At 42.6% G+C, this 72,089-nt stretch overlaps 4 protein-coding genes across 4 annotated transcripts; 2 read left to right on the forward strand and 2 right to left on the reverse strand.

The window, feature by feature from the left end:
- Positions 1 to 16,493: 16,493 nt before the first annotated feature.
- On the reverse strand, positions 16,494 to 17,921 carry LOC122011870 (NAC domain-containing protein 92-like). Its single transcript, XM_042568286.1, has 3 exons — positions 17,636 to 17,921; positions 17,276 to 17,562; positions 16,494 to 17,179 (listed from the first exon to the last, which is right to left on the reverse strand). The coding sequence occupies exons 1-3, from the start codon at positions 17,796 to 17,798 to the stop codon at positions 16,670 to 16,672; spliced, it is 960 nt and encodes a 319-aa protein (XP_042424220.1). The 5' UTR covers positions 17,799 to 17,921; the 3' UTR covers positions 16,494 to 16,669.
- A 4,504-nt stretch (positions 17,922 to 22,425) lies between these two features.
- LOC122038200 (beta-xylosidase/alpha-L-arabinofuranosidase 2-like) lies at positions 22,426 to 25,693 on the forward strand. The gene is made up of 7 exons (XM_042597840.1): positions 22,426 to 23,039; positions 23,115 to 23,396; positions 23,464 to 23,633; positions 23,714 to 23,811; positions 23,885 to 24,235; positions 24,311 to 24,727; positions 24,816 to 25,693. The coding sequence occupies exons 1-7, from the start codon at positions 22,620 to 22,622 to the stop codon at positions 25,385 to 25,387; spliced, it is 2,310 nt and encodes a 769-aa protein (XP_042453774.1). The 5' UTR covers positions 22,426 to 22,619; the 3' UTR covers positions 25,388 to 25,693.
- Positions 25,694 to 36,910: 11,217 nt separating this feature from the next.
- On the forward strand, positions 36,911 to 38,895 carry LOC122038201 (NAC domain-containing protein 2-like). Its single transcript, XM_042597841.1, has 3 exons — positions 36,911 to 37,147; positions 37,241 to 37,533; positions 37,624 to 38,895. Exons 1-3 carry the CDS (start codon positions 36,967 to 36,969, stop codon positions 38,038 to 38,040), a joined length of 891 nt encoding a protein of 296 aa, XP_042453775.1. The 5' UTR covers positions 36,911 to 36,966; the 3' UTR covers positions 38,041 to 38,895.
- Positions 38,896 to 62,134: 23,239 nt separating this feature from the next.
- Positions 62,135 to 63,265, reverse strand: LOC122038202 (expansin-A4-like). Its single transcript, XM_042597842.1, has 2 exons — positions 63,089 to 63,265; positions 62,135 to 63,009 (listed from the first exon to the last, which is right to left on the reverse strand). Exons 1-2 carry the CDS (start codon positions 63,231 to 63,233, stop codon positions 62,393 to 62,395), a joined length of 762 nt encoding a protein of 253 aa, XP_042453776.1. The 5' UTR covers positions 63,234 to 63,265; the 3' UTR covers positions 62,135 to 62,392.
- Positions 63,266 to 72,089: the final 8,824 nt, after the last annotated feature.

Consider the following 72,089-nt stretch of genomic DNA (forward strand, 5'->3'; position numbering starts at 1 on the left):
TGGGTCGTTCATGTTTGAGGACTTGTTTGATATCACAACCTCACAAGTTTGATTATCAATGATCTGAGCAAGTTGAACCTTCAATTTCTCTACTTCAGCCTTCAAGCTCTTATTCTCCTCCGATTGTTCTTTGAAGTTATCGATCGAATCTTTTGGGACTGTTTCCCTATTCTTTCTTGCAGTTTAAAGTAGAGTTGGGGTTTTACACATCCTCCCATACCTCTAACCCATCCATAGTGTTCTCGATTTCCTAAGGCAATGGTTAACACATCATTCATCCCAGAAGATTTGAACTCTCCTTTGACTTTCTTTTCCAACAAGTCATCCTACAATATGGGATGTAACAAATCAATCCAAAAATTCTAAAATTATTTAGCAAGGTAATATGAAAATTAGATAAAAAAAATATTTACAATTTTTTCAGCAACTTCTGCTATCTCCATATTTGTTATGTTGCCAAATTTGTCCTCGCAGGCTTTACGCCAAAGTATCGATCTATCAACTTCCTCATTTTCAGCAATTAATTTTTTCTCTCTCTATAAATCCAAAAAAATGATTAGTTACATAATATTAAATACTTGCTTGAAAATGACAAATACAATGCTCTGAAGCTTATCAATTCAGCCTCTAAGCTGATGTAACCCTTACGAGACAATCTGTGATGATATTTATAATGCATCGTTCGATCTTTTTGCTTTTTATGAATAACCTACATAGAAGATACATTTATAAATACATGTATTCATATATATGCATTGGCTCTGTTGAATTAACACAACACTCATATTAAAACATAACATATGCCGTTGAAAACAAACATTCAGGTGTAAGCATTATTACAACTAATTTAATTATTCAGGTGTAAGCAATTGCCGTTGAAAACAAACATTAATACAAACATATATTAATATAAACTAATTTAATTATTCAGGTAAGCTAGCGATGGGAATAAGAAAGGCGTTTCACTAAGGAGAAATTATGCCCAATGAAAAAGACGTGTCCAGTTAAATCAGAAGCAATAGCTACCTGAAGAAGAAGCTATAGCTTCTGCCCTCTAAAGAGGAATTTCAATTCAGTAATTTGGCTCAAATCACGTAATCTTGGGAATTCAAGCATCATTAGTGTGTCCTATATGGCTTAACACGAAATAATTACTTATAATGCAAATATAAGATTATAGCTTGGAGTTAAGAAGTGGGGAGTTCAGTGGGAGTTTGAAATTGAAATACAACTCTTATTATATTAAATAGTTATTAAATTGAGTATCACACTATTACGTGCTGCAATCCTATTTAAGCAAACAAACTTTAAATGTCCAAGCAAACAAACTTTAAAATGTCTAAGCAAACAAACTATAAAGACTTAACACCATTACGTGTTGCAATCCTTAACTATAAAGACTTATAATCAAACAAATTATATTCCAAAGAATTGCAAATGCAAAGAATTATTTAAATGTAAACAAACAACACCCTACAATTCTGTTAGTTATACAACAAGTTATATAAGGAAGATTTTTCTATGAAATATTTCAAAGATTTCCAGCTAACACCATATGAGTATGTACCTCCCATGATGGATGAAGTCTCTCATCTACAAACGCTTTTCAAACTGCTTTTGGAATCTGATATTGACTCGGTGAAGAACTCAATTTTTCATGATTATCTTTATTTGGCCAAACAAATCTGTTAGTGAGTTTGTTTTTGAAATCTCGCCATTTTTGAGATGCAGAATTCATCACAGCAACCTCACTTTGTGGTACTAATTCGAACACATTCTGCAACACAATATATTAGTTGGTACTATTAATAAAGAAGTTGAACACGAATAAGAAAAAAAATCAACATACGAGCTAGATAATTATACAACTAATGTGACAAGAATGAATTAAAGAAGACAATGACAACATAGAATTGGAAAGCTAACTTCATTTGGGATTGTATTTATATATTAATCTTACCGAGATCTCTTCCCACACTTTTTGTTTTATATTTTCTGGAACAGTAGGCCAAGACTTTATGTTGATTGCCACCATTGTTCTAGCAACAGAGCCAATGTATGATTGCAATGCCTTTCCATTTGCATTGTATAATGGGTGCCCCATGTCATCATAATCAATCTTCACTTTTTTCCCCCATCTTGCAGCCGCAGTGAGTTTACACATTGATGTAGGACCTCGTTTGTTCTTCTGCACATCTACAGATTGTTCTTCTTTATCAATAACTCCATGTAACTCAGCATTGGCTACTCCATGTAGCTCAGTATCGACTACTCCATGCATCTCCTCAACTGCTACTCCTTATTTTTTACGAACCATCGAGTATTATCTGCATAAGAACATAAATGTAACCAATGTTAAAATTTATACAATAATAGTAATATAAACATGACATATATAATTACAATAAGACATATAAATAAATAACAACACAAGCGTAAACATGACATAGAATTGCATAACATAATTTTTTAAAGTGCATAAAGCATTCCTTCATGTTTAAAACATAAATATTAGATAAAAATGAAAAACATCATTGTTTCTTTTTTGTGACCCAGACACCCTCAATTTCTTATCTAAAATATCTTTCATGGGAAGGAATGCAATGAATATCAACATCATCAATTGATCGAGAACCTGAAATACTGCTCCAATCATCATCATCTCCCTCATACCATCTATTTGGAACTGGGAGCACAATTGACCACCCCTTTTTTAATGGGTCATCAATATAAAAGACTTGGTTGACTTGACTTGCAAGCACAAATTCATCATTCTTGTATCCTTGTTTGTTCAAATTGACTAAGGTGAAGCCACATTCATCGTTGTTGATTATTCCTTTGTCATTTGCAACCCACGCGCACTTGAAAAGAGGAACCTGAAATTGATGATAGTCTAATTCCCATATTTCTTCAATCACTCCATAGAAAGACACATCAGCTAGCAAGGGATTCTTATCTTTAGCACTACATACAAGCATGGTGTTGGCAACTAAAGAAATTCCATTGTTTTGGCAAACTCTGTCATCATCTCGTGCCTTTGTTTGGTATAAATGATCATTTATCACATAACTATTATACTTAAGGATATGCACACGTGGTCCATGGGCCAACCATGTTAATGTCGATGTTGTTCCACCATTGCAATTGTCAATTTCAGCAGCCACCTAACATATATTCAATTTGAATATGGTGATTAAAAATAGTAGATATAAGTTGTTTAGCGCAATTGATAGTAAAAATTTAATGAATCTAGTATCCACCTTTGCACGAAACCAATCAATAAACCTCTTGTTGTGAGCATCTTGTATCCACCTTTCATCTTTCTCTTTTTTGGGAAACATTGATTTCAAAAAGATTTTATGTTCACTATAGAAGTATTAATATATAAATTTGTGTGGGACATTATATAATCTCAATTACATATGCAGAATCATAAATAATACAATACACTTACATTATATAGGGAGATACTTCTTCCATATTTGCTAGCACAGTCAAATGTGCTTGTTGCAGATCAACTTGTTGCACTATAATTGGTGCGTTGCATGCTTGCAAGCCAGAAATATTTGCTTTCGAGTCTTGAATAGATTTAGGGACTCAAATTGGATCAACGCCATTGAGGTATTCTGAACAAAACTCAATTGCTTCTTCTGCTAAATATCTCTGAACAATGCAACTTTCAGGATGTTTTCGACTGCCTACATAACTCTTAAGCACCTTCATGCATCTTTCAAATGGATACATCCATCTGAAGTAAATTGATCCACATAATCAGACTTCTTGAACAAGATGGACAGTTAAGTGAAGCATGATATCGAAGAAAGATGGGGGAAAATATTACTCCAATAAGCAGAGTGTAACAACCAAGTCAGATTGCAGCTTATCTAACTTGGCTACATCTATAACTTTGCAATAAATATCTTTGAAGAAGAAGCATAATCTTATGATGGCATATCTAACATGTTTTAGCAGTGCATCACGTATGACTATTGGCAAGAAATGCTGCATTAAAACATGACAATCATGGGATTTCAAGCAAGTCAACTTCAACTAATCCATGCACACAATATTATTCATGTTCGAAGAGAAACCTTCTGGAACTTTTATATCCTTTAATGACTTGCACACTTGCAACTTTTCTTTTTTTGTGAATGAGCACGCAGCAAGAGGAAGATATGTTCTCTTCTCCCCAACTATGGGTGTTCATTCAGGCCTAATTCCCATCTCAACCATGTCCAACCTTGCTGCCACATTATCCTTGATTTTTCCTTTAACATTCATCAAAGTATTAATGAGGGATTCAAAGACATTTTTCTCGATGTGCATAACATCAAGACAATGCCTTACATGCAGGTGTTTCCAGTAAAGAATATTAAAAAAGATTGACTTCTTCTTCCAATATTTTCTGAAATTTGTTGTTCCTAAATCTTTTTCTTCTATATTGGCTTTCAACTTATTAGCCTTTGCATTCTTTTTTTTCCCACTCACACTTATCTTTTTTCCAAACTCACACTTTATGTCAGAAAGTTTGTTAAATAACTTAATCCCAGATAATGGTCTAGCTGCTTCTCCAAGTTCCTCCATGCCATTAAACTCCTTCACTTGACTACAATAGGGATGAAACCATGATAGGAATCTTCTATGGCCAGCAAATGACATTTTCTTCCCATTTTCCAAGTGTCTTGCATAAGTATCTTCTCCGCATACTGGACATGCATAATAACCATGTGTAGTACATCCACTAAGGTTGCCATAGGCAGGAAAGTCATTTATGGTCCATAATAAGACTGCTTTAAGAGTGAAGAACTGCCTTCGATAAGCATCATAGACTCCATCAACTCCTTCCCACAATTGTTGCAAATCTTCAACTAACACCTCCAGATAGACATCAATATCATTTCCAGGCTGCTTAGACCCTGAAATAAGCATAGTTAGCATAATGTATTTCCTCTTTATGCACATATTTGGAGGTAAATTATAGTTGACCAACATGATTGGCCAACAGCTGTACCGACTACTAAGATTACTATGAGGATTAATGACATTAGCTGCAAGTGCTAGACGAAGATTTCTTGGCTCACTTTCAAAGTCGGGTCGCATATGATCCACCAACTTCCACGATTGTGAATCAACTAGATGACGTAACTGATCAACAACTCTTGTAGAATCTGCATGTCATGTTAAATTTCTTGAGGTCTCTAAAGATTTAAACATGCGCTTAAATCTTGGTATGGGAGGGAAATATCAAACCACCTTAGCAGGAACACCTTTCTTCTCAACCTTGTTTTTGGTTAACTTCCACCGTGACAAGCCACATTTAGGGCAACTTACGCAGTTTTTATATTGCTTCCTATAAAGAATGCAATCATTGGCACAAGCATGAATCTTTTCATGAGTCAACGATAAACAACTCAACGTCTTTTTTACATCATACATTGAGGACGGTAGATTGTGATCATTTGGCAACATATCCTCAAAATCCAATAGTAGATCTGAAAATAGAGCATCACTCATTCCATGCCTGGCTTTGGTATTATACAGTTTCACAAGTGCACTCAATTTTGTGAAACGTTGACATCCCTTGTATAGTGGCTTCTCTGATTCCTCTAAAAATTTCATAAATTCTTCAGGGTTTTCTATATAATTATCATACGTTGCCTCACACATATGAGCGGTTTCAAAGTTGTCATAATCATTATTAATTGGCTCCTGGTTGACACTCCATTTTGCTCTATCATCTTTGGCGAGCTCACCATGCCAAATCTAATTCACATAATTTTGACTAAAACCATGGAAATAAAGATGCTCTAAAATGGACTTCACCGATCCTTTTTTAAGATTGATACATTTGCAACAAGGACAATGAATATCATTGGGGTCAATATTGGAATTCTGTAAACAATCTCTAATGAACTGTTCCACACCCTCCTCATACTGTTTGGACCTTCTATCCAAGTATATCCAAGATTTATTCATTTAAATCAAGCAAAATCTACAAACAAATAGGTCAAAATCAAAAGATATTAAAGTGAATAAACAAAAGTTAAAAAATACATGTAGTTCAAAATGTAGAACTCATGGAACTTTAATTTGTAAATTCTAATGCAAGAATTAAGAAGAGACAGTTCAAAGAGGTAGGTGTGTGGTATAAAGAAAGCAAATCATTAACATTAACAAACTAACTTCTAATAGTATTGAGTTGTTTATAATATGGGTTGGTTAACAATAGAGTCAGTAGTTTCATAATTGCATTATAAATAACAATATAGATTTGGAAATATAATTTTAGCATAGCTTTTAGCACCAATAATAATGATCGTGATGAGCAATTTCGTGATACGTATAAAAAGATAAGGAATCTATGGTTTTGTGGTCTTAGGATCAAACACTTTATTGTAAATTCACTTTTATAAGACACTGGAAAATACAATCTTCCCCTCCCCTATTTTAAAGATCATATGTATGCAAACAAAGACGAATTGTAAAAGATGATAAAAATTGAAATAGAGATTTCTCCTTTGCAAATCATGGGACTTCAATTTGTAAAATCTAATTCCAAAAGCATTGGACAAGCCATCAAAAGAACAGTCAAAAGAATAAATTTATTAGTGTTAATGAAAAAGAAAAAGAATATGAGATGCAATAATCTTGGGATCACAAGATTTAACCATCAAGATAATTAAGACTATCTTTTAACTCCTTCCACTTCTAGAGAAATACATCACAATAGAATAACAAGTTTTCAATTTTTCTTTTTTTTGCACGAATACAGGGAAAAGTACAAGATCAGGAAGATTAACAAGTGGATCTCACCAACAAATTGCTAAGATCTTGAAGATTAACAAAAGAAGAGATTCAATCTAGAAGAAGAAAATAAATACAACACTAGTAAGAAGGAGGATCTTACAGTGGAATCGAGCGGCGAACACAACCCTAGGACTGTCGTGTCGCTGAAGAACACAACCCTAGCCTATCGGGTTAATGAAGAAGAAGGAAACCTAGTAGGTAGTGTTGATGAAGAAGGAAATCGTCGAACCTTGATGAAGAAGAGGAAATCGCCGCTTGAACCTGTTTGTCGTGTTGTTGCGAAGAAATAAGTCACGAGAAAATTAAAGAGGACGAACTGTGCAGAGAAAAATAAAGGGGTTTAGTACCGTGGAGATTAGTTGGGTTGTAAAAATTAACTGGTTTAACTCATGTTTCAATTGGTTCAAACTTACTACTTCATCACTTAAAATTATAAATTTTATTTTGACACTTATTACTTCATAGAATTACATATTATGAAGTAAATCCTCACTTAAAATTATAAGTGAAACCTGTTTTTTTTTTATTTATGAAGTCTAAAATTGTTTTTACTATGCCAATTTTATTACCGAAGTTTATTAGCATATATTATTTCGTAATTAACAATCGCCGAAGTAACTAGTGGCGAAGTCTATCATCAAAATTCACCTAGTGATACTAGAAACCAACCTTATATGTTTTGTTTGTTGTTTATTTATGTACCGAATTGAGCATGCTGGCTTCATGTAGCATACCTTATACCTAATTTTTACTTATGTTTATATGATGACTGCTGCATTGTACGCATCATGTCATTGCATGCATGCAGGCAACCACTTCTTCCTTGTGGGGGAGTGAGTCGTTGGGTCACGCCGCACACTCTACCACCCATGGGTAGTGGTAGCTGGAGGAGATGTCGCTTGTCCTGTCGTGCCGCACTCGGCCACTCATGGATAGTGGTAGCTGGAGTTGCGAGCAGCAGGGCCCCCTTCACTTGGTAGCTAGATAGCTACTTAACACCTGTCCATCCGGTCACTCGAGAGTAGTGGCGGATTTTGGGTGGTACAGTTGTCATCGATCCGGCCTCTAGATCATACAGGGGTCGTGGTGCAGAGAGGTGGGTGGGGTGGTCATCCGTGCATACGCTGTTATTATTACACCTACTGTTATTATGGCTTATTTATGCCGTTGTTATTAGCTTATGCTGTTGTTGCTAGTTTATACTACCGTTGTTTCTTATGCTGATATTCATATTTATGTTGAGATATACACTCGTTATAGGTGTGTAGACACTGGTTTATTTATTGGTAAAATGATACATCTTACATATTACCTTGTAGTTATAGCAGTACTGTAGCAGGTTTGTGCCACCCTGACCTTCTATTGTTAGCTTAGGATATGACTTCAGGTATGAACATTTATGTTAACATCATGGTAGTATCTGCTATTTCCTTTATGAGATTGTATACTCTTGGCTCACTTTCTAGTGGTATGTTATGTTCATGCACTATCTTTCCTTACCCGCTAAGTCTCTGTACTCACCACCTCGCAAATTGATTTTCTTTCGCCAGGTAGCAGTAGATGATTCATGGATGCTTGGAGAGATGTCGGCTGCCAGTCTGGGTCCTGCGTTATATCAGTTTCATTTCCGTTTTACTTATTTTTTTTGGTATACAGCGGTTTTAATATTGTATGAATTGGTCTGTGTTTGGAGTTTGATTCGTGGTGTTTTACTTTCGTGATCTTATGGTTGTGTAAGCTTAATTGGCTAGTAAACTTTAGTTGTGGATTGTGGGGGTTCTCTTTATTTTTTCCGCTGAGCTTATTTCTAGCCATGTGGGCTGTTATTTAACTGCGTGGTTGTGTTTATTTCATTTTTGTTCAGCCGGATAGGCTGAGTATATTAAACTGCGTGGTTATATTGTTTCTATTTTATTTATGTTCCAACCGTGTGGGTTGATGAATATACTATATGTTGTGTGTGTGTATGTATTACTTCAATTATCACTCGTACAGGGGAGATGCTGCCGGATTTTTATCTGGCAGAGACTCCTCTGGGGCGTGACACTCTCTCTTTTCTCTTTTATTCCTCTTACTCTCTTTTCTCACCAATCTTAGGTTTGTCTAGATAATTCGTTGTGCGAAGTTGACTAGTGCTTAATCAACAGTCCCTGTGGATATAATATTTTTTATTATTACTGACGACGTAATCGTACACTTGTGGAACGTTAACAGCATCCCCCCTGTATCGGTGACAATCTGAAACATTATTACAAAGCCCCCGGGGCCACACAAACCTCGACCAACATAACCGGAACAATAACAATAAAAATAACTAACAATCCACGCAGTTTATATTAACTCAACCTCTGGCTGACACAACCACACATTTTATTTAAATAAAACCTACTCCACTAATATGACGAAAAACTTAAACCCACAATAAAAATCCAACGCAGCGAAAAACAAAGGCAGTAGATCAAAACTCGATAAAAATCCATGAGTACAGTTATACATCACAAATATATAAAAATATAACAAGGGAACCACAAGTCCAAAGGTAGAAAACCATCGCGACTCAGGGTGGGGACTAGCAACTCGAACCTCCTGATAGCTTCAACCTGAAATGATAATCATCAACGGGGTGAGTCCAACACTCAGCGGATACCAAGCTGACATGTATAGTAAGAAATAACCAATAGTAACAATTATGTGTACAGTCTCCTGAAATAATAATGGAAAATGCAAACTGAAAGGAATGGGAGAAGTTGTACTCATCAGGACCTCCTATCAGGATAATAAAGTCGTCAGACCGAAAATATCATATCTCTTGTATGTATGTCAATCATATGCATCCACCAAATATACAGCAAACAAAGTGCATAAAAAACAAGCAATAAATGCAATCATGCATATGATGCAAATGACATGTCCTGGTCACCCCTGACTCCAGTCAGCCATCTCATATACGATGGTGAGACCGAATGGGTAGGGATGTGACAATTGTACACTCTGCCATCACTGCTCCTAATGAGTGACTGAGTGGACAGGATGCTGTCGGAGTACACATATCCTCCTACCCCAAATCATAAGTGGGGGAGCTCAATGCTCTTCCTGCTACCACGCTGCGTCACGCTACCCTGAGTGGACCAGCAGAGCACCGACAGAGCAACCTACTGCAACACACCCTGCCTAAATAAAAACCACTAACCCATAGTGATTGTGTATGTAGATCCATGTAGCTAGCGATGTGCTCAACAATAATGGAGCTGATAATCACGCAGCATGCAATCATGCGAGATGGTGCATGATACTAAGCATGAAAATCCTGACCATATCTATCTCCATAAAACATGTAACAAAAATAAATAGCTCAAATAAGAAGATCTAGATACACGTATCAGATATGGTAACTGTCTAGTCTGGTATATCATAAGGCATGATATGTCACTACCTCTATGAGCATAAATAATCAAGAGGGAAATGGATGCAAAACAAGTAATAAATAAGCATGCTAAAGAAATCAAGCAATGACATACCGATGCAGATATAACATAATTATTACTACTCATTAAAACCCACTATACATATCAAATGACAATATCTAAAAGATAAGTCAAGGTACCCGCCTCAAAAATGAAAATCGTATCCAACAATCTCCAACGTTGAGACGCCCGTTTCAAATCAAAGTCCTGCATCAATCATATGTATAACTTTTATTTAGCTAAAATCATACGAATTAAATAGATAAATAAAATCCCCTAATCGATATAATCACTAACCCGATCTATTGATTAATCCACTAATTATAATCCATAGGTCAACTAGGGTTAGATCTACTAACCCTAACCATCTCACTATTTAATTAGATTAAAATCTATACATAATCAACCTAACCTTAAATCAAATTAAGAACAATTCATTTCTAACCTTTCCTAGCTTCAATCCGAGTGTAGGCTATAACAAAGAAACCAAATTCTCTACACCTTACCTAAATTCACAGCCGGGAAGGTGCTGCCAGAAGAAGCTGTCGCTGCTGGATACACCTTTCTCTTCCTCTCTAATCGCCGGTGATGTTCACAACAAAATTGAACTAGAACAGAGCACGAAATTAAGAACCAAGCCCTCACCTCTCAACCACACCCCAGATCACCACTGCCTTGAGGAGAAGGCAAGGCACGACAGAGATCATCAAAAGGATGGAATTCGAGGAAGGGCTTAAGCTACTTACCTCTGTCGCCTACGCGCGTTTTCGGTTTCCAGTGATTCTAGGGCACGGGTGCGCTAGGAACAAGGCAACGACGAATGGGAGCTAGAGCAGAGAAGAGGCGGTCGACGCTAGGGCAGAGGGAAGGCGCTCGACACTAGTTGGCTAGCCCTTGTAGTGGTCGGAGGTGGAAGGGGGATCGGCTGCCGATGCTAGGGTAGGGAGAGTGCATCGGGAAGGAGAGGAGAGAAGAAGAGAAGGAAATCGAGAAGAAGATGTGTCGATTTCCCCTTGGCCCATGCTTTAATTGCAAGGAAGAAGAGGAAGAGGCGTGAGGCGGCGCCGTCGGGTGAAGATGAAGAGGATCAACGTCGGGTTGGGAAGGAGAGGAAGGGTTCGGTGGGGGGAAGAAGAAATAGGCACGGGAAAAATAAGAAAAAAAAGAAAAATAATAAATATTTAAGGAAATAAATAATTTCCTCGTTTAAATGGATAGCTTAAACAGGCTTTCCCGTGACCCAATAACTGATCCCCTTAAACTCATCATACGAGTTACGAAAAATTCTCAGAAAATTTATAAAAATTCCTGAAAATTCCCTTAAGGTTATATTTAGGTGTCGTATTTTACACATATGATATGAACATATAGAGTCTAAAATCCATGCATTTGTCAGTTGCTCCGAACTAGACATAACTGATAGCATATCTCCATCGCCGCTCTCTGAATTTTCTTCTTCAACTATGTTTGCAGGCTTTGCCGAACTACCTTTGTTCTTTGCAACATATTTTTTTTTTATCTCTGGACAATCTCTCTTGATATGACCTTTTCCTACACATTTGTAGCACGTGATCACCTTTTTCCTTCTCGATTTAGAACGAGTCTTGTTGTTGTTAATCGATCCATGTTGAGATTCACTCCTACCACGCTCTTGGTTGCTATTTACCACAAGTCCTTCTCCTTGAGAAACTTCATCGCTTGTTTTCTTCCTTTGGTGAAAACTTAGCAACGCACTTGCGATCTCATCCAATTTGAGAGTTTCCTTACTCCACATCAAAGTAGTAACCAAATTCTTGTATGTAGGAGATGAAGGTAGAGAATTCAATAACATCAGCGCCTTGCCCTTGTCTTTAATCTTCACATCAACCCGCTTCAAATCGCTCACAATCTGGTTGAATATGTTGATGTGCTGGCTCAGATCGGTTCCTTCTGTCATCTTCAGCCCGAATAATTTCTGTTTAAAATACAATTTGTTTGTTAATGACTTTGACATGTACCAGCTTCCAGCATTTGTCAAACTGCCACCGGTGACTCCTCGTCCATGACATAGTACATCACATCATCTATAAGACAAAGCATGATTGTTGCTACTGTCTTCGGCTGAAGTTCTTCCCAATCTGATCTCTCCATGCTTTCCGATTTCCTTTCTTTTAGCGCCTTCACCATGTCTTATTGCACAAACAAGTTCTTGACTCTTCTCTGTCATAATCCGAAGTTTTCGGTTCTGTCAAACTTCACCATATCAAACTTCGCAGAAGTCGTCCCTGACATATTGAAGAAATGCGCCAAAAACCTGTAGCTTTGATGTCAATTGTTATGCCCAAAAGATGTCCACATATTTTCACAATAGCATGATATTGTCCACTTTAGGCCTAGGCCCTCATGCCTTTTCTCTTGGGTTCTCCCCAAAAGGTCTCATGTCAATGGAGATATCCTACATCCTTTTAAACCCATGATCTTTATTAAATCTTTCCAATGTAGGACTTTTGATTGAACTCCAACAATCCTCTCCTCAAACGAAGGACCACAATTACTCTCATGATCTGGCCCTCCCCCCTCGTGAGCATTCAGTCGCCTTGACCTGTTCCGGGCCTCCTCGCAACCAGTTAGATCTGGTCAATCTTGGCCTACTTCGAGTCTATCCGTGAGCATCTGGTCACCCTGACCAACTTCAGGCCTCCCTGCGAGCATCTGGTCACCCTGACTTTTTTGTCTCCTCGTAAGTATCTGATCACCCTGACCTGCTCCAGGCCTCCCCGCAAGCATCTGGTGACTTTGACCTACTCCGGGCTCCCCGCGAACATCCAATCACCCTGACCTAATCTGAGCCTCCCCGCGAGCATTTAGTGACCCTGACTTACACCGGGCTTCCTCGCAAGCATCCGATCACTCTGACCTACTCCAGACCCACCCTCAACTTCGTTCAAGGTCGCCCCACATTGCATCGGGTCTGAACCATGACTCTGATACCAATTGTTGTGCAAAGAGAGGGCAACACCTCTCAACCTCTAAAGCGCAGAAGAAGAGGAAGAGATAAAAGAGATCGCACGGAGCAACAAGACAAAGACACACAAAAGGAGAGCAAACACGAGAAAGGAGAAGAAGAAGAGAAAGGAGAAGAAGAAGAGAAAGAAGAAGAGTTACTGTGGTTCATCGACGTGCCTAATCCACAAAAATGGCCGAAGGTTTATTAGAATTCTCTCTACATAAGAGAATCATATTACATGATTCTTGTGATTGTTGTTGTACAATAGGTTTACAATGATCCCTATAAATAATATATAAACCCTAAACCCGGTAAAATCATAATAGAATTTGTTATGACCTCTTGTCCTAAAAAAAGTAATCTTTCTCGATAAAGTCGGTTGATTAGGACAAAATCCTATCCTTTAGTCCTTTAGGAGCCGTACACGCACCTTTGGATGCATACGGTTCAAAATCAAAATGAAACGGAGAAAAAAGAATCAATGTGTCGATTCTTGTTCTATTTCTTTTTTCTTTAACTTAATAGGTTTTTCTTCAATTTTTCAAAAAACATGAGATGTGTTCTGGTTCGCAACAAAATTCTATTATGAAAAATCGTAACAAAATTCTGTTATATAAAATTGTAACATATTTTATTACGAAAAATCTTAACAGATTTTTCTTCTATAACATCATCACATTGATCTCAACCAAATATGAACTACCTATCAACACCCTCCAAGTCGGGTTGAAATGATAAAATTATTATCGTATAATTTTATAATCATATATTTAAGTCGTGAAAATAATCTCTTCTAATATATAAGATAAGACTCTAATATGATTGATCTTCTTTGGATTTTATATTGGCAAGAGTTTTTTATCCTTTTTTTATTGATATCATAGTGACAGGAGCTTTGTGAATTAGACTTCTTTGTTTTTGAGAAAAAAAAAACCTCTAACAACATGAGTCAGAATCAGTAAAGCATCCATGAGATGAACCAAAAGCAAAGTTTAGTTTGAAATTTATCCATGACATGCCAAAGAATTCCAGTCCAAAATCAAACTTGATGATGAATGGAGAGAAGACCTGTTCCTTCCCTGCTTGACATCAAAGTTGGAAAACTATCACTATCATTATTGAAAAATATGTATTTTTTTAATATATATCACAGAAAACCACTTGCATTAGCTTCTTTTTTTTCAATAAAAAAATAAAAATGAAAATGAACAGACAAACAAGTTGTAGTAATTCAGGTGGGTTGGGAGCATCACCATCTCCTTTTGCATCACTTCAGTCGAGTTATCCCATAGTTATAGTATTACGATAAAATATTTAAATTATTGTTTAGGTATTCATTGTTTGATCCTTAACTATTATGTATTTGTAGAATTTTTCTTTCAAACAGAGAGAGCAATCAAAGGATGCTGGACTTCTAAGATGACCACTGCATGTACTTTTCAATTTATCTTGATCGTCGGTCACCCTAAAAATGATCAACAAGATTAATTAGGATTATCATTACTGGATCAATTAAGTTTGGTTTATTCCCCTTCTCTGCCTTCTAAAATATTAAATATGAAACTTTAAGAGGTTATATTACGATAACACACCCCTCACGCAACAAATTTTTTTCCTATGATATTTGTTAACTCGTTAAAAATTATAAATTTATAATATATTTATCCAGGATATATCCCAAATTAAGCATTTTAAGCATCTATTTACGAATCTATCTGTTTAAGTTTGACATAAACTAACATACAAATCAATTTAATTTAAAACCCATATCTTATCATTTGGTATAGCATAAACTAATTTGTATAGCGAATTCATAAATTTTCCCATTGCACATCTTAAAATATTTATCTTTTTGTAATTTTAGATTCTATCTTTTTTATTAAAAAAATGGAAATAGATTATTTATTTTTTTTTGCAGAAATTTTTTTGAGAAAATAATTAAATAAGATGAGGTGGCCCAAATAGCTAGGAATCATTCCCTTCATTTTTCAATAAAAAAGTTTATCTAGAATACAATTTCTAAGGCTAAATAAACAAAGAACTAACTAGTTCCCATAACTAATTAAATTATATCTTATTAAAATCGCATCTTTTAAGCAAAAATATCAAATTAAATTTAACCAAATTGGCAATTACAGATAGTTTGACATGACACTGTTCTAGAAGTAGTGGACAGGTAGGTTTTATTTTATTTTTTTGAAAATAAAAATAATTAAAAAGTAAATGAGAAATTGGGTAGGAAGGTTCAAGTCTTGTTCAGGCTTTAGAGTCTTCATTTCACCAAACCTTATCCTTTCTTTTTCAAGTGGGGTAGATATTAGATATAGCAGACACCAAAAAGGATATATGATATCATCCCACCATAGCAATCCATCAATGGTTCAAACTAATCATCTTAAAGTGTATTTTGTTAAACCTAATTGCATCTTTGATTCATAGGTGATGACGCAGGCGGTGACATATCTATTAATCAAAGGTAGGAATCAATTAATAATTAATTAAAAGAATAACTAATGCGAGTGAAGCATATGATGATCGAGGTTGTCCACTTCTAAATACGAATTAAGGATATCTCTCTTTTGGACCCATTATATATATATATATATATATATATATATATATATATATATATATATATATATATAATCTAATTATTAAGTGTTATATCATAATATTCTCACTTCTCCCTTGAATTCCCTTGTTTGGCGCATGAAATGGCGGATGTAGAAGGGTGCAACCTTCTGAGTCCTTGAAATCAACACAAACACTTAACTAGCTCGTAAACAAAAACAATGTACAATTAGGGTAACAAATTATTCCACACATTAGTAAAAGGCGATTGCGGATTTGTGTTTGCTCCCAGAGCCCCGCCAACTCGTCAGGGCCAATATAGAGATGGTAAATTACGAATAATTATTAGCCCTTAAAATAATGATCATTCTACACGGAGATATTGAATGTTGCACTACTCAAATTACTTTTTGCATCTATATATATACATATCTCCTACCTTTAGCAAAGATTAAACAATGCATCTTCTTCCTTGCACTCTTTTGGTGCTCATTAATTCACTTTCCTATAAAAAAACAACTCCTGCAATATGAGGGGGGAAATTGAGTTGTTTGACTTGATGTATGGTCTATAAATGAATAAACTCGAAAGGGAAGAGAGAGAGAGAGAGAGAGAGAGAGAGAGAGATAAGGAGAAGAAGGATGAGTAATGAAATAGATGGGCAATGTTATTAATTATATTTCATTGGAACAAGAAATTACAGCACTCACAAAAGAATAACTAAAACTCCAACATTATCCCAAAAAAAAAGAGGAGAAATTTATATCTACAAAGTGAGAGTATATGCATCACACAAGTATATATAGTAGTCATGTAGAATCAACACAACCAAATCCTAAGTTCAACTGTAGAATCCATAGGTCGTCCAGTCGTCGAATTCACAGCGCGACAAGACGGAGGAGATCTCGGTGGTGTTATGATCGGTGCTGAGGCCGGTATCCTGCGAAGGGCAGCCCAAGGATTGGTTTGAGCACTGCTCCACCTTGCAGTCCTTCCTAATGATGGCACTGGACGCAGCTGCTGCAGCTTCCTGATCATTGTAATTGTTCCCGGCAGCCAAAGCTCTGAGCATTGCCTCATCATCGTGGTGCAAGAAGCTCAACTGATCATGAGCAGAATTAACTGAGAGCTGCTGGCTCTGATCGAAACCTTTGGAATCAAACAGCAGTGCTGCTTGATCTTGCTCAAGGAAGCTTGAGCTGGGCATGTTGATCATGCTCGAGTAGTCAGGATAATTGGGAAGATCCAGTAGGGGAGGCAAGGAGATAGACTCCAGAATCCCATCTGGGGTAGGGCCTTTCTTAGGTGCCCCTAATTTCTTGTGGAACACCTTGCACACAACCCACTCATCCTGCAAATTAAATTAATAATCACAACGCAATTCCATACTGAAATCTTCAATTTGATCAGTTCTATAGCGTAGAATAACGATATATGCATGTTGTACCTGTCCAGATTTGGGGAGACTACTGGGGAGGAAATTTTTGCCTCCTTCGAGCCTGAACTCATGCATGACCCAATTGGTCTTCTCGCCCTTGGGGGCTCTTCCTTTGTAGAAGACAAGGGTCTTCTTCATGCCGACGAGCACTCCCTTGCCTCTGTAAATTTCCTTATCTTTTCCTGTGGCTTTCCAGTAACCAGCTTTGGTGGCCCTGTTGGTCCTCATCCCCGTGGGGTACTTCCTATCCCTGAGGCAGTAGAAGTACATCTCCTTCTCCCCTGCCTTCGCCTTGCCTGCATGCTTTATCGATCAACTAAACTAAAAACAAAATTGATCATGGAGCTAGCTAGGGATGAAGAAACTTACTCGGAAGCTCCCAAGGCTCAAACTTGTTGAGGTCCGCCTCTCCTATGGCTCTCGCAGAGAAAGCGTGGTCGAGGATCTTCGGCGTGAGGTAGTGGGTGGCGATCTCTTCGTCTGTGGGGTGGAATCTGAACCCCGGGGGCAAGTCCATGCACTCATCCGCCATTGTTGCACCTCGAGAACAAGCAATTAATTACAAGGTTAACGAGATCGCTCGCTACGTACCCTATGCTATGAATCTAGCTATGAAATGAAATGGTGGAGGATTATTAAGAAGAGAAGAGAAGAGAGGGAAGAGGAAGACTTATATAGAATTAGGAACACAGTGACATATAGATAAATATATCCTTGTTGCCGAAGCCACTTGCAAGAGAAGCCTCCGTGTAAAGCGTGTCCCACAACTAGCTAGCTAGCCATTTCTTTTTCACACCATTTTTATTGAAAACACTGTGTTTGGCTTGTCCTCGACTCTTCATTTTCATCTTCCAAATTAATTAAATTAATGTAATTGCTATCCTTGACTGCATTTCAAGAATAATATCCACTGCTAGTTGCCATGGAGGTGGCCTGGTCGGTCATCTAGGAAACCTAGTGTAGACCAACACATATCTTGTGAAGGTAATATCGATCGAGAAGTACTAACTGGTTACATGCAGCTGAACCTAATTGATGGTGAAGTTCCTTGCTTTTGGTAGGAAGCATAAAAGTTCTTGATTCAGCATTCATGGCTTAGAAAGATTGAAAGTGATGAAAAAAAAGAAGAAAGGAAAAGGTATAGAAAAGAGATGGGAAGGTACAGATGGGTGGGCCCATTTGCTGATGCAGAGGATATTGTAGGGTTGATATCAGCCTTTATTATTATTTTGTTTTTTTTTTAAAAAAAATAGATATGATCAAATAAAAGCACTTAGAATTAACTTTTTTATGGTCAACAACAAGCCACATGCCTACATAAATCCGTTTTCATATCAATCCATTAATTAGCTATTGAAGAGAGGAAGAAGCCAGTGGTTTTAACTTAAAAGGCAATCGGAACAAGTCCGGCTTCGACGTGTGGGACCACCCACCAATTTTAATTAATTGATTAAATTAACTCAATTATTTAATTAGGTTAAGGAGTTGGTATTTACCAAAAAATTAATGTTTCCTTTTACCGCGAATGGGAAATCATATGTAAGGGTGATTTTTGTAAATATCAACTATGAAGGTTGCTTTTTGATAAAATACTCTCGTATTAATTAATTAATTCATGAATTGTCAGGCGGTGATGAGGAGGATTGAGAACACTATCCGTTGCTAATGTTGACTTCCTTTCCCGGTTCGATCCGATCCGGATAGTCGGCCTTCAACCACCGACCACGATTTTTTTTTTATTTCTTTCTTTTTTCGATTATATGTCTTAAATCGTTTGAATTTTCCTCACTTCGAAGAACAAATATTACTGCAAGTTGTGAATAGAATCAAATGATTAATTGACTAATTGCGAAGAAGGATCTATCGCTTTGCTCTTAACACGAATAAATGTCGGCGCGACAGTTGCCATGGCGGCGGCGCCAGGATGCCCGGAAGGCCGTCGTCGTCCTTGCTGGCGATGATTAGTGCGCACATGGAAGTGAGAGGCCAATTAGTCCACTAATCAACCAATTAATTGATTAATCAAGAGACTCAGGTAATTAATTAGGAGTAGGATTAGAGTTTTTTTATAAAAAAAATTGAAGAAAAGGAGGGATCAGGGAACGACACGTCGCGGCCGTGAGCTGCGGGATTAATTGACAGCTAAAGGCTTGAAGGCCAAGTCCTGAGGCATGTGTTTCGGGATATTCAAGTGTAACTCATTGTTTATTTATTCTATTTTAAAGAAAATTATTTTACATTTTTTTTCTAGCTATGAGTCTCTAATGATTGGCATATCTATATAAATATTAATCTCATAGGAATATTTCATATGAAATTTATTATGATTTTTTTTGCTCTCTAGAGTACTACTATAAATTCATAAATCCTTTTCGCACTGTATCAATAAAAAAAATGCCAATCTTTCCTTCATCGACTAACTAAAAAAATTAAGAAGCTGTAACTGTTAATATATAGTTGGTGCCTCCACCAACCATGCACGCATGCGTCCTTTGAATATGAACATGATGGTGAATATAATTGATGCCTCCATTAATTAGATTAGGCTGCAGCATGCAGAGTAAGTAGTTGTTAGGTCGAATTAGATCGGTAACCACTGCACTTCGTTCGATGTATCGGCGATTTTATTTGGTTAATTACGGCTCCGTAAATTAAGACGATAAAGTTGGTCATACAACTTTTAAGGCATGCATGATCCATGCAGGGAATGATATGAGGAAGAGAAACTAGAGCAAAACAGCCCTCGGAAACGACGCCAACTTCTGCAGGATAAACACGTGCTCAGTTGATCCAGCATGGACAGGATAAGGATACGATAATTGTGTTACCAATTGAATGTTTTATCTTTTATGTATTTGAACATTCTTTTTCCTCCAAATAATACATGCAATAAAAAAAAATGCTCAATTTTTAGACCGCCATGAATAGTTTTTCATTCAGGGCTGATTTAATATTTTTCATTCATGGCTGATTTATTTTGATAATTATTAAAAAAAATTATTTAAATAAAAAATTTCATATCAATAAAAAATATCCAATGATCTTTTCCAAACCATATTATCCTGATATTTGGATTGAATCCTAATAATACTCTATTTAAACAAAGACCGTCATTATTTTTAATTTCTTCACGAACATTCGATCAGTTTTGATCTATTTTAAGTCTCCTCATAAGTATTCACACATCAGTCACTTTTTAACTTACTTTGAGCCTTTTCAGAAATATCCGATTATCTTGACCTATTTCACATCTTCTTGTGAACATCTAGTCACCTTGATCTATTCTGGATCCACCCTCAATTTCATTCAAAATCATCCTATATGACATTTGATCTAAATCATAATTGATATCATTTATTATACAAAAAATATTCACATATCTTTATAATAACATGATATTATCCATTTTCAATCTGAATTTTCATATCTCTGCTCTTGAATTTAAAAAAATAAATATATGATTGTTTTAAATTTTTTTACACGTGGATAGAAGATGTATACAGAATACTCGATATTATTATTAGGGATATAAATAAGTCGAACTTGAGCTCAAGCTATCATAAGTTGATAGCTTGAGCTCGGCTCAATTATCACCCTAGTTATTATCCTAATGATTTTTAACTACAGTGGCTAGCTCTGTCCCTAATGAAGGAGAAAATCAAATCAAAATATAAAAAGATCAAAGGAAAAACATATGTCTTGTCAAACGATATGTACGAACTATTAATAATTGATATTTGTTTTTGTTCGGCAACAGATTTACTATAAAACTTATAAATATAAAATAAACTGAAATTTAGATCCGCAGTAACAATGGGCCGGGCCTCGTTAATGGGTTACAATTGATCGGATTGATGTGAATAGCCCATTTTCCAAATGTCATGATTAATTAACACACTTAGAATATATATTTAATAAAGAATATAATAAATGGAAAATTATATTCATGGTTGATGAGTGTATAACTGTCCCTTTGTTTGCGTGATGACTTTAAGGACTTGAAAACAGGAGACGTTTCTTGGCATTAAGTAGAGAATCGTAGTAGCCCGTGAACTAAGTTTTGGGAAGGTTACAAGATGTGCTTGACTTGCTACTCCTTTTCTTGTGGGAAGATGCCTTTTGTTCTTTAGCTTTGTTGTGGAATTGTCCATGGCAACCGAAGGCACTGGCATGCGACATGCCAATAATTCAACTAGTCAAATAATATATTAAACTATTTATAGATCTGATTATCTGTTGACTCGGTTACACGAGCATGAACTGAAAGATGATATGAAAATGGACCAATGAGGATCAATTTGTGCTCGGTCTAGGTCGACCTACTTTAATAGCCGATCTACATGGCCCGTGACTTCCCATGAATGACCAGAAACGCAAAATATAAATTAAGAATGATAAATGCACCGATCATGTTTTTCTACGGCGCCTCAATTTGATAGATGTACGAGCATGCTGCATGTGCTATTTAATCGACACACGCGGACCAGTTTTACTGATTTGTCTACATCGCAAGGTTTCAAACCAATTATAAGTTAAGTTTTAGCCTTAAAAGCCTTTTAAAATTATGTTTGTTGGCATCTTTTTTTTGCCCTTTATGAAGCAACAATTATTCATAGGCGTATACACTTTATAAGTACAATCATGGGGAATTAATAATGTTTTTTTTCATAAAGATAAGTTTTTAGATAATAGTCACAGGTCGTCTGTAACCTACTGCCATTCTGCATGGAGGCCGCTGGCTCACGGCATGTGTTGCATGGCTGCTACTGCGCTCAATAGTTAGCAGTCTTGGAATATCTGCTGCCCTGCTCTATGCCTTTTGGAATATTATTTTATTTTATAGTTTTAAAATCCATTTCGTTTCGCCACTATCCTTCCATTTTATAATTTGTAAAACCTGTTTATTTTAAGATTTATAGTTTTGAAAAATAATTTCAGAGGCTAATAAAAATTCTTTACAAAACAATGAATAAAATCATCGTCATGCACACACACATCATTTTTCCTTCTTATTTCCATCCGCGTTTCGCCCCTATTTAGCCAAGAGATCGTCATCGGAAGAATAAATCCACCGTTCATGATCCATCTAAAACATTCACGCGGTCGACATCGGTGGAGCTACCTAGCTCACGGGCGGTCACCTCACTTCCACACAAACATCATCCCCTTGCCCCGCGCCTAACACTAATTTAACTCACTTGGATGGATCTCCACGAGAGTTTTTCGGAAATAAAACAAAACAAAAAAATATCCCCGCTTCAAGAAGAAAAAGAGAGCCCCGTAGTAAAAAGAGGAAGAGGAGGAGTCGAGGAGAAGGCGGTGGTGGAAGGCGGACATTAACGTCGGGAGAACGATGGGCGAGCCATCAAAATCCCATCTTTTGATAACTCTGTTCTGCGCTGTCTGCTTCCTTCGCTCCGCCTCCAATGGCGTGGCCGCCCAAACCCCGCTCTTCGCCTGCGACGTGACGTCGGACCCGACCCGGGCCACCTTCCAGTTCTGCAACACCTCGCTGGGGACGGCTGAGAGGGTCAAGGATTTGGTCAGCCGGCTGACGCTGCCGGAGAAAATCGGCAACTTGGTGAACAAGGCGACGGCGGTGGCGCGGCTGGGAATCCCGAGCTACGAGTGGTGGTCCGAGGCCTTGCACGGTGTGTCCTACGTCGGCCCCGGCACGCATTTCTCCTCCCTCGTCCCTGGCGCCACCAGCTTCCCCCAGGTCATCACCACCGCCGCCTCCTTCAACACTTCCCTCTTCCAAGCCATCGGAAAGGTGAGATTTTTATGCAATGCGACGGTGCTTAGCGTGGTTTAGATGCATCGATCTGAAAGTATCGATGTGTTTCAGGTGGTATCGACTGAGGCCAGGGCAATGCACAATGTAGGTCTCGCAGGGCTCACATTTTGGAGCCCGAACGTCAACATCTTTAGAGATCCAAGATGGGGAAGAGGGCAGGAGACCCCTGGGGAGGATCCTTTGCTGACCAGTAAATACGCCACTGGTTATGTCAAGGGCTTGCAGGAAGCTGATGACCCTGACAAGCTCAAGGTCGCCGCTTGCTGCAAGCATTACACTGCCTACGACGTCGATAACTGGAAAGGCATCCAACGCTACACTTTCAACGCAAAGGTGACTGCCAGAACTACAATCTCGAGTACAATGTGAAGCAGGTTTTGAACAATATCTCTGTTTATAGGTCACGAAGCAAGACATGGATGATACCTTCCAACCTCCATTCAAGAGCTGTGTGATCGATGGGAATGTGGCCAGTGTTATGTGCTCCTACAACCAAGTCAATGGAGTGCCTACTTGTGCTGATCCAGACCTCCTTGCTGGAACCATCAGAGGAGAATGGAACCTCAATGGGTCTCATCTAATTACTAATCCTCCTCTTAATTAATAATCTCTTCTTTAATCTTCTTTTGATGTTGAACTCAAAATTACAGATACATTGTCACAGATTGTGATTCAGTGAATGAGCTTTACTATCACCAGCACTACACCAAGACTCCAGAGGATGCAGCAGCCATCACAATCAAAGCAGGTTAAGATATTTCTTGGAGATTTGAAAATAACCACTTATATATGAACTTAGCTCTGCTAATTGATCTCTACAGGGCTTGATCTCAACTGTGGCTCGTTCTTGGGCAGCCACACCTTGGCCGCCATCCAGGGTGGGAAGCTGGCGGAGGAGGACGTTGACAGGGCCATCACCAACAACTTCGCCGTCTTAATGAGGCTTGGTTTCTTTGACGGCGATCCCCGAAAGCTTCCCTATGGCAGCCTCGGCCCTGGCGACGTGTGCACGGCCGCGAACCAGGAGCTCGCCCGCGAAGCCGCACGGCAGGGCATCGTCCTCCTCAAGAACGACCATGGGCACCTCCCTCTTGACGCCAAGGCCATTAAATCGTTGGCGGTGATCGGACCCAACGCCAATGCGACCTTCACCATGATCGGAAACTACGAGGGTAAAAGGATGCTCTGTTTTAAGCCCCGAAACAAAAGTTTGCTCTGTTGCTTCTAATAGTGTTAATATGTTTCAGGCACACCGTGCAAGTACACCAGTCCGCTCCAAGGTCTCGGAGCCATCGTCAAGACTGTCTACGCGCCGGGTTGCACCAACGTGGGCTGCTCCGGCAACTCCCTCCAGTTGGACGCCGCCGTAGCTGCCGCCTCAGCCGCGGACGCCACCGTCCTGGTTGTCGGAGCCGACCAGTCAATAGAGAGGGAGAGCTTCGACCGGTTGGACCTCCTCCTCCCCGGGCAGCAGACGGCGCTAATCACGGCGGTGGCCAAGGCGGCCAAGGGCCCGGTGGTCCTCGTAATCATGTCCGGTGGCCCGTTTGATATCACTTTTGCTAAGAGCAACGATAACATCCCCGCCATTCTGTGGGTGGGGTACCCCGGGGAAGCCGGCGGCGCGGCCATAGCCGACGTGCTCTTTGGATACTTCAATCCATGTAAAAAATAAATCCTCAGTTTTCTCTGTAGAACTCAAAGTTTCAAATTGATCGGTCAGGAAAAAAAATTGATATAAACGCTCTGCAGGTGGGCGGCTGCCGGTGACGTGGTACCCCGAGTCCTTCGCCGACGCCGTCGACATGACCGATATGCGGATGAGGCCTGACCCATCGGTCGGATACCCCGGACGAACCTATCGCTTCTACACCGGCGAGACCGTATACAACTTTGGCGACGGTCTCAGCTACACTGACTACACCCACCACCTCGTCACCGCCCCCAAGCTCGTCTCCATCCCACTCGACGACAATCATGCCTGCCGCTACCAGCGCTGCATATCCCTCCCTGTCTCCGAATCTGGCTGCTCCGGGCTCTCATTCGACGTTCGCCTGCGGGTGCGCAACGCCGGAGGCACCTCCGGCAGCCACACCGTGTTCCTTTTCTCGACGCCCCCGCGGGTGCACAACGCGCCGATGAAACATTTGCTGGGGTTCGAGAAGGTGTACCTGCAGCCTCGCGGGGCGGCGGAGGTGGTTTTTACGGTGAACGTCTGCCGGGACTTGAGCTTGGCGGACGAGGTTGGGGAGAGGAAGGTGGCATTGGGGGCACATGTTTTGCACGTGGGCAGCCTGAAGCACTCGCTGAGCTTGAAGATTTGAGGGGTTTACGTTGTGTAGTTTGATTGATTTGAGAATAAGTGATCCATGTGAGTATAATCCAGACATGTTATTTAGCTACGTATTTTTTCTTTCTTTACATTAGCAGTGATAAACTTTCCTAGCTTTAAGGGATAAAGTCTAGAATTAGTCTTCCTATTTTTGTGGATCTCATCTAGATCCTATTTTTGTGGATCTTATGGTTCGTGCTCATAGCATTTGTGATGCTATATAAAGGGTCGAGAGGCATGTAGTATCTTATCTCATTGTAAGGTTTCCTTTCATTAGTGAAGTTTCTATTTTGTCCTATTCTTCTTGTTTTGTTCTTGGGTGTTGTGTGCTATCGTATCCTATTCTAGGCCAACATTTGGTATCAGAGCCTTGTCAGTATAGAACACCCAAGAATCCACGATTCCACATAAAATGTCGAGCATCCCAGTAAAGGAGAACGGCGGAGTGTCATTTCCCTATCCGATGCTAAGTCCTCACAATTATACTGTGTGGGCAATAAAGACAGAGGCGATCCTTGATGCCCAGGGAGTCTGGGAGGCGGTGGAGCCAGCGGAAGGAGCCCAGGTGGATGCAAAGAAGGACAAAAAGGCACGTGCATACATCCTGCAGTGTGTCCCCGAAGACATCCTTCTCCAAATTGCAACAAAGAAGACAGCGAAAGATGTCTGGGACAGCCTGAAGACGAGATATCTTGGTAGTGATCGGGTGAAGAAGGCACGTGTACAAACATTGAAGAGCGAGTTTGACGCTCTCCGGATGAAAGAGACCGAGACGATTGATGAGTTTGCTGGCAAACTCAGCGCCCTAAGCAGCAAATTCTCCACCCTTGGAGCCACACTTGAAGATTCCTCGTTGGTAAAAAAATTGCTCGATTCTGTCCCTGATAAATTCTTCCCTATTGTTGCCGGCATTGAGCAGTTCTACGACCTTGAGTCTATACCATTTGAGGAGGCTATAGGGCGACTGAAGGCGTACGAAGAACGAACGCTACGACTATGCAGCAACACCAACGGCACTGAAGGTGAGCTCCTATTAACTCATGCCGAATGGCAAATGCGACAGAAGGGGAGCAACGTGGACACTTCGTCAGGAGGAAAGGGGCGTGGATCCAGCAACCCTAGTCGTGGCAAATGGCGCAGTCGTGGCCGTGGTACGCCGAGCCAAGATAGTGCAGGAGGCACTAGCGGCAACATCAGTGGCACTCGTGGCAAGAGACACATAAAATGCTTCAATTGTGAGAAAATGGGGCATTATGCGTCTGAATGCTACAGCAAGCGTCGTGGAGATGAGGCTCACCTCACTTGCGCCACGGATGAAGAGCCAGCACTAATGATGACCATGTTCCATGAAGAATCTCAGCGGCAGGATACCATTCTGCTCAGTGAAGAGAGGTTGCTACCGGAGGTGTACCGGGGCGTCAAGAAAGGTGAAGACAAAGACGTTTGGTACCTTGACAATGGTGCCAGCAACCACATGACTGGCCATCGTGAGAAGTTTCAAGAACTAGATGAAACCATCACTGGGAGGGTGAGGTTTGGCGATGGATCAACCATTGAGATCATGGGCAAGGGGACGGTTGTGTTCGAATGCAAGAACGGCGACCAGAAAGCTCTCCACGAGGTATACTACATTCCGAAACTTTGTAGTAATATCATAAGTCTTGGTCAATTGACAGAAGCTGAGAATGAAGTGCATATGAAAGGAGATACCATGAAGGTGATTGATAGGAACGGGAAGCTCTTGATGCTGATAAAGAGAACACAAAATCACTTGTACAAGATAACCTTGAAGATATTCAAGCAAGCGTGTCTCCTAGCAAGACAAGAAGACCCAACCTGGCTAGGACACATGCAAAGCCGCGAACCGGTAGTGCGCGGGGCACTGTCCATGTGCAAGTCTGCAAGAGGCAGACTTGGCATACATCCAAGTCGGGCATGCGCACAAGGCATGCTAAGCAGAGCGGCAGTGCAGGGCTGCCCAAGCCCAAGTCTTACAGGAGGAAGACTTGGCAAACCAACAAGTATGGCATGGGCGCAAGCTATACCAAGCAGAGGATTGGCAATGCGCTGGGCACGTTCCAAGCCCAAGTTTGCAGGAGGCAGACTTGGCAGCAAAGCGGGTGTGGCAGGTATGCAACATATGCCAAGCAGCAAAGGCGGACAGATGGACTTGTCCGTTGTGCGAGCAGATGGACTTGCTCGTGTTGCCGAAGGAGCAGACAGACGAGACTTGTTTGTGGCAACGAATGTGCGGGCAGACGGACTTGCCCGTGTCACAAAGAGAACGAACAGACGAGACTTGTTCGTGGTGCCGAAGAGATCGAGCCATGGGCCGAGCACTTGGTGTGCAAGCAGACTTTGGCGCAGAGCCAAAGAAACAGAGCCATGGATAACGCAGACAGATGGACTTGTTCGTGGTACGGACAAATGGACTGCCCGTGGTGCCAAAGATGGACATATTGTGGTTGAGTTCGTTAATACCGGAGAACAACGAGCCGATGTAATAACTAAAGCATTGTCAGAAGTGAAGCCGCCATGCGACAACTACTCGGCGTCCGTGACTTAGAACCATGTCAGGATTAGGAGGGGTAATGTGAGTATAATCCAGACATGTTATTTAGCTACGTATTTTTTCTTTCTTTACATTAGCAGTGATAAACTTTCCTAGCTTTAAGGGATAAAGTCTAGAATTAGTCTTCCTATTTTTGTGGATCTCATCTAGATCCTATTTTTGTGGATCTCATGGTTCGTGCTCATAGCATTTGTGATGCTATATAAAGGGTCGAGAGGCATGTAGTATCTTATCTCATTGTAAGGTTTCCTTTCATTAGTGAAGTTTCTATTTTGTCCTATTCTTCTTGTTTTGTTCTTGGGTGTTGTGTGCTATCGTATCCTATTCTAGGCCAACAATCCACGTGTGCGGTGAAGATTTGATTCCAATTATCTTCCAATTCCAAATTGTAATTTGAATTTATCTTCTATTGTGTCAAGGGGGGAAAACCAAGTGTTTATGGATTGCTGCATAAATTTCTTAGGCCACATGCATAATGATGCCGAGAATTGCTGGAATTATTACCCATCAAAAATAAAATCAATAAAAAAAAAAATTATTTTTTATTTTTGTCTTCGTGATTGACTTAACGGGTAGATGCATAATAATAATAATAATAATAATAATAATAATAATAATATAATTTACTCTTGTCAATAAAAAGAGATAAATTATTGATAATTATTAATTTTGAATAATTGAATAATACATAGAAAAAAAATAAGTACTAACTATTAGTCGATATTTGACCCCAGACTTTGTGATGACAACATCACTATACGTTAGCCAGCTATTCATCCCGAGGAGACAAGTGAGTGCATGGATAATGATTGTAGATGTGAGGTCAAATCTTGACTGAAAAATTTCATCACCCTTAGCTAGAACTCCGCTAGACAATCTTGGAAGAATCACGAGTGATTATCATCATTTACCGTAATAAATAAAATCTTATATTAACAACCAATAACACCTCTAAGAGGGGATGGGATGTGAACCCATGTGTAGGGAATTAGAGCACTAAACACGTAGAAAGCGCAGCGAAAAATAACTAGTTCTTTTCTAGAATATCCATGCGAAGGAAAACTATATACTAAGTTTTGTTAAAAGGAGGTATACCTTTGGTGCATGAACACGAACTCCCGACAGCTAGGATCTCAGCATGATCACGTGCCCATGCTTTTTTCGATATCTACACGAACAAGTCTTCCGTTTATCTCATGAACTCAAGAAGTGGAGAAAAATGTCAACTAAATATTGTGCTAGCAACCTCTTTGAAAGATTCGACCAAGAGTGGAAGAGGAGAGAAGAAGAGCAAGAACACATAAAAAAAAAATATGAAAATGAATTAAAAGCTCTTAATTGATATTAATATTTATCTTCATCCAATGCATGAGCAATTCAAAATTGACCACTTTTCATTCAATGCATGATTGATTCTAAATTGAACACTCTTCGGTTGGATCGAAAAGAATTTAGATATCTCCATAATGACATGATATTGTCCATTTTGGGCCTAAGCCTTCGTGGTTTTGCTCTTGGGCTCTATCCAAAAGGCTCATGCCAATGGAGTTATCTTTCCTCTTATAAACTCATGATCTTTACTATGTGTTTTCAATATGGGACTATGTTTAGAACCTTGCAACCCTAACATTCCCCCCTCCCCCCCTCAAACAAAGAATCATAGACTTCCCACGTCCGATCCTCAACCCACCAGGTCTTCCTACCTCTCGGTCCACCCGACCTACTAGGACTTCCTTGCTTAGTCGTAACTAGGACTTTTTGCCTGATGTCTGGTCATCTTGATCCGAACATAGGAGGCCCCACTTTTTTTGTTCAAGGTCAATATTGTACCCACATGGTTCAATCAGACCATAACTCTTGTGCGCAGTCGGCGGTTAAACCTTCTGGCAGTCCGAGTTCTGATACCAATTGTTGAATCGAAAAAAATTTAGATATCTCCACAATGACATGATATTGTCCACTTTGGACCTAAGTACTCATGGTTTTGCTCTTGGGCTCTATCCAAAAGACGTCATGCAAATGGAGATATCTTTCCTCTTATAAACTCATGATCTTTACCATGTGTTTTCAATATAAGACTATGTTTGCAATCTTGCAACCCTAACATCCTCTTCCTTCATGAATTTAAATTCATCAAATCACTCAATGAGTCTAACACATTAATCATCAATCTGAATTGACTCAATGAGTTTAATTCAAATTGGACTCAATCCAATAGTTAGATCCAATTGAGTCTAGCTAACTCAATGAGTCTAATTTAAATTAGACTCAATCTAATGATCCATCATATGAACTCATCTCCAAATCAACTTATAATTCTTTGTGTGTGACACAATAGGTTCTCGTAACGTTGGCAATGCCTCTAAAACTATTTTAGTTACATAAACAATGAGTGACATCTAGCAAGACATCATTGCTATCCAAGTGACGAGAATGTTGAGATCCAACTTAACATTTTTCGTGTTTATTATTTTGTATGACTATCCTTGATCTCCAAATAGACACACTTAATCAAATAAGCTCAATATCGTATATTGACTCATTTAAGTATGATCATGCATTCTTATGTCATACTAATCAAGGGGCTCACAGATATCACTTCTGTCATATGGAAGGGATAGATCTCATCTATATCACTCACATCCCTCCGCATAACTTATTACATACCCAGTGATTAACTTTATAGTCCACCTTATTACAGGTGACGTTTACCGATATCAAAATACACAACTCCTTATGTAGGGAACCGTAATGACTTCAAGTTTAAGGACTATTCATATCAATAGTCACATGAGAATGTTTATGACACTTATATAATGATCCATGAAGCATTCTCATGGCAGGTCATTCAGTACATATTCTCTAATATATATCCATGTGTCAACCTGATATCTCATATCCATGACTTGTGAGATTAAGTCATCTGTTGACATACATGCTAGTCTCAACGCATTAATATTGTTCTTGTATATTAATGTTTGATTAGGAATAGTTAAGAGTAGCATTCTATATATCTATTATATCCTACTATCAATTCAACCAGTTGATATGTTATAGACTAAAATCTACTATCCTAAAATATTATTTTACTTATTCATTCGGCACTGAATTGAAGTAATATAATAACCTACTTTGTCTTTTTATTAATTAATAAAATATGATACAAAATACCTTATCAATCATCTCACAATTGGTACTAGGATTATACTAACACCATAAGCTATATATATAGCTCATGGGGTCACATCTCATCCCCTGTTACACAGTGTTTAGGAGGAGGTATGGGAAGAGGAGGGAAGGGTCAACAAGGGGAGGGGAAATTTAAAACTTTGTTTTAGAGGAAGTGAGTTATAGAAAGAAAATGTAAGGAATAATAAGCTTCAACTTTCCTTACCCATGAAACAAAAGAATTTTTTGCGCCCCAATTTAGGGTGTAAGGAAGGATAAGGGGAATTAAAAAAAATTATGTTCCAATTTTATCTCTGTTTTATTATATTAATTCCAAAAAAAACTATTTTAGGTATTATTTACATCGCAACAAAAAACACTCGCACTGCCCTACTTGAACCACTCGATGCTCACATATCGTTGACGCCGACGTTGAATTTGACCCTAACGCTTACTTTGACGCCGACTTCGACACTAGCACCAATTTCAACGTCGACTTCGATTTCGATGCCGATTTTAACAAATAAGCTACAATTTCTTGAATGTGTAAGTCTTAACCAATAAATGTATACAAGATGCACTAGGTTCTTGAACGCGTAAGTCTTTAACAAAAGTGAAGGTAATTTTGTAACTTTATATATTTAACTTTCATTACTCTCATTTTCCTCCCAAACATGGTAACACATGTTATGTTAATGAACCTTCTCTCTCCCCCAAACAAGGAGAATATAAATATTTTACTTCCCCTTCCGTTAATGAACATTGGCTCACCCCATCCAAACAGAGGGTTATATATATATATATATAGAGAGAGAGAGAGAGAGAGAGAGAGAAATGTTCTCCTGCGGTGCATTTCTTGCGGTTTGGTGCGGTAGAAGTGATTTGGCATTCCACGTCAAAGCCAAAAAAAAATAAAAAAAAAGCGGCATCATCTCTCTTCTCGTCTTCTTCGCCGACCTCGCCAAACGGCCACTGCCGACCTTCCGTTGGACGCCCAGCCACTGTCAGCCAGATCGCGGCCGGATTCCGGCCAGATGGCTGCCGGAATCCGGCCGTTTCATGGCCAAATCTGCCGCGACGCTAGCAGACGCAACGCTGCCGATTCTGGCCACGATCCGGCCGGAATCCGGTCGCGATCCGACCGGAATCCGGTCGCGATCCGACCGGAATCCGGTCGCGACTCACGACCGGATTCCGGCCGGATCGCGACTGGATTCCGGCCGGATCGCAACTGGATTCCGGCGGGATCGCGACTGGATTCCGGCCGGATCGCGACTGGATTCCGGCCGGAACGCGGCCAGAATCGGTAGCGTTACGTCTGCTAGCGTCGCGGCGCAGGATTCCGGCCGGATCGCGGCCAGAATCGACAGCGTTGCGTCTGCTAGCGTCGCGGCGCAGACGGCCTGATTCCGGCAGCCATCTGGCCGGAATCCGGCTGCGATTCGGCCGGAATCCGGTTGTGATCCGGCCGAGGGGTGTTCCGCCAGCGTCAAACGCCGATCACCGGCAAACGCCGGGAGAAGCGGAGGTTCCCTGATCGGTCCAGAGACCGATAAGGAGGTTCCCTGATCGGACTGGTGACCGATCAGGAAGGCAAGTCCGCAGCGTGCATTTTTTTATTTTTTTTGGCTTTGACGTGGAATGCCAAATCACTTCTACCGCACCAAACCGCAAGAAATGCACCGCAGGAGAACATTTCTATATATATATATATATTCTCAAACCCTCACCATTACTTTGACCGGCTGATTCACCATCATTTGTTATCAAAAAACTAAAATTGATCACCGGCTGATTTACCACCATTATTTGGACCGTCCAATCAGACGTAGAACTCGCCAAGGAAATCAGTGGTCTAGTCAGTCGGACATGTAGTCTCTTTCAACTAGACTTGAGGGGGAGACTTGTGATGCAATGATAAAGGGAAGCCCACCTGTCACGAGTTAATTGACACGGTGTCGGTCAAAGTCACATCAGGGCTTATGGAAAGAGCCTCGGCCAAAGGTGGCTATCTGGTTATCCCGATCGATAAAGGAGTGGCCGAGTGGATCTCCCGGGCGGTCAGACAAATGAACATCATGGGCAAGTCGGATGAATGGACAACCCGTAGTTGGTTGTTTCGGCCGGTAGGAAAATGAGCCGCTCGGCCTGCCCGTCCAACAGGAAAGCAAGCCGCTCAGACCACCCGTCCGGTGCAAGAATGACGCTACACAGGAGGAGACGAGAAAACAAAAGAGAATACTCTGTCTATCATCATTGAATATGAAGAAGCTAAGACCAAAAAGAATACTCCATTTATCATTAATGCACAGAAGTCAAAACAAAGAACCTCTGACAATTAATATCATTAACTAAGGGCAGATGAACGATCACAAAGAAAGGTATAAAGGTACGTCAAATATGAGGAAAGGCAAGATTGGTCATTTCTTGATTACTCATTCTCTCTTCTTGATTTTGACTTGAGCGTCGGAGGGCCAACGCCAGGGACACCTGCCCTGGTTTGGTTTTATTTTGTAGGATTGAAGTCTTCATTCCGTCAATGGTCACCCTATCCCCGACTTTCCAGTTTCCTTCATTCGGACAGGATTATTGGTGAATCTATAGACTCACTCAATCATGATAATGTTCTTGAACAATTAAGATTTATTGCTGACCATACTGAGGATATCAATAGAGTTGCACTAGACAATACTCTTTCAAACCTCAAACTGATATCGTCTAATATTCAACAAGATATTATCAAATTTATTACCTATTTAACCACTAATTATATTCCTGAAGATTTTAGTGATGAATTATTTATTATATTAGTTAATGAGGCTCGTGATGCATATGTTAAAGAGCAAATGTCAGTTACTTTACGGTTTATAGATGAAAGGGAAAATATTGTTGAACACTCTTTCTAGCCATTGTACATGTAAACAACACTACTATCTCATCACTTAATATTACTATTGATTTTTTGTTGTGCCAACATAGGTTATCTAAATCTAATTTGCGAGGGCAAGGATACGATGGAGCTTTCAATATGAGAGAAGAATTCAATGACTTAAAAATCACATACGAATTTCTACTTTTTTTGATGTGGCTGTATAGTTGAATAATATTATTGGAGCATCATGTAAGCGAAGAGACATATTTTGTGAGAAATAATTTTAAAAAGTTATTGAAAAATTTTACAATGGTGATATTTTCACTGGACAAGGTATGAATCAAGAGAATACATTGAAAATAGTTGAGAGTACATTGTAGGATCGAATAAAGCATTAGAGGGAGGGGGTGAATAACACATTTCACTTTTTTATGATTTTCAAAAAGTGCGTAGTGGAATAAAAAAAGAGAAACAAGCACAAAGCTAACAACATTTTTTTTTTGCTTAGTTCACAGCCTGTGTTGCTAGTCCAAGGTTCACAATCGTTGATCGTTTTCGTTGAATAATCCACTAAAGATTCAACAAGTTTAAACAAATTCGAATATGCACAATAATAAAAGATATTGACAATAGTAGGAATTGAAGATTGATTGTTGTTGTCGGAGCAGTATTTTAGTGTCGTAACAAAGTTTCAAAGTAGCACAAGAGACTTTTGAGCTTAGAAGAATGATGTTCTAAGCTTCTAGTCGAAGGCTTGTTTTATAGGTTCCTCCACTAAGGCACCTATCTGATTCACCTTCATCACAAAGTTATCTAACTCCAGGCGCTTGGACCATTCCCAAGCGCTTGGACCGCTGAAGTGGCTATACAAGGATAAAGCTCTATCAAGTCACCTTTATCCCTTCTCGGGTTCTTGGAACCCTTCCAGATGCTTGGAAGCTGACGTGTTCTAGCCAACTAAAGTCTGCCACCTCACCTTTCGAACAATAACCATTCTAGGTGTTTGGAACCATTCTAGATAACTAGATTAGCTAATTTTCGAGTAGTTGGAACTATTCCAAGGGCTTGGATTAACTTATCTAGAAGCGTCTCCTGCATCACAAAGTTAGTACAATAGGTATAATAATAAAAATAAGTATAGAATATTTTGACAGTCTGGGGACTGTCCGTTCCTAACTTTTGAATTTCAAATGAAACCTTAGGTCGGATCAACACCTGTTATTCCTTTCAAGGGAACACATCCTCACATACTCTTCTCAGGAGAAGTTACATGACTTGCCAAACATACAACCCTCTAAACCTGTTTGGACTTTCTGCTCGACATCTGATCCTTTGACCCTAGGGTTCCCTCTCGATGTCTAGTTCTCCAAACCCATTGAACTTGTAGACGTATGATCTTTCAGATCTTAATAGTCACAACTGATTTGTTGAAAGCCTTGTAAAGAAAAGGTTAAGATATCGTAAATGTTATGATTTTTGTAAGATCAAGCAAACATCAACCGCAAACCATATGAGATGATGGTTGATATTTGTTATTTAATGGTTTTTTTTTATTTTGTATTAAATATGAGATAGTCGTCTTGCACATGGAAGATCTATGCGCCTTTCATGGGAAATCATGATAAAATATTGAAAGAAAGATAAATCTTTACTGTTAATAGATTTGTAATTTCAAGAGTTTAACAGTCACTTTAATAAAATGAACACAAAATTATTATTATGTATAATTTATCTTGATCCATCAAATTCATTCTATGTTTATTATAAAAGAAAATTGTTTAGTTTACTTAGTTTTATCATTCGGGTTTTATCATTCGATTTTTCTCTATTAGAGTTAATATATCTTAAGTACTAATTTGATAATTTTATTTTGACATACAAAGTAGCAATCAATTTTATGAGATTATGGGGATTAGTGAGATTGCTAAAAAGATGATTTAATTAAAAAATATCAATTGTATTCTTTTGGTATATTTAAGTATTGTTTTTATCCGTTATAATTGCAACAGGGAGTATTTTCAATAATAAAATAATTAAAACTCCACTTCATAATCGGTTGGATGATAAGATGATAACATTATTAGTTGGTATCATATATTAAGCGTAAAACATGAATTTTTTTAAAAAATATTATTATAAAACACACGAATTTATATACAAATCTTATTATACATTATGTTAAATTAATTATTTTGATTTATCGAATTCGATCTGATTGGAAATCTTGGTACGCCACTAATTAGAACATATATAAATGTTCGGCAAAATTTAGTTTTTTTAATGAATATTGAAAAAAAAAAAAGGTTGATTTGAATTTAACAGCCTGAACTCGCGATCGAATTAGTAAAAGGCCAGGTTGCACATGAAGGCACAGGAGCCACTTTATTGGAAATGAACTCGTCAGCAAGACAGTAGATCTTTCAAATATCGACCAAGTCACTCCCAATTCAATGGGACACCGTTCTTTAGATTCAATTTAGTGCAGCGTAATTTACTATTAAATTCAGCTCAAATACAGGCTTGATCGAATACACACGACGCGTAGCGAATCCAGGCTGCGACAGGTAAGCCAGCCACGTGCCCAGTCAAAGTGACACGCGCTGGGTCGGCCGCCGCCACTGTCCGCCAAAATCTCGGGAATACGTGTCTGGCTACTGCCAATCCAGCACGGCACAAAAGATGAACGAACACAGTGACGTCAGGCAGACAGAGACACATATGTCATCTGCTCTTCCACCTCCAGACTCGGGCGTTCGACACGTATCCGGTCGGGAAATCCGAATGTCTTGCAAAATTCAATGCCGGTTTAGAAAATCATTCATGCACGTGTCCGAAGTGCCTGCCGCCCTACGCCCTACAACAATCATGAATCACCTCCACGACGCCCACCATAAATAATCCAGCAGCGGAGTCGCAACCGATCCGAACTACGGAGATCAGCTCGAATCAGGAAGACGAGATGAAGGGGAGAATCGACGACGCCGAGGCCGGGCTGCAGCTGCCGCCGGGGTTCCGCTTCCACCCCACCGACGAGGAGCTGGTGCAGCACTACCTCTGGCGGAAGATCGCCGGCCACCGCATCCCCGCGCCCATCATCGCCGAGGTCGACCTCTACAAGCACGATCCGTGGGACCTTCCAGGTCAGCGATTCCGTCCAGCGCCCAACTCTTCCTCTGTTTTTTCTTTCTTTCTATTTGCCTAATTTGATTTCTTGGGTGCGTTTACGCGAACAGGGTTGGCGTTGTATGGGAACAGGGAGTGGTACTTCTACACGCCAAGGGACCGGAAGTACCCCAACGGCTCCCGGCCGAACCGGGCCGCCGGGAGAGGCTACTGGAAGGCCACCGGAGCTGATAAGCCGGTGGCGGTGCCCGGCAGCATCGGCCGTACTCTGGGGATAAAGAAGGCTCTGGTCTTCTACCAAGGGAAAGCGCCCAAAGGGATCAAGACTGATTGGATCATGCACGAGTACCGCCTGATAGATTCCAGTCAATTACCGGCGAACAAGAGAGGCGGCAGCAAACGAGTAAGTCAAGTCTCCTATTCAATCGCTTCCTCTTCGAGATCAACTACTTCAGTAAGCCAATTGAAACTGACCGGACTCTTTCCTGTGCAGTTGGATGAGTGGGTGTTGTGCCGCTTGTACCACAGGAAGAACAGCTGGGACCAGATGCAGAAAAGGAGAGAGGCAGCAGCAGCATCATCCTTTGGAACAACAATGGAGTTGTCATCGAACTCTAGTCTCTGGACTGCCGAATCGGATGTCGAATCCAGAAATCGAATCCAGCCGGCAGGAATCAACCCATATCAGGTTTCTGAAGCAATTCATGATCAGCAGGGCAGAGCTGTAAATCCCACCAGCAGCAGCCTTCAAATGGTGGAAGGAATGAAAGAGGAGACAGATTGGATCATGGACTTGAACTTCGAAGGTTTTCAGAACTCCATGGCAGAACTTGGATCCACATCTGAAATTGATGTCTCAAACCAGCAATACTACTATTCCACTTCGAGCTCGCTGCCATATTGGAATTAGAGGGGAGACCGATTCGTTTATGTGTACATAGCATTGGTTAGAGGGGGAAAACACATGAGAATAAGAGATTCATTTTGTTAATTTGTTTGTTTGTGTTCTCACTTCAAAGAAGATGGCGGAATGGGTTTACATTGTCGTAGAGGATTTGCTAGCTTTGCGAGAATGATTATAATTTTGATGTAATAAATGGATAAAAGTAGGTTTATGCGCATTATTTTTACTGATTGCACTACAGCGTCATCAGAATTCCTCTATCTAACAGCCGTCGGATCACGGCGTAACAGTCTGATGACCGCCCGATCTCGCCAGCGCTTTTGATTGCGATTTGTCGGTTAGCGAGGGAGCGCCAGAGAAGGAAATGAATCAGACCGGAAGAAGAATTCCTAGCCCAAAACTGGAAACCCTGTTTTTGAATCGTTCTATAGGTTTCATAGAAAATTTGTGCTTTTGATTTATTGGCATATTTTCCCGGAGTTCTAACTTCTAAATGATGATGTCTGAAATGGGTAAACACATGTTGATTGGGTCAATGATATGTAAAGGTTAGGTAGTAAAGCTCCAAGCAATTGAACCATGAATGTTATATGTAGATATTTGTCGACGTTTAGTTTTCTTTGATGGAAAGAAGATGGATTGGAATAGGAACAGTATTAGTGGAGAAAGGAAACTAAAGAAAACGTACTAGTACTAGTGTGGATAAACACCAACTAAAATTGGAGCTTCTAGGTTAAGAATAAAGCACCTTTTTGAAGCCGTAATGGTTTTGGACCTCATTTGATGAACTGATTGTAGGCGAGAGACCCCTTTTTGAAATAGATGATAGTAGATCTTAAAGTAGTATTGTTATTCACAAAACCAATCAGCTTCTTTATCTGCACCATGAGACCAATAGTTGAGGTAATGGTTTTTTTTTTTTAAAAAAATAATAAAATGGTATTTCCAAAATCTTTGGAGATAACCTTTACCAAGACCACTTGTCTCTCAAACTATTACGTCACATGTGTTTTAGAACTTCTGTTCATTGCTGCTCATTGAAGATGAAGAGAAAGGTATAGTATTCAATTCAAGAGAACGGTAAAACAAGTGCTAGGCCTTTTGTAGTCAGATCTCTGATCTAATTAGTGACATCTCCACTCTTCAGTACTTGGCACTAGCAAAGATGTTTGGTTTTCATTACACAAACCGCACGTGGTAGATACTACAAGCTGATCATAGAGTTTATCGGATAATGCCACAAGCTTTACATTTATTCAATTTTGTATGGCACCTATTAGTATGTTTGATCAACGTGTTCAATTTTTTATTCAAGCTTTACATTTATTCAATTTTTTATTGACGTGCCGTTGTAGGAATTGATTCCCTGCATTGCTGTCTTCGCCTCTATCTAACGAAAGAAAGCCCATGCATGAATCATCTGTCTTGGTATATGTATGTCGGCACTCTACATCATGAGTAGTTGATATTATGATTGAATATTCTTAAGGAGCGATGAGGGATGGAAAAGACCAAATAAATAAATAAATAAATAAATAAATATATATATATATATATATATATATATATATATATATATATATATATATATATATATATATATATATATATATATATATATAATTATTATGATACAGTGATGAAAAAAATGAGGTCTATCAAGATGGATCAAAGTAGGAAAGAATGATTTACATAGAGGTCAAAGTCAAAAAGATAGAATCCATAGATCAGGTAAATTAAGTCAGCCGAACGGGTTAGCAAGGTTGAACGAACGACATGCCTGATTCGAACAAACGAGTAAGGCCGGATGATACGCCCAGTCTAGGAAAGCCTACAACGGAACGATTGAGACAACAGTAAAATCCTCAGACCATCGGCTCAACCGATCGGACGACACAACTGGTTGGATGAAAGCCAATCCTCCTGCAATGGGACATCCGAGTGAAGTGAGATTGTTCAGTTTAGCATGATTGAGTAGAGGCATCCCAGCCAAGCGACCATCGGTCAGCTCACAGTGGGACCTACTTACGTATCTTATCATACTATTTTGGAGGTTTGTGCCACTGATAATAGAGCATGTTAGGTATGCGCAACTTCATTATTCACACACTCTTTACTATAACATTCTTACTATTCTCCACTATACCGGAATTGACTTGAGCGTCGAAGGGTCAATGACGGAAACTCCTTCTCAACTCGGTACTAACACCTTTTGTATTACAGAATTACGTAGAGTCTTCACTTATCAACCTTCTAGTCATATCCTTAGCTGATCTTTTGAATAGGATCACATGATTGAATTAAGATAACTAGAATCAATTTAGTCTTTATAAATCCTTTGTTATTATAATCATGAGATCATTGTTGGTTGGTGATCCTGTCCGAAAGCTGAGTCGGACGAAGGCTGGTCGCGACGGCCTGGTTGTTGACGGAAAGTCGTGGGTGATCTGGCTCCCACGGGCGGCTGACGATGCTGCAGGCCCCTGCACACACTCAGACGATCTCCCTCCTCACGTTAGAGACCAGAACCCAGGGAAAAAGTCTCCGGATCAGGCCCTCCGACGCTCAAGTCAGGTCCTTTTTCCCCAGAAAACGCAAAGAGAAGGAAAAAAAACTGACTGAAAGTGAAAAGTTGTGGAAAAAAGTGACGAGAGAGCGTGTACCCGCGTATGAGGAATCCCCTCTTTTTTATGCACCCGCCTTCCTTCCAGAACCTGCAACCCTGTCAGAAAACGTTAGACGCTGGGCTTTGTCGTATATCCCAGACACCTGTCGTGCTGCTATTGGTCGTGCAGGCATCTTCTTGTTTAGGAACCTCCGCCTTTACACATGGGTTTTGTCTTGTAGCGAAGGACATCTGTCAGGCTACTATTGATTATGAGGGCATCTTTTCGTTTAGGAACCTCCGCCTTCGCACATCTCACTGGTATGTAATGATTACCCTTGATGGACAATTGTGATCCTCTGACGTCTGCACAGCTTAGCTATCGCGGTCTGCATCTACCTCACACCCCTCGACCAGATCCCGCCTCTAAGCGTTACTTGTCAGTCGGGCTAACCCTGAACAGCCCTGTCGATCATGGTCTATACTCTGTACCCTGTATTTCCTGGCGCTCGACCATAAGCCTGTAGCTCGGGCTGTCTTTACACAGCTCTGCCGCTTCCGACCTGTGATTTGTGACTTGCCCTTCCGGGCCTTCGAATCGCAGGCCTGTAGATCGAGCTGCCTCTACCTAGCTCTGCCGATCCCGACCTGTGAGTATTTGCTGGCCCTCGACCGTAAGCCTGTAGATCGGGCTGTCTTTACACAGCTCTGACGATTCTGATCTGTGATTTGTGACTTGCACTTCCGGGCCTTCGAATCGCAGGTCTGTAGATCGAGCTGCCTCTACCCAGCTCTGCCGATTCTGATATGTGATTTGTGACTTGCACTCCCGGGCCTTCGAATCGCAGGCCTGTAGATCGAGCTACCTCTACCCAGCTCTGCCGATCCCGGCCTGTGCCCGGTGTTCAGCCTGTCGTCTCCCTTTGTCTTTCAACTACTTTGCCCCCTTGATCGACAAGTCTGCCTGACCTCTGACCACCCCATATGCTTGCCTCTGACCGCCTAGTCAGCTTGACTATTGACTGCCGAGTCACCTTGACTATTGACTGCCAAGTCACCCTGACTATTGACCGTCACGTTCTCTTGACTTTTAACCGCTACATGGCCTTGACCCTTCTCACCCTTTCCTCTTGGGCCCCTCCATTGCCAACCGTATCACAAGCCTCCTGTTGGACACAAACAATCTGCTGGAGATTTTAGGGGTATTAACTGAATTTAAATAGCACTGATTTAAATTCAACTTACAGTAGAGATGACCAGAGTGGATAATCTCAGACTGCCAGCAGGGGCTGGTTTTGAGCAAATCGTCCGAGCAGCAAGTCAGGTCAGCAGCTCGGATCGGCAGACCAGCTCGGCGGGTCGGCAGCTCGGGTCGGCAGACCAGTTCGGCGGGTCGGCAGCTCGGGTCAGCAGTAGGTCAGGTCGGCAGCTCAGTAGCTCAGCCGAATAGGGGTCAGGTGGATTGATCGGGGCCTGCGAGTTCGCAGTTTCCTTGAAACAGATTCGCCCCCACCTCCGGCTGTGCTTCGAGGCCTATTCGGGAGGTCTATTTCCCAGGATACAACGATCTGACCGTGGACTCCACCAAGCACTGGTGGTCACGGCGAACTGAGTGGCACCCGATCACTATCACGGGCGCTCTGCCGAGCAGGAGTTGCACGACAGAGGGGAACGAGGAGGAGGACCTTTGCTTTGTTGCTCTCTCTTCTTTTCTGCCTGTGATCACAGCCTCCTTATATAGGAGCTCAGATCAACGGCAGTGTTAATGACCTTAATGGTCATTATTAGCCGAACAGCGAAACGATCACCGTTTCACTCATTATTATTCGACCGGTTTTATTCTGCATTAATCTCGAATTAATGTATCCGTTTTACAGCAACAAAAAGTTCAACGTGGCAAAATGTTGGTTGTTCTGCTTGGGCAAATTTTTGCCCCGACGGTCTGGCATTCGTGTGCGCAGGTCGCGCTCGCGCACGAGTCAACTTGGTTCAATGCAATCCGGGCCTTGGATTTGCACCCCCCCCTGCGCACCCACGCGTGAGAGAGAGCCTCTCCCCATGCATTTGTTCACATCCTCAGTGCATGTGAATCAATATAAACCAACAAACTTGCCTTGAAACTTCCAATGTGGGACTAAAGTCCCATTCACAATGGAGATTCTTCTCTTCCACCTCTTCTCCATTCACACTTATTCAACACCTCCCTCACAAGTCTAGTCGAAGGAGGACGACAATCTGACTGACTAGACCTCAGCACATCTCTAAGATCTCAGCATATCTCCGTCACCTCAGCATATCTTTATGACCTCAGCTTATCTCTGTGTCTTACCACACCTCTGCGCGCTCTGCTTCCTGCCTCACACATCAACCTTTGTGTCGCGTCGCCGGGGATGCCATGCCTCCTTAATTGCTTTGCCAGTCGCTTGGGGTACCGTGCCCACGTAGCTGCTTTGACTTAGCTACCCATCCTCTTTATAAAGAGCCTTACGGTCACTTCTTTATTCTATCCTTCTTCTGTCACGCCTTCCCACTTTCTTTTGCTAACCCGCGTTCCACCAGCTTCTTCCCCACGCGATGCATTCTCCTTTTTCTGAGGAGGTTGATCAACCACCTTCCCAAATGCGGATAGATCAGCTCACCTTACAACTTGCCGAGAAAGAACGTGAACTGGAGCGCGTATCCCAGGATTGAGCTCGTCAGCTAGCTGCCCTGCACTCCATGGAAGCCCAGTATCGTCTCGCGAAGTATTGCGTGCATGCTGAGAAGGCGAGGAAAGAGGAATGCCATGCTAGCCTGCAGCGCCAACTTAGTCTTCAGGAACATTTGCAGCAAGAGCATGAAACGGAGCTATCCCTCCTCCGTGGGTGTCTCGACGATAAGCAACACACGATCGCTCAGCAGCAAACAGTCATCAGCTCCTTACACGCGCAGCTGCCTCGAGCCTTGAACGCCCCAGAGGCTCCTGAGTCCCCAGACATTTCTCCACGCGACAGTGCTCATTCTCCATGACCAATCCTTTCCCCGAGTTAAAACTAGTTCAGGCCATAGTTGTCTCAGTGGCTCCCTTGCCGCAAAACGTTCCTTTTTGTAGCCTTAGCTGTATCGCCTGCTTATTGAACTGTGCTGTTGTACTTGTATATCTGTCCTTTTCCTGCATAGTCTTTCCTGCTCAATTTTCATCTAGCAAATATTTTTAGAAACTGGCCCATATGTAAGAGTCAAGAGTTGCATCATGACTCATTTTTATGTATGAATTTTGGATAATAAAACCAACATAGTGCTTGAAAATTAAAACTACAATGAACGTGCAAAACCTGATTCCGCAGTTAATATTGATGCTTTAGGGGTAGGGTCGATGGCCTCCCGTACTCCGTACCTTGCATATTTGCTACATATTTGCAATTTGCATAAAGGAACTACAACAAGACCAAATGTAATTAACCTGATCATTGGGAGGCGTTCCGCTCATCGTGAGGCATATCCATCTGATCATTGGGAGACGTTCCGCTCATCATGAGGCATATCCATCTGAAAGGTAGTTAGGCGTGGGCGCCGAGCTCGCTTATGATTTTCGTAGGGGAGATGATTTTTGATTCCTGCATGGGGGCCGACCTGAAAGGTCGTTGGGTGTGAGGACAGAGCTCACTTTTGATTCTCGCATGGGAGCCGACTTGAAAGGTCGTTGGGCGTGAGAATAGAGCTCACTTATAACTCGCACTGGGGCGAGAGTCTGGAACTACCGACCTAAAAGGTCGTTCACTTTTAATTCGAGCCGAATGACTCAAGAGTCTGAGACTTGGTCGTGAGAACAACTCACTTATAACTCGTTCAAACGGCTCGAGAGCTAGGGACTTGGTCATAAGTGCATGCTCACTTATAACTCGGTCGATCGATTCGAGAGTCTCGAACTTGGTCATGAGAGCAAGCTCACTTATAACTCGGCCGAACGGCTCGAGAATCTGGGATTTGATCGTGAGAGCAAGCTTACTTATAACTCAGTTGATTAGCTCCAGAGTTTGGGGACTTGGTCGTGAAAGCAAGTTCACTTATAACTCTTCTAAACGACTCGAGAGTCTAGGACTTGGTCGTCAGAGCAAACTCACTTATAATTCGGTTGAACAGCTCGAAGGTCTAGGACTTGGGCGTGAAAGCATGCTCACTTATAACTCGACTGATCGGCGCGAGAGTCTGGGACTTGATTGTGAGAACAAGACTCACTTTTAATTCAGTGGATCGGCCCTGAAAGGTCGTTGGGCGTGAGAACAGAGCTCACTTATAACTCGCACTGGGGAGAGAGTCTGGAACTACCGACCTAAAAGGTCGTTGGGCGTGAGCACAAGGCTTACTTTTAATTCTCGCATGGGAGCCGACTTGAAAGGTCGTTGGGCGTGAGAACAGAGCTCACTTATAACTCGCACTGGGGCGAGAGTCTGGGACACTCCGATCCGAGACCGGTGGCGATGGTGCTGGTCTGAGACCAGTAATGATACTCCGGTCCGAGACCGGTGGCGATGGTGCTGGTCAGAGACCAGCTGGACCCCAAACGGCGGAGGCATAAATGCATTGCTCTTCTCCGCCTTCATCCGTCTCGCCTATGCCGACCTCATTACTTTGGTTGATCTGGTCGTTATTGCTAGCTTTGGGGTTACTCATTCGCGTCGCGTTTTCTCCCTGCAATTGCATTATGTATGGTATAGAATTAAGAATAAAGAAGAGAGCGTAAAAACCTTACTCAACCCTTAGGCCACAATGCCCTTGCAGCTTATAATGACCCCGCAGTTCTCGCGACGCGCTTGGTTAGCTGATCGGATCAGGGGCTTCCTACGCAGAGCTACTTGCTCGGATGATCCGAGCAAGCAACACCCCCACATGCCCGCTTGATACTTCTCTGATCTGACATTCACCTCTGCTGACCTGCCTTGTCTCATTCGCGATCCTTTTGAATTGCCTGGCTTCTGCATCTTTATGAAACTTCCCGCCTAGCCTCGGGCCTTTCATGAAGAATGCCCCTTTCTTGGGGCCATGCCCCTTCATGATTATCTCGCCATGTCAATCTTTAATGCGCTTGCTCTCGCGATGACACATGTCCGGCGCCTTTATTGCTCACGCCTCCTGATGCCAGCTTTCGACCCTTTTTCGCACCCTCCGGTGCTTACTTCCCATCTGACGGCGCTGGGGCGTATTACCCAAAAAGATACTTGGCTCGACTCTCGATGTTTCCTAGGAATGAATGGGCTTTATAAACCCTAAAGGCAGTCCGCCGTCTTCACTTCGACGCTTCGCTATCCTCTTTCTCTTGTTCGTGGCCGCTTCTGGTAGTGTAACTTCTCGTCTTCCTGCTCGCGCCCGACCTGTGACCCCTCTTGTCTTCGACCTCCTCCTTTTCTTACTCCTCACAATCATGGACGATAAGGAAACCTTCTGGTATTCATGCTATATCTCTGATCTGGACCATCATGACTTGTCTTTACTGCAATCCCATTTGAAGTTGGATTCCTCGTATGAGCTTCGTCTCCCTTTGTCCACTGAACACCCCTCTTCTCCTCCCGAAGGTTTTGTCACCGTCTTTAGGGATCAAGTCTTAGGCGGCCTTCGCTTTCCTTTACACCCTTTCTTCTCCGAGCTGTGTCAGTACTGCGGCCTCAGCATTTCTCAGTTCGCCCCTAATGTATTCCGAGCCGTCTTCGGAACCATCATCTTGTGCCGCATTTATCACATTCCCTTGACCGCTCGATTATTCCATCATTTCTATTCCTTCCGGCGGGCCGAGTCAGGGGTATTCAATGTTCAGGCCAAGCCGGGCTATAAGTTTTTTGATGACTTACCTTCTTCCAATAAAGGCTGGAGATCTCGCTTTTTCTTCCTCAAGCCCCCCGTCCCCTTAACCGGGCCTTCCCAATGGCGTCACATCCTTGCTTCAGACTTCCCTTCACACGCTCATGAACCTGCCTGCTCCGCAGCTGCGGACAAGCTGAACGGTGTTGTTGTTCACTTGTCTGTATTGATGCTAGAAGACATTCTGTACGCTTTTGGTCTTAGTCCTGTTTCCACAGAAATCGGATCTCCTTTTGGTAAGTTGTTACTTTTCATATGCCGCTCTTCGCTAACTGAGGTGTTTTTTCCTCTTATTCTTGTAGTGGCTGCCATCCTCCGCTTTTTTGCCAATCAGGAGACACCCTCGGTGGCCGTTCTGCAAGCTCTGAATGAGGAGCTAACACAAGGCCTATCTTCTGACCCTGCTGCTTCCGCCGGTCCACAGCCTTCGGGACCCCGATGCTAAGAGATGGTAGTCGCCTCGGCGCTTATTGAGCCACCTGCCCCCAGCCCTGCAGACTCAGCCCTACCCCGCATCTTTGATCATCCTGCATCTGAGCCATCGCCAGCAGAACAAGTGCCTTCGCTCCCTCCTACTATGAAGCCGCGTCTTACGCGCAAGGGCAAGAGAGCGGCCCTGGTCATCGCAACCTCTCCTCCACCTCCTCGCCGTCAACGTGTAGTGAGTATCTCGTCCCCCTCTAGGTCCTCGGATACGAGCTCGACCTAGGAGACAAGTTTGGCCCGGGAGAAGGCCTCTGATCTGGAAGTGGCAGACCCGTCATTGGACCTGACAGCTCCGGTACCAATCCAGAGTGTATTACTTGCCCCGCCTTCGTCCTCTGGCGATCAACCCCTGGGCTTGCTGACCCCCCAGCCTCTCCTCTTCTTGCGCCTATGAGCTTAGCCATGCCGACTCTGAACCTGCCTTCCGCAGACCTAGCTTTTGAGGCTTCCTGGAGACTTCCTTCAGAGACCGACCCGGCTTACGCGCCCACTGCCGACCTATCTTCTATCTTTGGTAGGGCCGATTTCTATGGGGACTTGGCCACCACCTGGCAATCAGCCAACCGCCAATTCTGGGAGAGCAGTTCCCCTTTGGAGGGGTTTGATCAAATTGCTCGTTCCTTGGTAGCGGTAAGCTCCTCTTCTTCCTCTTCTGGGTATTCATATGCTTTTATAACCCTCTTTCCCTTCCTATGGCCACCTGCAGACCTGTTCCGCGAGTCTGAGTGTCGTTCAGCGGGCGGCCGAGCTTCAGCGAGAGAACGCGGTGCTCAAGGCACGTCTTCAGGAACTAGAGTCCCCTGTGGCTTCCTCAGCTCCTCCTGAGCCTTCCCTGGGAAGCTTGGATGCTTATCTGCGTGCCGCCGGAGAATCTGCGGCCTCTGCCCGAGCCATTTCCCATGCCGCCTTCGATAAACTTCAAAAGTTGGAGGCGACCTTAAAGACAAGTGAGTCTTCCTTGGCTTCTGAAGCGGAGCGTCATCAAACGACAGTTTCTGAGCTGAAGGACAAAGAGGCAGAGCTGCTCTCCCGATCAGCGGAGTTGAGATTGCTACGGCAAAGTCAGGAGCTCCTGCAAATGGGGTTAGCCGATGCCCAGGCCCTGGCTAGTGCTGCCGCTAGCCGGGAGGCAACCGTGCGGACTCAGTGGGAAGCTTGCCAAAACACTCTTCTATCTTTGCAAGCGGAGCTCTCGCAGGCCCAGGAAGCAGTGTCTCAAGGCCAGAGCGATTTATCTGTGGCTCGCGCTGAGGCTGCCAAGAACAAGAACAGTTTGGAAGTGTACCGAGCTGGCGAATCAGAGCGGCTGAAGGCATACAGACTGGCCTATGTCAGCTCTTCCTTTTTCCTCCAAAAGCTAGGGCGCTGGATGGTCTTGTTGCTGTGTCACGGGGCCGCTGGCGGGGTCAAACAGGCCTTCGAGCAAGGCTTTCTACGCTCGGCACCTCCTGCCACCTTTCTGGACACAGCTCGCCTATCCAGGGAATTGCCGCAGGAAACTTTCCCTTCCTTCGAAGCGGATGATGGACTCTTCTCCCTGGAGGCTCCTCACCCTGCGGCCGATCCGACTCCCGTGGATATTTCTGCCCAGGCCCTTCCTGTTGCTTCTCCTGAAGCGTCCGCTGATCCTGCGTCTTCCGCCATAGTGCCAGCCGACCCCGGGCCCCTTCCGTTGGCTTCCAGTGACCTTGCCCCTTCTTCCTCGGATGTTGTGTGATTGGCGACATGTTGTAATGTTAACTTCCATGTGCTAACGTTGAATCTTCCGTGATTGTACTTATTCGCGTGGTCCTATTGAACTTTGGATGATTATACTTATCTGCCTTTATGTCTGGATAATCGTATGACTTCCCCTTCATGTGTCCTTAGCTTGCTTCTTTTCTTAGCAGGTCGTCCATGGCTTTGGTTGATCTCTGCTAATCCGCTCGCCCTTGCTTATTTTGCTCAGCTGCGTCACTCTTCCTCCGATAGTTGTCTTTATACCTAGCTCGGCCAGGGCTAGACTTTACTTTGCATGTCCCTGAAGCCCGCTGATTTGATCTACCCGCCTTCCTAGTGGCCCCTCCGTACACTTTTGTCCTGCTTGGAGCAATCACCTCAGGAGGCGCTTCGTATCTCGAGCCCCTGCCTTTCCCATAATGCCCCCGGTTATACTCTCGAGGACCATCACAGGGCGTTCCTTGTCTATCTCTGCCCCTGCATCAACCATCCGTTGCCAACTTACGAAAGTGTCCTTCCTCCGGCATACCTATAAGTATCTTCGTAATCTTTCCCTTCTGCTGTGATTCGCCGTCACCGCGGAATACTCAAACGTCGCCGCCACCGACTGACTTTCTCGGGGAATTTGCCGCGACCCTCCCTTTTCTCCAAACCTCTTCTTTTTGTTTGCTCTTCCTATCTTCTGAGATAATCTCTTCTGTAATGGCTTCTCCTTCTTGGATCTCCTTGTTGGTGGAGCACTTCCCAGGCGCTTCGACTTTCGCTGAGTTGGATTGGGATGACTTACGGTACACTTACGAAATCCCTACTAGCTTTCGCCCCATCATCCCTACTGGTGTGAACTTGTACTTCGATCCTCCGCCTGGTTCTTGTACTTTCTTCACTGAGCAATTTGTATCTGGCCTTCGTCTACCCCCGCATCCTTTTCTGTCTGGAGTGTGCCGCTACTTTAAGATCCCCTTAGGTCAGCTAACTCCCAACTCCATAAAGATTTATGTGGCTTTGTAATACTCTGCGAAGTTTGCGAGGTTTCCTGATCTGTTCCCCTCTTTCACTGCTTCTTTGCTCTTGCTCGGCACGCCGATGGTCTTTTTTACTTCCAGGCTCGCAGTCATACTGCTTTCTTCTCTCCTCTTCCTCCTCCCAGTGCTAACTGGAGGAAAAAAAAATTCTTTTTTCTCCGATTTCCTGAAGAAATAGGCTGGCCTATGCACTGGCAGTCTGAGCTCCCTCTAACTCCGGCGCTGGACGAATTCCATATGGACTTCTCCTTTGCTACGGCTGCAACCCATATGGAGGATTGACGCATGAATCTGACAAGACTGCTATCTGAAGACCTACTTTCATTTTTCCGGCTGAGCCCCGCTTCCTCTGAAACACCGCGCTCCTTAGGTAAGTTCAGGCTGAACCCCCCTCCCCCGCTTTCGACCATTTTCTTTGTGAGAATGACCTTTCGTATTGGTGCCTACAACGGAGGTTCTGCATCGCGCCTCAGAGGTTCTGCCTTTGCCCCTCGATGATCTGGAAATACTGCGACGCGGTCGGGTGATATTCGATAGGAGGCTACTCCCTCATCTTGGGTCCACCTCAATTGGGGCAGCGACTCAGCTCGCTTCCAACCCCGCCTCACACACAGCTTCTCCTTCACATGCCGCCCCGAACCGAGGCCGGGGTTGTGATCAAGCCAGCCGTCCGGCCAACCACATCTTCCGAGGAGCCCCCCGGGCCTCTAGACGTGGTCGCGCAGCCCTTCATCGCGCAGGTCGAAGCTCGTCCGGACGAGTCGCCACAGACAGGGGTGCTGCAGCCTCTTCACAGGGTCAGCTTCGCTCTGATGACTCTGACTCTAACGACCAGCCCCTGCTTCACAGGCGGTGTCGAAGACCAGGTCCGACTTCATAAACGCTTAATCCTGTTCCTTTTACTGCCATATTGCCCCCTGCTGCCATCGTGGCCGACTCTGACCCCACTCCCTTCTTCATTTTTGTTTCGTTTATCTGGCAGCCTCTCCCAACCCTTACAGGGGAAGACCAGCTGCATTCCGCTCTACCCCCACTCCTGCTGAGGAAGACAGCCCAGGCGATCGTCATGACCCTGTGCCAACTGAGCCCGTTCCCGGGCCACCTCCTGCTCCTCCTGGTTCTGACGTCGGCCCTTCTCGACCTTCCTCCTCCGCCCGCCATCATTACAGTACCACTTTCCCCTCTGAAGCTGCTCTAGCTTGTTGACACGATGCCCCCACGAGCATTCTGATGATGAGAGACTGCCTCGGCAGTTTGTGGGCGGAGAGCATGAGTCAAATGGATAGCGCGTCACCATTAGTTCAGATGGATAGGTTCTCGAAGTCCTGGGCTAAAGTAAGTACTCTTCACCCTACACTTGGTATTAGTTTGCCTTAACTGAGGGTTATATCTAGGGGTGTAAACGAATCGAATCGAGCAGAATATGCTGAAAAATTTAAGGCTCGAATTCGGCTCGAAATAGGTATATTCGAGTTCGAGCTCGATTCGAAGCTCGAAAATTTTAAAATGTTTGGTTCGAGTTTGGTTCGAATTAGGGTTCGGGTTCGAATTCGGCTCGAAATATTCGAACATGTTCGCGAACTATTCGAATTATTACTCGAAAATAGGTTCGAAAGGCTCGAAATTTATTTATTTAATATATATTTAACTTATATTAATAAATATTAAGGCTCGTGAGCGGCTCGCGAGCGGCTCGCGAGCGGCTCGCGAGCGGCTCGAACAATATAATTTGGGTTCGAGTTCGGCTCGAAAAAAAGTTCGAACATGTTCGAGTTCGGCTCGAATTCGATAAATTCGAATACGAATCGAATATTTTTCGAGCCGGCTCGAAAAGCTCGCGAGCCGGCTCGATTCGTTTGCAGCCCTAGTTATATATTCCATCCAGACTCATGCAGAATCTTTGGTGCTGAACCAATCATTCCACGCCCTCCATCACGAAAGCAAAGAACTCCGAGAGAGAGTCTCTGAATTAGAGCTGCAACTGAATGACTCCGCCCAAGCCAGTTATGCATTGCGGGCAGAAATCCAAGCCTTGACCAATCAGACCAATCGGCAGAAAAGGTCCCTGGCACAGGTCAAAGATGAACTCCGAGCTATGAGGGAGGAAAGAGCTGCCTCTGAGGCGGGGTATCAGCAACAACTAGCCCACCAGGCTCAGGAAGCACAGTCCAAAGATACCCTTCTGCAGGAGAAGAACAATAGACTGGAGGTTCAGGCAGCTCAGTTGGAAGCTCAAGGAGCTGAGCTGAGGGCCCTGAGGGAGGAACTATCCCAGTCTCGGGCGGCTTTGACGGGAGTATCCGCTGCCCTGGCGATCTATCAAGAAGGAGAGGAGGATCGTTGCCTGCGAAGTCGAATGTCCTATCTGACCTCTCTTGAATTTTTATCCCAGGCTGGGGCACGCTTTTTCGCGACCATACCATACGCGGCGGCTGGGGTTATCCGACAGCTTCACGCGCAGAATTTCTTGAACTCCATCCCTCCTGCAAACTTTTTGGATCAAGACAAAATCATTCAAGGCTTTTCGGATGAGATTTTTGCTCCTTTTAAATGATCTGTACCAGCCGCTTAAACTGAGGAATTTTTACATGTACATATGCATCTTTGGATTTTTACTTGACTATCCTACTGTCTCCAGGCCCCTCGCCTGACCCGACTTACACCGACAGAGTCAGCCCCCTTAAACCCGATAGGGCCGTAGGTAGTTAGCACTCCAAGGTCGATCCAGCTTCCTTCCTTGAGCGTCCTGCAAATAATAGGCCCCCGATGCCAATTTCTTGATAACTTTGTATGGTTCGTCCCATTGAGGCGCTAACTTCGTCACTTCCCCTAAGGGTTTCATCTGCTTCCAGACTAAGTCTCCTTCTCCGAAGAATCGAGGGATCACCCTTCTATTATAGTTCTGTCTCATCCTCTGTCTATAGGATTCTAGCCTGGCAACTGTTTGTTCGTGAATTTCGCTGATGAAATCTAGTTCGGCCAGCCATCGCTCTGTGTTCCCTTGGTCATACATCATTCTTCTCACGGACGGTATCCCGACCTCCAGAGGTACTACTGCTTCGTTACCATACACTAAATGGAAGGGTGTCAGACATGTACTTTCTCGGGGTGTCGTACGATAGGCCCATAAAATGCTCGGCAGCTCGTCCACCCAACTGTCTCCCGTGTGATCCAGCTTGACTTTGAGCCCTCGCACTATCTCTCGATTGACCACCTATGTCTGACCATTGCTCTGAGGATGAGCCACTGAAGTAAAGGCCTGAGTTATGCCAAACCCCTTGCACCAATTTTGTATCTTGCGTCCTTGAAATTGTCTGTCATTGTCCGACACTAACTTATGAGGTAAGCCGAATATGCAAAAGATATTCTTCCACAAGAACTGGATCACCGCATCTTCAGTGATTCTGGCCAGGGCTTCCGCTTCTACCCACTTGGAGAAGTAATCTACTTCTACCAGCAAGAAACGTCTTTGCCCCGTAGCCATCGGGAAAGGTCCTACGATATCCATACCCCATTGGTCAAATGGGCAAGACACTATAGAAGTTCTCAGCAGCTCTATGGGTCGGTGCTATGGGTCGGTGCGTCAAGTTTTGATACATCTGGCATGACAAACAAGTATTCACTAGCTTCTGTGCGTCCTTCTGCAGGGTAGGCCAGAAATACCCGGCCAACAGTACTTTCCGGGCCAGCGTTCTTCCACCTGCGTGATTGCCATAACACCCCAAATGTATCTCCCGCAAGGCCTGATCTGCTTCTTCCGTATTCAAGCACTTGAGCAGAGGTCTGGAGAAAAACTTTTTGTACAATTGATCTCCGATCATAACATAAGAATGTGTCTGTCTCCTGAGCATACGCGCCTCTTCTAAGTTGGTGGGTACAATTCCTTGTTGGAGGAACCTTATTATGGGCACCCTCCAATCAATTACTTCTCCCAGGTTATTTTGTAGATCTATCTGAGCTATAAGGAAGGTCTGCGCTATAGATCTGTCAAGCGCCCAAGTGGTCAGGGAGCTAGCCATTTTAGCTAGTTCATCCGCTCTTTCATTTTCAGCCCTGGGAATCTTAGTGACTGTGACTTCTTTAAACTCTTCCCTCATCTTTTCATAGGCTTCCTTGTAAACTCGCATCTTTTCATTGTTTACCTCAAAATACTCGGTCACCTGCTGAGTTACTAGCTGAGAATCTGAATATATTATGACTCGGCTGTCCCCTACATACCGAGCTGCTTGCAGACCTGTTAATAGGGCTTCATATTCTGCCTCATTGTTGGTAGCTCTGAAATTTAGCCGTACAGCCAGCTGCATAATGTCTCCCTGCGGAGATATTAGAAGTGCACCTACACCACTTCCATGATGGTTGGCCGACCCGTTTACATAAATTTTCCAGACCTCCTCCGAGTCTGCTTGATAAACCTCTGTCAAGAAATCCACCAGAGCCTGTGCTTTGATCGCGGTTCGAGGCTGATACTGTATATCATATTCCCCTAGCTCGGTTGCCTATTTGATAAGCCGACCTGCTACCTCCACCTTGGTGAGAGCTCGACCCATTGTACTGTTTGTCAGGACGGTGATGGGATGCGCCAAAAGATACGGTCGGAGGCGCCGAGCCATGAGAACAAGTCCGTAAACCAACTTTTCCAGGGCCGTGTACCGAGACTCAGCCCCCTTCAGTAGATGGCTGAAAAAATACACTGGTCGTTGTACATTTTCCTGCTCTTTAACCAGCGCGACCCCCACGACCTCGGGGGTGGCTGACAAGTAGACCCAAAGGGGCTCTCCCACAACAGGCTTAAACAGCGATGACAAATACTCCAGGTATTGCTTTAGCTCCTCAAAGGCCTGTGTGCATTCTTCTGTCCACTGAAACTTGGCTGCTTTCCTGAGCACTTTGAAGAAGGGCGCAGCTCGATCTGCAGATCTGGAGATGAATCGGGACAGCGCTGTTATCCTGCCGACTAGCTTCTGTGTTTCCTTCAGATTCTGAGGGATCTGCATGTTCCGAAGTGCTTGAACCTTCTCAGGATTGGCTTCTATCCCTCGTTCAGTCACCAAATACCCCAGAAACTTCCCTCCTTTGGCCCCGAACAATCATTTCAGAGGATTCATCTTTACACCATATTGCCTTAGAGTCCCGCAGGTTTCCTCTACATCTCTTATGAGATTGGACGCCAGGGGGGACTTGATTAGGATGTCATCAACATAGACTTCGACGTTCCGCCCAATCTGACTTCGAAAGACTTTGTCCATCATCCTTTGGTAAGTAGCCCCAGCGTTCCTGAGTCCAAATGGCATGATCGTGTAGCAGAAAGTACCGTCAGCCGTTATGAAGCTAACCTTCTCCTGATCCTCCCTAACCAAGGGTATCTGATGATATCCTTGATAAGCGTCCATCATGCATATCCTCTCACAGCCAGCAGTTGAATCCACCACCTGATCGATCCGCGGGAGAGGATAACAGTCTTTGGGGGTGGCTTTGTTGAGGGCGCGAAAGTCTATGCACACCCTCCACTTGTTGTTAGGTTTTTTTACCAATACAACGTTGGAAAGCCAGGACGGGAACTGCACCTCTCGAACATGTCCTGCCTTCCTGAGCTGATCCACTTCAGCTCAGATAATTTTATTCTGGTCGGCAGAGAAGTTTTTTTTCTTCTGCTTGACTGGCTTGGCTTCGGGCATTAAATGCAGCTTGTGCTCGGCTACCTCTGGTTTGACTCCGGGCAACTCTTCCGGTGACCAAGCAAAAACGTCCCTATTGCGGATCAGACACTGTATCAGCTCTGACTTAAGCTCCGGCGGTAAGTCGCTGGCAATGTGAGTGATGCTCTCTGCTTTGTCAGGGTGCAACTGAATCTCTTCCCAAGGGATAGGCTCCTCGGCAATAGGCAGAGGCTCCTCTTGGATAGCGTGTACACCACCATCCTGCGTCCTCCGGCTTTTGCGCGCCTCCACCCGGACCATATCAATGTAGCAGCTGCGAGACACCTTCTGCTCTCCCTTGACTTCCCCGACCCGCTCGCCGACCGGGAACTTGATCTTCTGGTGAAAAGTGGAGACAGCAGCCCGGAACTCATGCCGAGCTGGCCTTCCCAGGATGACATTGTAGGAGAAAGGAGAGTCCACCACTATAAAGGTGCTCCTCCGGGTGCGCACCAGTGGCTCAGTGCCCATGGAGATGGCCAGCTTGATCTGACACATGGGCTTGACTTCGGAGCTCAGCGGCATCAATCTGCATCTCCTCGAACGCAGCTCTAAACAAAATGTTGACCGAGCTCCCGGTATCCACAAAGACCCGAGCCACTCGGCTATTAACAATAACAACCTTGATTATGAGAGCGTCGTCGTGGGGCAGTTCCAGACCCTCCAAGTCTTGGGGCCCAAAGCTAATAACAGGGTCGGACCCCTGCTCGTGGCTGCATCCCACGGCTCCCACATACAACCGTCGACCATGTGACTTACGGGCTCGGCCTGAGTCCCCGTCAGTGGGCCCTCCTGAAATCATGCCGATTTCTCGCACAGCAGCGTTGCTCCGGTTTTCCAGCTCTCCGGCATCTCTTCGATCTTCCCCGGGACCGGCTTGGTTAGAAGGACCGGCTAGGTCGGGTCAGGTCTGACGAGCACGTCCAGCCGCGACCCGTTCTTCCTCCATTCTTTGTATTTAGGGCGCTAACTCCGGGGGGGGGGGGCAGACCCTGCTCGGCAGCTCGCCTGGAATCACGAGCAAATTGGAAGCAGTTACTGAGATCATGCATCCTGGACCGATGATATGTGCAATATGGTGCTCCCCTTGGTCCAGGCCTGGGTGCGTGTATGGCAGCAACTCGTGGGGCTGGTCTGACTCCCTGAGTGGGCTAAGGGGCAGGCCTGGGTTGAACGCGCTGAAAGGGCTGAGCTGGTTGGGGTGCTCTCCTTTCAGGTCGGTTGCCAGGAGCCACCATCTTTTCAGCCTTCCTCCTAGCGGCCTGAGCTTCCTCCACCTTGATGTAGCAAGAAGCTTTCTCCACCATATCGTCAAAACTCTGGGCGGGGTTTTTGATGAGGTCCCTGAAGAATTCCCCTTCTCGCAATCCGTGGGAGAAGACGCTCATCAATATTTCTGAGGTGGCGGAGGGGACGTCATTGGCCACCTGACTGAACCGGTTGATGTAGCTTCGCAGAGGCTCGGTCGGCTCCTGTTTAAGAGCGAAAAGGCAATGGTCGGTTTTTTGATACTTACGACTACTGGCGAAACGACGTAGGAAGGCCATTTTGAAATCCATGAAGCAGTTGATGGACTCTGGGGGCAATCCATCGAACCACTTCTGCGCCGACCCTAATAGGGTATGTTGGAAGACTCGGCATTTGACAGCATCGCTGTATTGATACAACATAGCCGCGTTCTTGAACTTCCGCAGATGCTCTTCCGGATCCTTGCTCCCATCATATTCTCCGATGTTTGGGGCTCGATAACCCCTTGGCAGGCTTTCCCTCAAGATCTGAGCCGAGAAGGGTTCCTTATCATCCGGATCTTCAGGCATATCTCTGGTAGAGATTATAGCCTTCCCCTTTCCTGAATCCCGGGGTGGATGTAAAGAGCTCTCCGCCACCGACGCCGGCGGCTCTTCTTTCTTCGGACTATGCTCTCGAGGTCCAGATCGATGATAGTTGCGGCGAGGCTCTCGGAATGAAGTACGAGGGAGTTCTTCCGGTTGCTTTCTCTTTGAGCTCCTGTCGGAAACAGGAGCTGGTTCTTTGGACGCTTCAGGTGCTAGGCGAGGTCGTGAAACCGTGCCTTGTTTTTCAGAGGCGGTTCGCTTTCTGACCTCCTTGAAGAGCTCGTACTCCCCCGCGGTCATGGTAACGTTAATCCTCCCACTGGAGCTTCGACCAGAGTTCTCCATCTTCACGCTTCGGATCAGGCTGTTGTGTTTCCCACAGACGGCGCCAAATTTGATCCTATCCGAAAGTTGAGTCGGACGAAGGCTGGTCGCGGCAGCCTGGTTGTTGACGGAAAGTCCTGGGTAATCTGGCTCCCACGGGCGGCTGACGATGCTGCAGGCCCCTGCACACACTCAGACGATCTCCCTCCTCACGTTAGAGACTAGAACCCAGGGAAAAAGTCCCCGGATCAGGCCCTCCGACGCTCAAGTCAGGTCTTTTCCCCAGAAAACGCAAAGAGAAGGAAAAAAAACTGACTGAAAGTGAAAAGTTGTGGAAAAAAGTGACGAGAGAGCATGTACTCGCGTATGAGGAATCCCCTCTTTTTTATGCACCCGCCTTCCTTCCAGAACCTGCAACCCTATCAGAAAACGTTAGACGCTGGGTTTTGTCGTATATCCCGGACACCTGTCGTGCTGCTATTGGTCGTGCAGACATCTTCTTGTTTAGGAACCTCCGCCTTTACACATGAGTTTTGTCTTGTAGCGAAGGACATCTGTCAGACTACTATTGATTATGAGGGCATCTTTTCGTTTAGGAACCTCCGCCTTCGCACATCTCGCTGGTATGTAATGATTACCCTTGACGAACAATTGTGATCCTCCGACTCCTGCACAGCTTAGCTCATCCTATTTATCGCGGTCTGCATCTACCTCACACCCCTCGACCAGATCCCGCCTCTAAGCGTTACTTGTCAGTCGGGCTAATCCTGAACAGCCCTGTCGATCACGGTCTATACTCTGTACCCTGTATTTCCTGGCGCTCGACCATAAGCCTGTAGCTCGGGCTGTCTTTACACAGCTCTGCCGCTTCCGACCTGTGATTTGTGACTTGCCCTTCCGGGCCTTCGAATCGCAGGCCTATAGATCGAGCTGCCTCTACCTAGCTCTGCCGATCCCGACCTGTGAGTATTTGCTGGCCCTCGACCGTAAGCCTGTAGATCGGGCTGCCTTTACACAGCTCTGACGATTCCGATCTGTGATTTGTGACTTGCACTTCCGGGCCTTTGAATCGCAGATTTGTAGATCGAGCTGCCTCTACCCAGCTCTGCCGATTCTGATCTGTGATTTGTGACTTGCACTCCCGGGCCTTCGAATCGCAGGCCTGTAGATCGAGCTACCTCTACCCAGCTCTGCCGATCCCGGCCTGTGCCCGGTGTTCCGCCTGTCGTCTCCCTTTGTCTTTCAACTACTTTGCCCCCTTGATCGACAAGTCTGCCTGACCTCTGACCACCCCATATGATTGCCTCTGACCGCCTAGTCAGCTTGACTATTGATTGCCGAGTCACCTTGACTATTGACTGCCAAGTCACCCTGACTATTGACCGCCACGTACTCTTGACTTTTGACCGCTACATGGCCTTGACCCTTCTCACCCTTTCCTTTTGGGCCCCTCCATTGCCAACCGTATCAGTTGGATCTAGGAAGATCGTACCGGTTCCATTGTACAAAAATTTTGTATAAGTGTCGAACCTTTCCTAAACAACTTATTGTGTTATTTAGAAATTAAATTAGGAATCGCAAACGGAACTTAACATTATTGATTCCAAATTTAACTTATCTGTTCTTAATGGTTTAGATTTGGATCGCAAACGATGCTTAACATTATTGATCCAAATCCACCTATGTTATAAATTCAATTAAATATTAATTTTCAAAATTGGCTTCTAGGACTGCATGGCGAGGCACTAGTCCTTCTTGGGTATGAGATCATCCACCACCGCTTAGACAAAGCCTTTTAAAGAAATCTAATATTTAATTTCCTTATATAACTCTAGGTTTAACCAAAAAGAATAATCAAATCACAGATTCAAAAAACAAAAAAAAAAACACAAACTCGAATCACAAATTCGAAACTCTAGAATCATATGCCTCTTGTGTCTAGAATTCATACAAAGAAAAATTAGCATGATGCGGAAAATAATTACTAGTTATACTTTTCTTTGAATGCAACGACTTCTTGATCTTCTGCCTATTCCTCGCCTCCTCTTGGACGTCGTGTGGGCGACGAACCTCCGAGATGAACACCACCCAAAAGCTCCTCCTTCTCTAAGATTCGGCCACCACCACCACCAAGGAACAAAAGAGAGTAAGGGGAAAGGGAAAGGGAGAGGGCCGACCACAAGAGAATAAGAATTGATGCAATCCTTACTTATCCTCTTCTTCTCATTCTCTTTGTATCCGGCCACACAAAGCAACCACAAGAGGTGGCCGACCCTACCATGAAGAGAAGCAAGGGTCGGCCCTTAGGAGAAGACTTGAGAGAAGAGAGAAAAGAATAGAATACCTCATGAGGTCTCTTCTCCCCTTCTTTTATAATACTTGCTCAAGGCAAATAAGGAAAGATTTTTACAAAAAATTAAAATCTTCCTCTTGATTTCCTTTCCCTTTTTTATTTTTCCTTTTCTCCTCTTTTATACTCTTAATGGCCGGTCCCTTGCTTGGACACCAAGCAAGGGTAGCCGGCCACATCATCATGAAGAGAAATTTTTTTTTTTATAAAATTTTATAAAAGAAGGAATCCTCTTATAAAATTTTACAAGCTCTCTTTCCTTTTGTGGATGTTAAAAAAGGAAAGTTTTAAAAATTAAAACTTCTCTTCTAAAATTTCCTTTTTTGACATGGTTACAAAAAGGAAAGTTTTAAATTTAAAACTCTCTTTTTTAAAAACAATGTGGATGGTTAAAAAATGAAAGTTTTAAAATTTTCTTTTAAACCATGTGACCTAATTCAAATAAGGAAAGTTTTGTAATTTAAAATCCCTCTTTTAAAACTTGTAGATGTCTACAAAGACAAGATTTTAAAAATTCAAAACACTCCCTAAACTTTGAATATAGTGGTCGGCCCCCTTCTTGCTTGGGCACCAAGCAAGGGGCAGGCCCCTTTGTGGAGGAAGTGGCCGACCCCATGGCTTGGTCACCAAGCCATGGGCCGGCCCTCTCTTGGACACCAAGATGGACTTTTCATGAGTGGATTTGAGGCTTCATTGAGGTTACGACAGAGACCTAGAGGAGAAATTTGTTTTGATCTCCCGATGAAATTAAGCTTCTCGTGTTCGCCCCGAAGACCCAACTTAATTTCATCAATAATAATTCATACCACTAAAGAATTATTATTGAACTACCGCACCAATCCCAAATTATATTTTTGGGCTCATTTTTATTATGAGTGTGTTAATCTCCCTGTGTTTAAGATGTCGGATGTCCACTAATTAATCGAGTTACTGACAACTCATTTTAATTAATATCTTAGTCTAAGAGTAGTACCACTCAACCTTGTTGTCATGTCGGACTAAGTCCACCTGCATGGTTTAATATGACAATCCTTATGAGCTCCTCTTGGGGACATTTTCAACCTAGATTATTAGGACACAGTTTCCTTTTATAATCAACAACACACACTATAAATAATATTATTTCCCAACTTATCGGGCTATTGATTTATCGAGCTAAATCTCACCCTTTGATAAGTCAAAGAAATAAATACTAAATATATGTGTTTGTTATTATATTAGGATTAAGAGCACATACTTCCATAATAACAGAGGTATTGTTCTTTTATCTAGTCAGTATAAAAATAAACTAACTCAAATGGTCCTGCTCAATACACTCAGAGTGCACTAGTTAATTTTATAGTTAAGATAAACTAATACCAAATTACACTACGACTATTCCAATGGTTTGTTCCTATCCATCTTAGTCGTGAGCTACTGTTTATAATTTATAAAAATCCGATAACATGATCTTCTGTGTATGACACCACACACCATGTTATCTACAATATAAATTAATTGAACAACTACACTTAGCATGTAAATATAAATATAAATATTGACCAATATAATTCTTAAATATTTATAAAAAAATTAAACTTTTAATATACACTCTAATAATCATATCTACAATGTATGTGTTCATATTTAAGCTGCAGGCATTTGTCTAGGCCGACATAATGCAGCTAGCTTAGTTTTGCACATGCAGTTGTTATATGTGTGTAAACTGCACCTGTTCTATACGAAAAGTATGAAGACCATGTTGATTGTGCAGCTGAAAATTACGTCAATGATCAAAATCAACAAACCATGTGCACTACTAGTCGCAAAGGTCCTCCAAAAATATTCCAGGGAGGCCTTTTTCTATCAAAAAGCAGCACTGCAGCAGTAATAGAGAGATCTTAGTATTCTGGAATCCTCCTATATTCCGTACACTTTTTTGCCCGATGAATTATATTTCTAATTAATTCATAGAGGAGTTATGTTTGGAACATACTTTTTGAGCAACATTCTTTGGAACAAACCAGTAGTTAACAACAGCAGACCACTTTACAAGCTATTTATAGCAGAAGTGAGAATTGCAAGAATATATGCATGCTAAAGAAAGGAAAACAAAAATCATCTTGTATCTGAATTTGCACAAGCACGACATTTTGATCAGATACATTAGCCCAACTCAAACTTGAAAACTTCATTTTGTTCTAAAACTTCTGCCTTGCCTTAATGAACTGCATCAAAAATTACCCATGTTAAAGAGTGCAGTATTAAGATTTAAAGAGTGCAAGTAAAACATTATAGAATTGATACACTTTATTGAGAACTGATTCAAACTACAACATTCATCTCAATGTTGTTTTTTATATATGAATAGCTAGCTATCTGTAGTGTGGTCTATATATATATATATATATGTTGAGGTTTGACTCTCTAAGCGGGCGCTAATTAAATTCAAGCAACCTCAGCCTTTTCAATTCCTTATTAACTATTTCTGGAAACAGGAAGAGAATCTAGAACTGGCCGCCTTGGAAGGTCTGCCCGAACTGCCACCCCGCCGGCGCGACGTTGTAGCTGGTGACGGTTCGGCCGTCGCTGGTGGTGACCTGGAAGGAGAGGCTCTGTCCGTCGAGGAAGGAGTTGCTCTGCCAGTTCTGTCCCCAGTTGCGCGACATCGCCTGCCACCCGCCCTTGGACCCCTTGATCGACACGGAGTGGACGTCGCCGGCGCCGGCCACGTTGGTGATCAGCACCAGGTTGAAGTAGGAGTGGCCGTTGATGGTGAAGCGGATGCCGCCCTTCTTGACGCAGGCCACCCTGCGGAAGGAGACGGGGACGATGCCCGCGCGGTACTGGCCGATGTGGAGGAAGGCGGGCTGGGCGAGGTCGAAGTGCGGCCGCGGGGGGTTGCACCAGCCGCCGTTGTCGTTGGGAAGGGCGTAGTTGGGCGGGCAGAAGTTGGTGGCGGTGACGACGATGGAGCCCGGCAGGCACGAACCCGGGGCGTCCGCGCACCGCAGCTCGTAGCACGACCCGCAGCTCAGCCCGCCGTTGAACAGCACCGTGCTCAGCGCCGCCGTGTTCGTCCCGTACCCCTGGCTGTACAGATTCCCATACCCACAAGCACCTCCTGCACACACAGACGCCGCCCACCATTCAAGTCATTGCGCTATAATCAATGATCAACGGATCGCCATTCGATTACGTACCCATTGTGCCGGAGGCGTCGCTACCGCCGTAGAAGGTGGCATGGGCGCTCTGCCACCCGGAGTAGTAGCCGAAAGCTCCTGAAAGCATGAAGCCGAAGGAGCACACCAACAAAAGCAGAGCATTGCTAAGGGAGTAGTTAGCCATTAGCGATGCTTGAGGATATGCTTGAGGATCGTAGAGGATTAATGGAGGAGTACTTATAGTGGCAGCTCGCGAGGCAATTGGAAGTTGGCTTTTGTCTTCTCTAATACGTGCGTAATTAATTGTTCCCTAAAAAACAGAGACAGCGTTTGGTTGATGGGGATGGGGGAAGGCCAACCGAAGGCTGGAGACCGATTTGTAAAAAAGGGCACATGGGATCGTTTGCACTAACCACACAAATTATACATAAACAATAATTTTAAGTTTAAGATATGAAATTTGCCCCTTTCTTTCTTCTTGAGTTTACATTGCTAGCTTCAATTTAGTGGTCCCTGACTCTTTGACCACGAGTTAGGTATGAAGATGCCTTGTAATAAATTGACTTTGAAAACGGTGGATTATTTTTGTTTTTGTTTTCTTTTTGTGGAGCATGAGTGATATTCCTGACGGTGCCAAACAGCAACGAGTCCAGGACTGCATGCGAGCATTGCGGTGGCGACCATTGAGATCGTTAATCAAGCCATGGATTTCTCCACTCATCGCGTTAACTAAACTCAACCAAGACAAAAGAAAAACTGGACTCGATTAATTATAAGATAAAAGGAAAATCTTTGTATTATGTTGCGAGATAACTTATCCTTCTAATTGCTTTTCATGTAGCAATCACAATTAGTTGACTAATCTCTATGCTATGACTTTGAGCCACTGTGTTTTGACTTTTCAAAAATAAATAAAATCTTCATTAATTTTTAATTTTTTATTCATCTTTGATTAAGTTAATTGTACATTCAAATTAGCTCTTGAAAATAGCTCACAAGACGTGTGAAATCAAACTTAATTATCATGGTCGATGTTTAATGATGAAACAAGGAATGGATGATTATCCTTCCTCCATGGGTGCACCTCAAATCGGATGAAAGGGAGAGGTTTTAATGAGGTCGGAGGTAGGGTTTTGAACACGGCAATTGTGCTCGGGGCAAAGCACATGTGGCTATGACATTAGGTTCCTTGTTGGTGCAAGGGAATTGCCCATGTGGTGGGTGTTTAAAGTAAAAGATTGATGGAGCTAGTGACATGCATGCATAAAATGTGATTGATTTGGTACCTTTCGATCGTCGTGGTTAGTACGTACTAGTGTATGTGGGATAATGATCTTTGATTGTGAACTTGAGGGAAGCTACACATTTCGTAACCCTCAAAGACTCAAGAATTACTCTCATAAGAAATGCATTGTTTCAAACATTTAGAGCGAAGGTAGTTGCCACCGGCCACCATGCCAATCACATTATTATCGAACACATTGTGGTAACTTTGTAAAGGGTCCCATTTTACTACCCTTCTAGTTCATATGTCTATCTTTCATATTGATGGATATGATAAACACAGGGATTTGGATGGTTGAAGAAAAGTAGATTTTGCAGTTGCAAGCATGTGGTTGGGATGGGCCACAACGCTCTGCAGTTGGCACTAGAACCTCAACAAAAGCATGTGCTGATGAGTACTTGATTAAGACCACCATCGCTGCAATCCATTCCAAGTAGTGAAGCAGAAACACGTAATTCAATTGGACACTTCAACTTCCACCCTCTCCTGTTCTCTCTCGCTGTACCATTTGTGTCTCATCTCCTCCTTTTTGACAATCTGTCTCTGCCGACTAATTCTAAAGATAGACAGTTCGCTTACCGTATAAAATTGAAGCACAAATCTAGAGGCCAACTTTTAAAACTCTCTCCTATTATTTGTCTATCATCTCCTCCTTTTTGAGCTTCTTAATTAATTAATCACGCGATGATGTAGCAGATGCAGAGGCTATTGATGTGCCTATGCCAGCATGGCACAAACATGGGCTGAGATGCAATTCCTTTCATGAGGCGTAGTTTCGTGGGCCCAAATGGTGCTTATTGTGCTCTGACCGTTATGATCACCCTCATTAAACAAGATTGAAGACAAGCCAGGCCCTTCGTATTTTGATCTTACTATTTAAAAAAAAAAAGTAAATTTGGGCAAAAATATAGAAGATGCCGTTTTGTTTTTTTTTTTCAAATCATTCTCACTTTACTTTTTAATCAGCGGGTGCCCCTTTCCGCTCTTATTTATCACCTAAATTATGAAATGATTGGATACGTTATAGTAGCTATATAGTAGTTATGAAATTGTAATTATCATGTATAGTAATTACGATTTTGTAATGGTTACAATGTGAATGATAGATTAACAAGGTCGAATCCATATTATATTAGCTACGAAATCATAACTATTAAAATATGAATATTTTTTAACATGTTAAGTATGATTTACGACATCTACGAAATCATAACAACTACGTAGCTTCTATACCATGTGTAACAATTATGAAACTATATTTACTACAACGCACATGGTTAGAGCATCCACATCAGTTACCCTATTCAAAGGTTTTACCCTAAATTTTAGATAGGTTAACTAAAAATCCTCTGCATCAGTTACCCTATCCATTTCCTAAATTTAGATTTGATAAATAGTGATTTTCTAAATTTAGGGAATGAAACCTCTATCCTAAAAATAAAATAATATATTTTTTAATCTCTCTCCTTCCACTCAATCTCTCTCCTTCCACTTATTCTATAAATATAATAATAAAAAATAGAAGAAAGAGAAGAAAATAATAAAAAATTAAGAATAATGGAAATTTTAAGGTATTTGATGTAGTGTGTAGTGAAAAATGATTATTTAAATTTAATAAAGTGAGTCATTTGCCCTAAATTTTAGATATAGTAATAGAGAAATTGATGTGAATGCTCTTTAGATACCATGGTGGACATGTGCATTTACTGCTTTGAGCATTACTTGCCCACTCCTCTTCTTATATAATGTGTAGTACTACCCACGTTATTGAGAGAGTGGACAAGTAACACCCACTTCTCTTCCTATATAATCGTTAAGGAAATCAAAGAAAGGAAGAGAAAAAAGATGTTGGTTTATTTTGGGATTTGGTTCGTGGATCAAGCGCGGAGGTTCGTTGTGATCTTCGTGCAGATGATAAACTCTTTTCTTCGATTTCTTCTCCAAAGAAAGGTATGGGATTTAATGCTTTGTACAATATTTTTGTTTTATTCAAAAATGGTATTAGAACAAAAGAAATCCTGTTCGCCGAAAAATCATGATTTTATCGTGATTTCCACATGTCATGGGTGTTGAACAGCACTGTGAGATCTGACATCGTTGTTGGGCAACAACCTAGGGAAGCCAACGATAGAGTCACGAGTCAGCGACCATGTCGCTCTCCCGTAAATGCATCATTGTAGAGTCGTGTCGCATCGGATGGGAAATTGCAACAGCGTAGCGATTTCCATAGTAGCAGGGCTCACGTCATAGGTGAACACCGATGACGGCATTCCGGGGCTGGCAACAACATCTTGGTTGGTCGGCGATGCGCTTGTGGCCAACGACACACCCATGGTTGGCAAACATGAGAAACTACCTCTCACAGTTTTTGAGTATCACATGTGCCGGTAACCACGTCGGGCCACCAGCGTCTGGCATCAGAAAGTGTCGGCGACTGCCTCGGTAGCCTGATGATTGGTCGTCGTGATCAACAACCACACATTTGTCATGGATAAGGAACGTATTCATCGCGACAGTGAAGAGAAAATGTTATTTTTAATTAATCAAAATGTTTCAGGTTTTGATGAATGAAAAATAGATTAAAGTTAGAGTATTTATGATCTAATTGCTTAACGAAATGTCCAAGAGTTGACAGGTCTAGAGGACCTTACACTAAGCTGAAATCCACCTCACACCAGGCTGAAATCCAGGTAGGTTCGTGGCACTTAATAGTTGGTGTGAAATTCAGATAGGTCACGAGACTCGATATATGATGGGAAGTTCGGTTGGGTCAGCAGGATTTGACAACCGGTTGAAGTCCAGTTGGGTCTGTGGACCTAACAACTGGCGGGAAGATCTGGTGGGTTAAAAGCAAGTCAAACGACTACAGTTGCTAAGTAAGAGGTAAGCAACTAGAGAAGAGACTCAGTGAGGACGCGTTCCCGGTTGAGGGAACTGTAGGCGTCGGTCTAACTTAGGTCCATTTGGAAAATATAAGCTGTGACCTTGACTAGATCCTAGTCTCGAGAAGACAGGATCTAATTACTACTCCTATCTGTTGTATTGTGCTAACTCTATTTTGTAGGATAAACATATTTTTTATTTCCTGGACTAACCTTTTTTTGCAGGCAAGAATGTTGAAAAAAGGGAGTCCAAGCGCTCAGAAGAGATCCGGGCCCCCGGACTCCGGGCGCCGAGCCCAGCCTCGCTCGGAGCTGGTCCAGGCACTTAGGTGGTTCGGGTGCCCGAAATTGGTCCAGGCTCTTGGATCAGAAAAGTTATCAGGAGCTAAGTTGGAAGACGTCGACTGGCCAAGCCCACATTAGCGGTCCAGGCGCTCGGAGGGGGGGTCTGGATGCCCAGAGGTGGATAAAACTTCATGGATGAAGTTTTGACGAAAGCTCATCACGTCAACATAGTCCAGGTGCCTGGAATGGGCATATATATGGGCCTTTGACTGGCAGTTTCAGGATAACATCTGCTACGACTTTCTTTCCTGTGCACTACTTCAAAAAGGCTCCGACGACGCTGTAACGCTCCACTGACAATCGGACATCAAGTTTTATTTAGTTTTCTTTGTTGTTTGTAATCTTTCATATATAGTTCTTTTACTTCATTATTGTATCTTTTTAAACTATTAGTGGATTGACTAACAAAAACACTTGACGAGTGCGAGCCTTGGAATATGATTTGTCGAAAGCTCCGAACCAAGTAAAAAATTACTTGTGTTAGCGCATGTTTGTCTTCTTCCTTCTAGTTCCTTTTTGTTTTCTTTATTCCACTGTGTAAATCGTTTAAACTCTTGATTTTCGAAAAATGCTATTCAACCCCCCTCCCCCCAGCGTATTTATGGTCCTACAGTTTGAACTAATTAAAATTGGGTCAGTTTGATTTATTAGGCTGGATCTTTCCAGATTTGATCAAATGTATCAGATTTATTCTAATAGATAAAATTTAGTCAAAATTGGACCAGATTGTTCAATAGGCCATAATTAATCAAATGAGTCTTGGCTTATCAATAGGTCTAAGTTTTAATTAAATGAACTTAGGTTAAACAATAATAATTAGACATCCCAATTATATTAGTTCTAATGAGAATAAGAGACTAAGTTAATGCTTAGGATTTGGTTTTTCAATCGACCGGCCACTAGATCTCTTCAAATAAAGAAAATTTATTTTTCTTATTTGCTTTTGGATTATGTATGTTTATTCTATGCATATGTGTAAATTGAATTGAATCAGTTTTGTTAATACTTTGTTGGTTTTATACTGTTAGGATCGATGGTCGCGACTAGAGAGGGGGGGTGTGAATAACCGACCCCAAATTCGCGTTTCTTCCTACGAATTAGGTTAGCGCAGCGGAAATAAAATAATAGAAACGAGAACGAGAAGATCAAACCTTAGATGCAGCGATGTAACGAGGTTCGGAGATGATACTCCTACTCCTCGGCGTGTCCGTAAGGTGGACGAAGCCTATCAATCCGTCGGTGGATGAAACCCCGGATAACCGGCTAATATGAACTCCTTCTGGGTGGAGAAACCTCACCACAAAGTCTTTGCAACAGCAAAACAGAGGAGTACAACAATAGAGGAAGCAAACACGAACAATAGAAATTGTAAACACACTTGCTTGCCTTCTCGTCGGAGTCCGTTGATGAAGCAGCAGCTTCACGGCTCCAGCAGCTAGAAAACCAGCACGAAGCTCACGCGAAGCTTCAACAAACCGAGAGTTCAGCAAAGCTCAAATAGCAGTAAGGAGGAAGAGCAAGAACTGTTACTGTAGAGGCTCTCGACCACGATATATAACCTGCGAAGAAGACATAAACCAGTCAGGTCGCAACGGCTAGGGCCTCGACCGATCGTGCACACCGATCGGTCCAGAGGTTCGATCGGTCTTGGGACCGATCAGCAGCCTGGACCGATCAGGCTATGTCCTGATCGGTCCAGGAGGAGTCTGATCGGTCCCTGGACCGATCAGCCTTTCTCCTTCTTCTTCTTCTGTTTGCTTTCTGATCGGTCTCCAAACCGATCAGATAATCCACAGAAGCATTCTGTTTGGTTACTGATCGGTCACTAGACCGATCAGCCGAGCTACCGAGCCCTCTCTGACCTAGTCCGGAGAACGAGCTGCCGAGCCCTCTTCGACTTCGTCCGGTCCAGAGAATGAGCTACCGAGCTACCGAGCTACGAGCTACCTGTTGGTTGCTACTCGGAAAACCTATAGGTTCCACTGTACAAAAATTTTGTACAAAGGTCTGAACCTTTTCCTAGCTACCATGTGTTCTTTTAAATTAAATTTTGGATCGCCTGCGGAACTTAACACGTTTGATCCAAAACTTAATCTATTTGTTCTTTTAGGTTTTGACTTGGATCTCCTGCGGAACTTAACACGTTCGACCCAAGTCTCCTTAAGTTATTAATTCCATTAAATATTAATTTCCATAAAAGGTTCCCAGTACTGACGTGGCGAGACACATGGCCTTCTTGGATATGGGAGCAACCACCACCGACTAGACAAAACCTTTAATAGAAAGCTAATATTTAATTTCCTAAAATAACTTTAGGTTAACCAAAGAGAACAATCAAATTACAAGGAAAAGAAAGAAACAAAAGAACACAACTTCAAAAAAAAACATATTCGAAATTCTAGAACGTAAGCCTCTTGTATTTGGTATTATTTCCATAAATAACTAGTATGATGCGGAAATAAAATTACTAGTTATACCTTGTAGAAAAACCTCTTGATCTTCTACCGTATTCCTCTTCTAACCTCGGACGTTGTGTGGGCAACGATCTTCCGAGATGAGAAACCACCAACCACCTTCTTCTCCTCCAAGCAAGGTTCGGCCACAAAGGAAGAACTTCACTAAAGAAGAAAACCAAAATACTAACCAAGCTCCAAGAGATGCTAGCTTTCCCTCCTTCTTCTTCTTCTTCTCCGAGTAGTATCCGGCCACCACAAGAGCTCCATGGAAGAGTAGGGTTCGGCCACCACAAGAGGAAGAGAAGGAGAGGTTGGCCGGCCACACCAAGGAACAAAAGAGGGAGAGAAATAATAGATGTTGTGTCTCTTGAAGGCACCCTCACCCCTTCTTTTATATTCCTTGCCCTAGGCAAATTAGGAAATTTAATTACAATAAAATTTCCTCAATTTCCTTGATATGATTTAATTGAGAAAAATAAAATAAAATTTCCCCAATTACAATCACATGGCCGGCCACATCATTGGAGAACAAATTGGACAAGTTTTAATCAACAATTAAAACTTCCTAATTTGTTTCCGGAAATTTTAAAAAATAAAATTTCTCTTTAAAATCTCTTCATGGTTGATAAAAGGAAATTTCTATAATTTTAATTTTATCAACATGTGAATAATTTTTAAAGAAAAAATAAAACATCTCTCCAATCTACAAATAAGGAAAGAGATCTAATCTCTTTCTTTAATCTTTTATAGATCTTTTACAAGAGAGATATTTTAATTCTCTTTAAATTATATCTTCCACATAATAAAAATTAAAATTAAAATCCCTTTTAATTTAATTTGGCCGGCCCCCACTAGCTTGGGTTCAAGCTAGGGCCGACCACCCAATAATATACCTAGGCCGGCCCTAGCTTGTTCCCAAGCTAGCTTGGCCGGCCCCTATTGGGTAGGTTTAGAAGGTGGGTATAGGTGGGTATAGAACTCTATAAATAAGAGGCTACGATAGGGACCGAGAGGAGGAATTGGTTTTGGTCTCCGATAAAATTAAGCATCCCTCGCCCCGAACACACAACTTAATTTTATCAATGATAATTCATTCCACTAGAGAACTATCATTGAACTACCGCACCAATCCCAAATTACATTTTTGGGCTCCTTCTTATTATGAGTGTGTTAGTCTCCCTGTGTTTAAGATATCGAATGCCCACTAATTAAGTGAGTTACTGACAACTCATTTAATTAATATCTAAGTCCAAGAGTAGTACCACTCAACCTTTTTATCATGTCGGACTAAGTCCACCTGCAGGGTTTAACATGACAATCTTTATGAGCTCCTCTTGAGGACATTATCAACCTAGTATCTCTAGGACACAGTTTCCTTCTATAATCAACAACACACACTATAAGTGATACCATTTCCCAACTTATCGGGTTTATTGATTCATCGAACTAAATCTCACCCATTGATAAATTAAAGAAATAAATATCAAATATATGTGCTTGTTATTATATTAGGATTAAGAGCACACACTTCCATAATAACCGAGGTCTTTGTTTCTTTATAAAGTCAGTATAAAAGAAACGACCTCAAATGATCCTACTCAATACACTCTGAGTGTACTAGTATAATTATACAGTCAAGATAAACTGATACCTAATTACACTACGACCTTCTAATGGTTTGTTCCTTTCCATTTTGGTCGTGAGCTACTGTTTATAATTTATAAGGTACTGATAATATCATCTTCTGTATGTGACACCACATACTATATTATCTATAATATAAATTAATTGGACAACTACAACTAAATGTAAAAAATTTGACCAAATGTGATTCTTTATTCATAATGAATGTTTACAAAGCTTAGGCTTTCAGTATACACTCCAACAATCTCCCACTTATACTAATGACTAAGCTGCCATATCTTCTACCATACATCTGATTCCCATTCCCTCCACATGCCGATCGAAAGCTTTCACCGGAAGGGCCTTAGTGAAAGGATCTGCCAGGTTATCTGCTGATGCAATCTTGGCGATGACAACTTCTCCTCGCTTCACGATATCTCGTATCAGGT

This window comes from Zingiber officinale, chromosome 1A (genome assembly GCF_018446385.1).
Source record: "Zingiber officinale cultivar Zhangliang chromosome 1A, Zo_v1.1, whole genome shotgun sequence".
NCBI classification, from domain to species: domain Eukaryota; kingdom Viridiplantae; phylum Streptophyta; class Magnoliopsida; order Zingiberales; family Zingiberaceae; genus Zingiber; species Zingiber officinale.

Coding starts and splice junctions, on each gene's coding strand:
- LOC122038202 (XM_042597842.1), bottom strand. CDS start 63,233: ATGGCTAACTACTCCCTTAGCAATGCTCTGCTTTTGTTGGTGTGCTCC. Junction 63,010..63,088: donor CGACGCCTCCGGCACAATGG/GTACGTAATCGA, acceptor CTGTGTGTGCAG/GAGGTGCTTGTGGGTATGGG.
- LOC122038201 (XM_042597841.1), top strand. CDS start 36,967: ATGAAGGGGAGAATCGACGACGCCGAGGCCGGGCTGCAGCTGCCGCCG. Junction 37,148..37,240: donor CGATCCGTGGGACCTTCCAG/GTCAGCGATTCC, acceptor TTACGCGAACAG/GGTTGGCGTTGTATGGGAAC. Junction 37,534..37,623: donor AGAGAGGCGGCAGCAAACGA/GTAAGTCAAGTC, acceptor TTTCCTGTGCAG/TTGGATGAGTGGGTGTTGTG.
- LOC122038200 (XM_042597840.1), top strand. CDS start 22,620: ATGGGCGAGCCATCAAAATCCCATCTTTTGATAACTCTGTTCTGCGCT. Junction 23,634..23,713: donor GGAGAATGGAACCTCAATGG/GTCTCATCTAAT, acceptor TCAAAATTACAG/ATACATTGTCACAGATTGTG. Junction 24,236..24,310: donor CATGATCGGAAACTACGAGG/GTAAAAGGATGC, acceptor AATATGTTTCAG/GCACACCGTGCAAGTACACC.
- LOC122011870 (XM_042568286.1), bottom strand. CDS start 17,798: ATGGCGGATGAGTGCATGGACTTGCCCCCGGGGTTCAGATTCCACCCC. Junction 17,563..17,635: donor TGAGCCTTGGGAGCTTCCGA/GTAAGTTTCTTC, acceptor TAAAGCATGCAG/GCAAGGCGAAGGCAGGGGAG. Junction 17,180..17,275: donor GTCTCCCCAAATCTGGACAG/GTACAACATGCA, acceptor TTTAATTTGCAG/GATGAGTGGGTTGTGTGCAA.